This window comes from Mya arenaria, chromosome 1, assembly GCF_026914265.1.
Source record: "Mya arenaria isolate MELC-2E11 chromosome 1, ASM2691426v1".
Taxonomy (NCBI): domain Eukaryota; kingdom Metazoa; phylum Mollusca; class Bivalvia; order Myida; family Myidae; genus Mya; species Mya arenaria.
In genome coordinates, this window is record NC_069122.1 from 41,865,738 (window position 1) to 41,924,755 (window position 59,018).

General features: G+C 33.2%; 2 protein-coding genes across 2 annotated transcripts; both read right to left on the reverse strand.

Annotated features, from left to right (window-relative positions):
- Positions 1-13,731: 13,731 nt before the first annotated feature.
- On the reverse strand, positions 13,732-27,554 carry LOC128227160 (gamma-aminobutyric acid type B receptor subunit 2-like). Its single transcript, XM_052937419.1, has 9 exons — positions 27,458-27,554; positions 26,085-26,171; positions 23,155-23,305; positions 20,759-20,873; positions 19,621-19,731; positions 19,191-19,313; positions 18,870-19,016; positions 14,388-14,576; positions 13,732-13,860 (listed from the first exon to the last, which is right to left on the reverse strand). The coding sequence occupies exons 1-9, from the start codon at positions 27,552-27,554 to the stop codon at positions 13,732-13,734; spliced, it is 1,149 nt and encodes a 382-aa protein (XP_052793379.1).
- Positions 27,555-28,592: 1,038 nt separating this feature from the next.
- On the reverse strand, positions 28,593-48,686 carry LOC128227169 (gamma-aminobutyric acid type B receptor subunit 1-like). The gene is made up of 7 exons (XM_052937431.1): positions 48,558-48,686; positions 40,588-40,725; positions 35,989-36,159; positions 34,479-34,580; positions 32,252-32,447; positions 28,791-28,937; positions 28,593-28,615 (listed from the first exon to the last, which is right to left on the reverse strand). The coding sequence occupies exons 1-7, from the start codon at positions 48,684-48,686 to the stop codon at positions 28,593-28,595; spliced, it is 906 nt and encodes a 301-aa protein (XP_052793391.1).
- Between the last annotated feature and the right edge of the window lie 10,332 nt (positions 48,687-59,018).

Consider the following 59,018-nt stretch of genomic DNA (forward strand, 5'->3'; position numbering starts at 1 on the left):
TGAGTGTTGCCCATCACCAATCGTCGCTTAATGTGATACCAAGATGGTTGTGAGATTTTAACGTTGTGATAAAGCAGTGGTTGAATTGGAGCGGATGGAAATAGGGCCTATGATGTTTCCTTCGTATAAGAACAGCATAAATTCAGTTCTGGTTGAGTAAAAGGAGACAAGCCACAACTTTGACCAAGAGTTTATCTTCTCAAATTCGTTATTGAGTTGGTGAGCTGCAGTTGATGGAGAATCAATAATAATATACAAACTCGTATCGTTCGCAAAGCGACAGATCTTAGACTGAATAGAATTTACACTATCTTTAATGTAAATAAGGAAAAGTAAGGGACCGAATGTTTAGGAAACTCCAGCTGTAATAGAACACCATTCGGATGAGGCAAAGACAACGCGTTGTTCACGAGAGAAAAAATACGATTCGAACCACCGCAGAAGGCTACCTTAAATGCCAGAAGATACAAGTTTGTGAAAGACACTTGTGCAAAAACTGATCAAACGTTTCGCATATGTCACAAAAGACTGCTCATACTTCATTCCTTGATCAAGGGTAAAACAAATTTCATTGTTGATATTTATAAATTCATTGCTTGTTGAATCTCATTCAATAAAACCTGATTGGAACGACAGTAAGAATGCTATTCGAGATAAGATGGCTGTAAATATATTTGAGGACAAATCGTTCCATTATCTTTCCAATGTAGCTCAAAAGAAATGAGTCTATAGTTTGCAGAGTTTGAGGGATTAGAAATTTGAAAAATAGGCGAAACAAATGCCAAATTGCACTCAAGGGGGAAATAGATTTACATAAAAGCTTGATGAAAAACTGTGACAGAGGAATTGACAGAGCGGTTTACCTTCCCTTAACAAACGAGGGCTGGTCTTATTTGAGTCAATGGACATGATTGCATCTGAAACATCCTTAGGAGTGATAATGAATGTATTCAATGATATACCAGAGATAAGAAAGTCCGGTAGAGGGGGTTTATCATCTAAATGAGAGCAGAATAAATCATTTAAGGGTTCGGTTTTATCTTTGTCATGCTCTGCATTTTTACCATTGAAGAATAGCGTTTGTATTTTTGGCTGTTGCTTATTACTTAATTAGATAATTTGGACCATGTTCTTTACATAAGTTGTATTTGAATTTAATTTATCAATGGGTTTGTGTTCAGATTCAGATTCATTCTTTTTTTAAATTTGTTGCGTACTTGTCGAAAGTTTGCCCATGAGATTTCAAAATACAGTATGTTTGCCTTTTTGAGCAGTTTATTGTGTTTTTTAGAGTGTTCTAATACCATTATTTATCTTAAGAATATCTAATTGACGGATCGTAGCTAGCTTGATAGGTATAGTCTCCGATGCGGATGTAAGTATACTGTTGTTTAATTTTGTGCTGTCTCTTTTGCATTTTCATTCAGTAGCAATGATTCCCGAATTATTAGACTGAACTATTCATTACGTCATACTCACCTTTGTCTTATAGCCAGATGAGTCTCTTGAAAGTAAGATATTTTACTTTATAACATTAAAGGCTTACAGGGACTTGACAGTGAAAGCGTTTTTAGTCGGGAACAAAGGGATCTCTTACGAAGCTGGTACTCACCTGAGAGGTGTGTTACAAACCATGATCCATCGTTTTGACCTCAATGTCTAAACCTAATTTAGGCTTTACTTATATCCATAAAGAACAGAAAAAAGAGACGGGGTTTAATGTTCTCCATATTTATTATCTCCCGCTTTTAAAAAAGTGGTGTGCATTGGGCATTGCTCAGACACTGGAAGTGAAAAAAATGTTAAACAAAAATAAATTCACAGTTTTAGTACGAGGTTTTTCTCATGTGGGACTAAATAAACAAATATTATCGCTAATGCAGCTTTCATGAAAACGTTATTTTGAACTTTCATTTTTATTGATTTTATATTCAGTTCTTCAATTAAAGAAAGCCAGAAATTTTAATGGATTATTTACGAGAGAAATCCTAGAAAAAAAAACTTCTGCTTGAATAGTTTAAATATTTAAAGCGATTATTTCACATTAAAAATATGTTTTATATGAGTTACATATTATAAACAATGCATAACCAGATTTGAACAAAATTACATGACTGATCAAGCTGATCATTTAATAGAAAAACAAATATCAAATATTGAAAAAAATGTCTTCAATTCACTCAACATTTATTAAAGCTAAAGCGAACAACTTGAATAAATGTCTTTAATTTACATATATTTTTAATGTTTGTCTGACTCAACCTTCAAGCAGTTTAAGAGCTCTGTTTTGTATTACAATATGTTGGAAAAGGTTTGGGGAACCAATTTCGAAAACAACAACTTTTCACTAAAATATTTAAAGCACGTACAACCTTTTACCTTAGTTTACTTAAAAAGGTTTGTCATTAACAGATATGATAATACTAAACTTATTTATGGCGTAAATTAGTCAATATAAATTCATATGTAAAGCAATGCCAAGAGTTGGTGGGGGTATTTGACCCTGAATATCTCCTTGTTTTTTACAATTCAGTAGTAAATTTGTCGAACCATGTGCTGTAAATTAAGTTTGATGCTACTATGTAGAAAGAACTAATTAACTAACAAGATTTTATTTCAGCAGAAATCACAAACACAATTACTTTTACATCCCGCTTAATTATTCCGTGTATTTTTGAGGAAATTTACAAAAGAGACTTTATCAATTAAATATCAAATAAAACTACCTAAAAGTAAATTTGAATATATTGAAAAAATTGCTTTAAGTGTTATTACATAATGTAATAAGTCTGTCTTTGCTTTTCATTATCTACTTAAGCTTTAATTTCGCAATTAGCTTAAATTGAAATTTAATGGGCAATATAACCTTGATCTACATATTTGAACAGGAAGTTCATTAAACAACAAATTCAGCAGAAAAAGTTATCCATACGGAATACATCCATCAGAATTACAAAAAAACATACACATGTGATGCTTTTTGCATAATTTTCACATTTGAACTTAACGGTATCCATGGAAACCATGAACATTAAGAACTTTTACAAGACCAGATCCACGTGTTCACAAACTTGAGACATTGCTCTTAAAGCTGGCGCGTGTCAGAAAAGTATATCCTGAAAACTGTCTAAAATTCGTCTGTTTCTGTAGTTTTTTTGCATATAAATATTGAAGGTTTTTCTAACAATGGTCTCCTACTCATTGCATATTTGAATGATATGATTGGTTAATAGCAAAGTTTGGATGCATATAGACCAATCAGTAAACGTTCCTACTAATTTTGACAAAACGAATTTATTAAACACTTGTATACAATTGGTTTTACAGTTATGCATTTCATCAATATATATTGGAAATATGAAACAGTCTGATAATAATGATATGATACGGACCAGATTGATGGACCGATTGCAAGATGAGCAGACCAGCAGCCAATAATAAATAAGCATAGTATCTAAACGATTTTGACGGACTTGAACCAGATGGTTCGAATATCGTCAATAGAGCTTTCATTTAAAACAAGCATATAACCAGCCGATAATGCTTTATTATACCTGTCAATGATAAACGCAACAATATTGTCGGTCCAACACGCATTTTAAGCTGAATTCCTCTGCTTGTATTGAATACCGCCTGTTTCCTTAGATATTGAATCAAAATAAGAATACATCCATTTTACTAATTGTCATATGACTATTGCATCTACAATTATTTATTACTTATTGTGTATGTTTTTCTTTGATCGTTTTTGGTAACACATTTGTTTGTGCAGTCATAATCTTACTCCTCAGGTTTTCGGGAAATACCACGATATTACGAAAAAAATCGCTGTTTTTCATTGAAACAAAAATAACAAACAAATCCATTACCGCTTTAAACACCATATACCGATATATACCGATATATACCGTATACCGGTGTATCTTTTATATTGAAATATGACAGGTTGTAGCAAAAATATCCTTGTTCAGATTCCTGTTGTATTTTTAGTTCAGTATTATTAGTTAAAAACACTTACATGTTTCAAGTGCATAATTCCTTTTTATTGAATTATGTAAATCGGCAAAATTAATGACAAACTTCATTAAACCTGCACAACATTTTACAATGGTAAGTATTCAACCAAATATCTGAAAAATTGTCATCAAGGTTAAAGCTCCCTTGGTCACTGATAAATAATACACATGCAATTCACCTCAAGGGATATGCTCATTCCGGAAAAAGGGGTGTTTAACTGTTACTTTGCACAACATTGCGAACACTATTGATATAATATTCAACAATGTTTCATAAAAATAAAAAATAAAAATACCAGCTGCCAATATATTATATTTGCTTGCCCGAAATTTAAATACCACTTTTATCAAAATGTAATAGTATCGTCCATTCAACTGATAGCTAATTGGCTTACATATTATTAGCAACTGGCCAATAGAGTAAATGAAGTCAATGCTTAATAATCATAAGATTGACAAAGTTGCATATTGAATATCGCCCATTGCCTTAGATCATTGCCTTAGATATTTTATCAAAATAAGAAGACTACAACCATTTTACTAATGTTCATATGACTATTGCATCTACAATTCTTTGTTTCTTATTTTGAATTGTTTTCCCGTTCTGGGTAACAGTTTGTTGGTGGTGTCCTTATTTCACTCCTATGTTTAAGAGGTACTCAAATGCAATCGTGCAGTTTAAAGTCAATTTTATGTTTACCTGTTGGTTCCTGACGTGCGGACGCAGCTTCATCACTTCAAAAACACTCAAACATGAATACAATCAACTATGATAGACCCTCGTCCATAAAAAAAACATTCCAACTCCAAAGGGATATTCTGCGATTGTGGGATTCTCTCAGACATAGAAGATTTGTTTTGTCTTTTGATTCAGATAACCAAAATTAATTGAAAATGTATTTTGTATATCTCAAATCATTGTTTGCTCATTCAGTTGTCTTGCAATGATTAGCAATTGTTGAAAGTCAATTCAATCTCACTTTATTTCAGCGAACTAGTCCATGCACCTTAAACCCAATATATGGTTTTAAGAAAATATTTTATTTTCGCTAGCTCGTTAGTAATAAAAATGTATATATAGTGACAGTAAAACGAAATTTATGGTAGTATACCACGAACAAAGAGTCAACCAGGACGCACAAGTGAAGTCCTAGAAAAAAATTCTGGGGAGCATGCCTACAGAATCCCATAGATTGCCTTGGTTTAACTATGTCTCTGGTTATGGCACTGATGAAGTATAACACAAACTAAAAGACAAAATTGGCTGTTTCATATCCAAAACTGTTAGACCCTTTAAAATACACTTGAAAATTTAGGGCTTTATGATGTCATACCTGTTTAACGACTAATTATTTATGTCCCAACATTAATGGGCCATATGAATTGATATACTGAATAACAGAAGTGAATTAGGTTCGAGCGACACTGTAACAGATATTAGTTATGCTCATAAATACCCGACCGAGTTTGGTAAAAAATGCATTATATGGAATATTTTGTGAAATGGTCAATATTTTGTTAAATGATCACATAACCGAAGTCAATAGCTCAAAATGGTTGGTTAACAAAATAATGTATGACCTAGTTTACAATTAATACCAAGTTTGGACAAGAAATACTCAATTTTGTGGCTGGAAAAGAAAACTATGCGTCAACAAATGCAATTAAAAGATATAGAACATTATAACAATATAAATATACAATTATAAATTAATGCAACAATTGGTCAACTACCTTTAAGTTAACCACAGCTACATGCTTGGTACTAAAATGAGGAAAGCAAGATTTATATTTCAATCAAACCATTCATTGTTAAGGAACGATTGTGGCCTTGGTCCTATTTTGCACGCAACCACCTTAGTTATCTTCGATATCGCCTTTTCTTTATCCCAAAAATACTTCACAAAGTAAATTCGATTAAGTAATTCCTTGCGAATGACACTATTTCTATTCTACTTAATGAACGACGTGTTAAAAATTATACACACTTCTGTCCATTTATTTTCTGCGATTACACAAAGTTCATTGCTAGATCACTCGTCTTATTGGTTAAAACAATTCTGATATAAATAACTATCAAAGAGCAAGATTCGCTATGCTTTTCATAATAAAGATACCGACTATAGAAATACTTTAGAACAAGTAAACAAATTTAATTCAAACCATAATAAAAGGACTTCAGTCCTGTATATGTTTCTTTTATATGATTTAACAATGTTTTTTATCTTAAAAATCGAGTAAGACTGCGAACGTTTTGGCAATCAAATTAAAATGAGGAACATCTTTTGCGTACCAATCAAAAGTTTAACACGACTTCGTCACAATTTTATTTCACTGATAAATGTTTACAAACCAGCGTACAGCATTAACTTAGAAGTAGTAAATATGAAAGGTGGTGAAAAGTTTTTGTCACTATGCATTTATAGACAAAATGTAATTGTAAAATTATTACATTTCTTATAATTCCACTTTTAGTGTTCATATTATCACATATAAGATGCATTGTCTTTGGTAGAGCCAAGTGAAAAAATGCAAACCAAAGCAATCAATTTCAGGTTCAGTGAAAGAAGTTTAATACAAAATATATTTAAAAGCTAAGCCATATTACAAATGACATAAATCATTATTGCGCTTGCGTACACATTAATAGTGCTTATCAAATGTTATTAAACAAGAATGCGTTACAATCACAAGATCATTGTAAGACTGAATTGAAATCATATGTACAGATTCTTGTTTCTGTAAGGTTGGCTAAAAATGGGTGAGCAACAAGGAACTCTTTTTTTTAATCGATCACTTACATTTTATGAACGAAAATTATAAAGCACATGCATACGACAAAGAATCCAACGTCAATTAAAAAACGAAAGTAGACCACTATAGAATGATTCAACTATTTATCTTCGGTAAATATTGATTAGAATCTTACTCTTATTTTACAGTTGTATTAAAAAGTAAAACTCTGGAAAAGCCTGATATTGTTTTGGATTTACTGTTTATCAGGGATTATACTCATGCATTTGGTCAAAGGAATGTTTTACTGATGCAGTTAAATCAACATATTTACTGTTGCAGTTAAATCAACATATTTTATGAAATGGATAGTGTTGAAGTTAATTCTTCAAATATGAGTATTGAATGTTATTATTACAAGAATATATACTCATCTTTTACTCTCTTTTTTAAAATGTCTTCAGTATCAGCTGAATGCTCATATTTTATCCTCATTATAATTAAATGCTATCTAGTTCTTGTTTATAATAATTGATAATTTGTCTACTGCAACATAACTGTATGCATTTCACATTACTCATTTACAATGGCCATGTGCATATTTATCTCATATTTTATAGCTTTAGTTCATAAATGTATGTAGATAGTGTATCTATGTAAATTAAGGACTCTTTTGATGCTACATTTGCTTCATTGAAAGGACGTAATCAAAGTATCTTCGTTCATTTTAAAAAATAAAGTATTTAATAGAAACGAGATAATATTAACTTTAACTTCCTTCTCAATTCTGTCGTGAATTTTGTGTGTTGTACATATATCAATTGTCCACTCTTTATGTATTAGCACCATAGTCTATCCTTTGGATTGTGCTAGGATTTTGTTTATCTTGAATTTTAGTGCGGAGATCCGTACGACTCATATTCATTTTTATTCGTCTGTAAGCTTCCATGTGCATGATGGAGAGTGGTTGAGACGTTACACCACTCAATGAATAAACAAACTTGGTTGAGTAGTATTATTCATTTTCAAAAGGTAAGTGGCCACAACAGAAAAGAACCGGTACATGACCTCGTGTGGCCAACCATGGGGAATCCCGATAATGATATGTAAAAAAATTGGAAGTTTTCAAAAAATATGCGAATACATCAACAAGGGCGCCGCTGAGCAAACGCCGACGTTTATCTGTTGTTCTTGTCGACAAGGGTCAATGTTTAAGTTATGGCACAACGTCAACAATAACACCAAGGCTATCCTAGTTACATGAAACATTTTCTCATTAACAGATAAATGTAAAAACAAAATCAACCTTTACCCACTATACATTATGAATACCACATGGGCACTAAAATTTTCAATTGAAAATGAACACAGGGGGTTGTAGAGTCAACTTCAACGAACTTTTGTATTATTTTTTCACTAGTCTAAAAACTGGAGTACCTTAACTCATTAAAGTTAAATATTGATTTGCCTTGCATATGTGTATTTCCTCTAACAAACAACCTTTTTGTACTTAGTTTTCTTTGATTATCTTCAACAGTTTTTGACACATAGTTTTAAATAGTGTTGGTACCAATACGCAAAGTATTTTCATCATATTAGTAACACTGTATATCATTGTATGCTATTAATATGGCTATTGTGTTGTTACAGTCTACGTTCCACTGTTATATTATCATTGTAAGCTATGAAACTAAATGTCTATTCAAGGAAAGGAAACCGACTTATACTTAGGAGATCATTTGCTAGAAATTATTTGTTCAATCGGAGAGAAATTCGCTGAAAGGGGCTTTACCGCGAATGGCGTTAAGGACATCTCGTTAAAGAGTTGCTGCACAGATCGGGAAAAAGATAAAACTGTGAATTCCTGAGAGCAAGTAATTACCATTGAAAGAAATCCATTATCCTGTAGAGTATAAGTATCTTCCATGGCCGAGAGTTTAAGATAGGTTCATTCCGACTCGAGCGTAGGGTGTTTTGCGGAAACGAGGTTTAACGAGTTTCAGCAAAACACCCTGCGCGAGGGTCGGGATGAACCTATCTTACACGTTCGGCTATGGTAGATGCTTTTTCACCCACCAGAGTTAAACAGAATTAAGTAAAACTGGAACTCTTTTGGTGCTTAGTGAAATAAATTTCGTATGGATATGCGATAAGTCGTGGTTGTCATTGATATGCGCGCAGTGATTCAGATTTTGTCAAATCGGTCTTTAAAAAGTTTTATGAAGAATGAAGCATTATTTCTTGAAAGATGCTTGAAAACTGTTCTATTGTGAAATTTGAAGCGAGAAATAATTAATAAGCATTCTAAATATTGCCACAATACAAGGTTTCCATGATGCTACAGACGACTGTCTTACAATGTAGTGACCATTAAAAAAGGAGTTCCATACGGGCATTTTATCTTCGCCCGTGGGCAAGATAAGAATTGCTATCATGGTTAAATTATTGGATTTACTTATCTGAGTTGGGAGAAATGGATGTTTTATGTAAGCAACTTAACAAGTTGTTGTCAAAGCATACGCCACTGAAGCAAAAAATAATAAGTTTTGAATAAGATCCTGCCTGATTTTCTTAACATTCAAGAATAAAAAAAAATACCACTTCATTTGAAATACCAAAAGGTAAATTATACCATTATAAATTAGCTATTAAAAGTTTTCTGAGGGATTTTAAAAGGAGAGTTAGAGTGTTTCGCAAAACTTTTGACGTTCAAAAAATGATGAAACTACTAAAGTTATAGTATAAAATTGTCATCAATTCATCATATCAACGTTTGTAGATACAGCTATATCTTAAATGTTAATATTCATTTTACTGACATACATAATGTTATAAACGTTTCATGAAAAGATCCTTTGAATATGGTTACAATACACGCTTGTAAACTTCTGTGCATTTTGATAGATAAAATATTCTGCTCCACTTACGCACCATAGAAAAGCTATGACTGCTGTAAGTCTATCATGAACTTTTCCACACTTAATCTTACATGTTTTAGCAAAACATAGTGTTTGTATTCGGTCGTTGAATATTTCAACGTACATGCTATTTTTTCATCATATATAGGTTAAAGTAAATGCTGGGTCTGATGAGGTTTACATTTTATAGTTTTGTAATTATTTGTTGGGACAAGTGAAGTTTTGGAGTTACAAAATAGTTTTAACAACAAGTGAGCTCATGTTTCACTGGCCGTTCTAAGGGAGTATACCAATCATTGACCGGTTAAACTGTGCTGATGTGTGTTAGGCCTCTTTGAAGTATTTGTTTTTGCGTATACTTTGTTTAAACGTATGTTTCTCTAGTTCATTGATGTTTTGGTTTATGTATTGTGTATCTTAACATTTGAATATTTGACTTGACCTACTACTGTAAACAATTCTTTATTCAAAATGCTTTTATATTATTTCAAGGTCGATACTTATGTGAAAATACTACAGAAACGAGCTCAGTAGCAAAACCCCTCTTTTATGGCACTGGGTAAACGCCAAAGGCATAGTACACAAAAACAAAAACAAAATTATGAATAATAATTTCTGTCATGTGTTTCTTTTCCACATAGAAAAATCCGACCCGAGGGAACATGCGTTGCCATGTTACGAGGCTTGCCGAGTTACCGGCTACGCAGCGTGCCCGAGGGTCGGATTTTCTATCCGGAACGGAAACACATGATATATATTTTTCTAGCATACATTTATGTATTTCTTTTTTTGTGAAGAAAATACATAAAAAGCGCACTTTTGAATACTCCACCAAAGAGCGTGTGCGATGATGTTTACTGGCGTCATGACGCGCAGTTATCAGTGGAAACTTCAATATCACGATATCACGTCTTTTAAGGGTTATTATTTTTTGTTTTTAATGTATATTTTTGTAAAGAAAATGTTAATGGAACTCATCTATCTCATAAGTATAATTTCACATAAAATGTATAAGGAACGAAGTAGAAAGTATTTCGTCACAGCGCGTGACTTATCTGGCATGGAGGTGCCAGATGTAGTTTTCCAGCACGGCTGAATTCTCCGGAAATGCTTCTGCGGTGTGCTATAAATATATATCAATCATATCATCGGAAGACACGAATAAAGCAATGACGGAACATAAGACACCTCGAGCACCTTAACGGAGATGGACCCGTGACTGTCGTTGATTACAGACCGTGAATTGTGCAAACAGATGACATTGATACTTACACCTTTATTATAATGAAATAAATGGATTGGTAGTTTCCTCACAATGTGAAGCTGTTCTCCATTTGCTCGCCCTACCGCATACGACTTGACCAAAGTTCTCCGAGAATGCAACACCAAGTTCCTGTGTCTGCTCTTTTGCCCAAAGTACAGGTTCGAGCTCATAAAGACATCAATCATAGTATCGAATTATGCTAGTGTAGTTCAATTTGAGTACTCCAGATATGTTCATTGTGGCATTTGTTTGTCAACAGGCGACACAGGGGTTCGAGCTCATCAAAGGTATCTGTCATAAGAGTGTATCATGTTAGTATTGTGTAATTACTCCAAATATATTCACCGTATCATTTCTCTTTTTCTAAAATACAGGAGGCGACACAGGCGTTGGAGCACGTTAATTCATTTTGATTCGGGGGGAAGTTAGTACTTTTAGTCAATATTTAAAAAGAAACAATATTAAGGGTAAATATAATTTAAAACTTTATCAATTAAAGTATTCATTTTTAATACACATTGTTCTCACCATTTTATAGTGTAACTTGGAAAATACCAAAAGCAGTCTTTGCAGTTTATGAATTGATAACCTTGTCGGTATGGTATGGTATGGAGGTTCGCACAGTTCTGAAATCATTCACATGCAAAGTGCTTTATGTTTGGTTGTAATGTTTACACACTTTGGGTCGTATTCTGAAGTTTTTTTGCGCTCGCTTAGCTCGATCGTAAATCATGTAATGAATAAATTATATTTGTATCGTTGCTTGTTAATGGTTATATTATGTTATATATTTATTTCTAGCACACCGGATAGGCATTTCCGGTGAATTCAGCCGTGCTGGAAAATTCCATCTGGCAACCCCCTATGCCAGAAGAGTCACGCGCTGTGACGTAATACTTTTTATTTATTTTATTACACACTTTATGTAACCATTATTATGCGATTTCAATAGATAAGTTCCATAAACATTAACTTTACAAAAATATACCTTCAAAACAAAACAAAATAACCCTTAAAAGACGTGATAATGAAGGAACTTCTTGACGTATGCATTGAATATCAAACGAGCTATATCAAAGAATATATAATGTGATACGTTTGATGTTTAACATGCATAACTGCGATTAAAGTTGATTTGTAAAGACAAGAAAGTCAACATGGTACAGACGTTTGCCTAACACATACAAAGTTAACGGTGCCACGACCACAAAAGAAACAAAAAAAATAAACAAAAACACAACTATTGAAAACTCTTAAACTGGACAACCTGTGAAATGATAGTTATGTCTTTGAAACTTTTTGTTTTAATACACTTCCTTCCTGTTATTGCAATTTTGCACCTCAACATTACCGGGGAAGGAATTCTAGTTACATAACTCAAAGAAAGTTCTTGTCCGTTATCTGAGCCGAAACTCACTATCACCATAAAAATGCACGCGAGCGTTATGGCAAGGTGTAAAGTAGTGAAAAGTCATTGACACTAAACTCACTTTGGAGATATAACACACACAAATTCATTAACGTTGTACTTAAAGCATGTTGTTACAAGGTTTATTTCGTTTGTAGCTATCAAGATAAGTTTTGATTCTTGATTTTTTTATTGTATTCTTTATTTTAGTCGCTTGAGAGCTTGTGATCTACAGTATAGTCGACAATACTAACATTTGTACATACTCGCATTATGAATCAGGCATACTTGAAAAGGTCGGCATGGGTAACAGGTACTAATATAAAATAATGTGTGTTTGTTTTCCTGGTTATCCTAGAATCGTCTTTATTGCTTTGCTAGCCGTATTAATCTTAAATAATGTGTGTTTGTTTTCTTGGTTATACGAGGCATATTCTTTATCGCCATGCTAGTCGTACTATGTGTGTTTGTTTTCCTTATTTTGCGAGGTTTCGTCCAGAATAAATGAATAGAAAAATCCAAGCAGCACGTTTTTTTTAAGAAGTCAATGTTTGTTTCTTCTACTGGGTATCTGATGTATGGTCATTATCTGCCATATTCGTCCTATCGGTTCTAGAATAGTGTGTTTTGCTTTCCTGATTATCCAAGATGTCAGTATTTTCCGCCGTAATAGGTTTGATATTTCAATACAGAATAATTAAATTGAATGCGAAACAAGAGGTCATTTTTTGTTTCCTCTGCAAGTAATTTCTGGTATGGTAATTCTCCGCCATACTATTTGTGTAAGTCGGATTCCAAAGTAGTTGAATGATGTGCCCGATCAATGTTTGGTTTTTAAAGAGATCCATGTTTTAACATCTACAGTTTATCCGAAGTAAGGCTCTTATCCGTCCTGTTAGTCGTGTTATTCGTCTCCTTATTATTAAACTGAAATGCCTGACAATTGTTTGTTTACAAAGTTGCCAATGTTTTAATTTCTAAAGGTTATCCGAAGTAAGGCTCTTATCCGCCCTGCTAGTTATGTTATTCGTTTCCTTATTAATGGAATGGAATGCCCGACCAATGCTGTTTTAAAAGTAGTCTATGTTTTAACTTTTACAGGTTATCCGAGGAAAGGCCATTATCCGACATGCTTGTCGTGAGATTCGTTTCCCCATTGGTTAAATGAAATACCTGACCAACGTTTGTTTTTAAAGTTGTCCATATTTTAACCTTTACAGGTTATCCGAGGTAAATCCATCATCAGCCATGCTAGTTGTGTTATCCTCTTCAAAAAAAAACTATAAAAAAAAATGCCTAAACGAACTGCTTAGCTAGGTCTGGTCATTTTCCCTAATGGTTGAATAAAATGCCCGATCAGCGTTTTTCTTTACTTGGCATTGTTTGTTTATTTTAGTGTTTATCCGATGTATGGTCATCCGTAGCCTTAGTGTTGGTTGCCGGCCCTGATCTGGTATTTGATTTGAACATGGCGCCGTTATTTTGTACTGCAGTTTCAACCTTTGAGTGAACAGCATGTATCTGAAACAATTAAATGTTTAACATTTCATAACAGGGTATGTTTATATACAATCAACATGTCTTTAAACAAACATTTATCATATTCGCTAGCTATGCCTAAGTGTCTTGTCTTGTTTGCAATAAGTGTGCGAAGTATATGGGGATATTCGATAACGAGGAATATTTTACTTTTTTGTATTCTTATGGCCATTATAATAAGGGACTGACATTCGTTTACAACAAACAATCTTAACTCTAGACTATACAATGTCAAATCGACTTGTTATAAGTTCGTGAAGTAAATGGGATTGGATATTCAATTAGGTGACAAGTAGCATCCACTTAATTACGAACAAAGATACAACTTTACATACTCCACGCCATTTAGAATACAACGTGGAACACTATATATGTTTAAATGTGTTAACGAATTAATAATTGATTGAATACTCACTTATCTTCCTTTCTAGGAATAAAAAAATGTATTGTTACAAAATAAGATTTAATAGCCATGCTAATGCAAACCGTTATCCAATGATGTCGTATACCTTTGGTAGAAATACCACAAGCTGTGTGACTGTAGTTCCAATGATGATACATCCGGACGTGATCCCATACAGCATGACAACCTCATTCTCCAGGAGAAGAGACAAGGTGAGGCCAACCGCGCTCAGGACGACCACGTTGTACAGACAGAGGCCAATCTGTTGAGAGTCGTTCAGGGCCTCGATCTTTACCTGAAAATGTTCATGGAAAATAGAACCTAAATAAATTTAGTTCCAATATTTTGGCAACTGAACTGCTCATGATTTAACGTACGACAAATAAAAAACAACAACTTGTTCTCGCTATTAAGTTACAATGTTGATATACGGTTTAAATAACATAACATAACATATCGAACTGTTTTTTCTGCATTAAATGCTTTTACATTTGTAGCCTTTAAAATACGTATACAACACATTCAACAAATATGAGTGTAGTCTGAGTGGTGTTCACACATTTGTGTTTCTAGTTCAATGTCTTATTGGTCATTGTCTTGTGCGTCGTAACAAACTGCAATGTAATTGTCATTAAAGTTTCATGTTCGTAAGCGTTCAGGGAATTTATCATCCGGATTTTTGGGAGACTTCCTAAAAGAAAATTTGAGAACTTCTGGATGTTTTGCTTAACTAATGGACTAAATGGTCCTATTAACAGGGTTTGTTATGTCTTATTTTATTTTATTGAGAATTTCGTCAAGAAGGACTTTGTGTTTATCTTTATTCATATGGCATTAATGGACATCTTAATTTGTAGTGTTTCATTAGATATACTTTAAACACATCGGAAAAGTTACTACGCCGCAAAAAATATTGCTCTTAACTACTTATTTACAGGCAGGTCATGAAATATTTAGATGATCCACGGACGGCAATCAAAATATAAGGAGCGTCATTGGGGAACAGCGTCCTCACACGATATGTTCTACTTACATTTGCAAACAGCGGTGCGGAACGTACACAATAATAAATCGATTGAGTTCCAATTTACAATATATTATTAAAGGATCGTGCAGTGAACTCGAGTTTGACTGACCGTTTCAAAGCGAAAATGCTATCATTTATCAGGAAAGGGTTTTTCGATTCCTGTCTTGGTCTGTTTGTGTTGTGTGTAAGTGTTTGAGTCTCTTTTAATGTCGTTTTGGTATTTCATATTTAATTGGTTTAAGGATAACAGTCGAAAGATAACGAGCGTCATTGTGGAACAGCGTCCTCACATAATATAAACTGATTGGACTTAAATTTGCAAACAGCGGTTCGGAACGTACACAATTTTTAAAAATACTCATCATTTATCGGGAAAGGCTACTTTGATGCGATATGGTCTGTTTATGGTGTGTGTACGTTTGTGTTTCTCTGTTAGTGTCGTTTGGGTCCTTAACTAGTGCCTCTAAAAACGGTTTTTGAATTAATGACTACTGGCCTTGTACAAGTAGTTTACATTGTTTTATTAGTAGTTGTTATATTGTGCAAACATGCTTTACATGTCAAGACACCAGATACAACTGCAAGATTATTTGTTTTTAAAAATGCATAAAATTGATACCGCTGTGTACAACGCATTGCATAACTGATGAAGCACAGCGAAGTGTTTGCTTATTTTTTTCACTTAGACGAGCCGTGTCAGATATATGTGTGTTATTGAAATCTGTATATCTACAAGCTGTGGGACTAATACGAACCATTTTAAATCATCCTTACAGCTTTTCTTTTCAAAAACCTAATTATCTTAATGTACAACTCGAGCACAGCTTTTAAAGCTTTCCATTGAACAAATAGTAATAAATCAATCAAATGCCCCATACTGGCAAAGCCTACATTCCGTATACAAGTACCAATAGTTTTTTTTTCTAAATTGATATTAGTTAAATTATATAATACAGCTAAATTAACTGTTTCAGATCTGGAAAGATTAAGTATATTTCATGACACATATAATAAATATACTCGTTAGTGTAGAGCATGATCGTTGTTTGCTGTTATGTTCTAAAATGTCACATCCTTGACACCCGACTCATTCGTTTAAGTTTTCTTAAATGGTGCATCATTTAGAGCTGACTCATTCTTTATTTATTATAATAGCGCCTTCTGGATACCCGACTTGTATGTTTGGTCTTAAATGGCGCCTACTTGACACTCTTCTTTTACGTATGGTTTTTATTGGCGTCTCCTTGACACTGGATACAAACTCGTACGCATTGTCTTAAATTGCGCCTGCTTGACACCTGACTCGTACATATGTTTTAAAACGCCTTATCCTTGGCACCAAACCCGACCCATAAGAGCCGACTAAAATGGTCCCTTCTTGACCCCCGAACCATGTTTCGAGCCTGAAAAAGCGCCTCAAAAATACCCGACTCATATAAATAGGGTGTTTCATAATATATGTCCCCTTTAAAAAAACCCGTTTTTCCTAATTTCCTGTTGGCCGGGCTTTTAATATGGCACAATCCAGGGAATTGTCCAGAAGTGGTAAAATCATTCAACGAAAGCAAATCATCAATTACAGTTAATATCAGAACCATAACAATAAATATTTAGATTCAGTGTTGAATATGAAACAAAAGAGGTTTGAAGAGGGCCAAGAGACAGACCGGCGGCCTAACAACCATTGATGTCTACGTCCCGTTTTAAAATGAGAAGTATGTGGAACTAAAGAAGATATACGATATGTAAAACATCTGAAAGGTCTGTTCTTCGGGTGTTAGTTGACATTGACAACGCTGCAAGTTCTACCAGTGTTTTTAGACTTCTAAAGAAGGATTTAAAGCATACACCATAAACTGTTTTCATAGCATTTATCATTTGAAACGTAAAAACATTTCAAGCAGTCATTTGTAAAATGGATGATTTAGACGAAGCCTATTTCCCTCTCAATGTCCACGTAAATAAAAAGAACTGTAGGTATTGTAGAATTGAAATTATTATAATGAGATATTCTTGAACGCTGAAAAAGTTACAGTCTGGGTAGCCTTGAAGTGTTGTACGAATTATAGAGTTGTTCTTATTAAGAATGATGATGGCAACAAATGTCGTTACCTGAATGTTTTGAAAAATATATTTTGCAAGCATTGCTAAGGTAAGCTATTTATATACTATCTATGTTGTTAACGTAAGACGGAGCCATTTGTAGAAAAACACTGGTGTCATAAGAAACTTTCAACGAAGACTCAATCGTAAATGCAGAATAAGGACGTCATGTGGAACAAATATTGTAAACAGACTTATTAACAAAGCATACTGTAACGTAGATGAAATTATAGGTTATTTAACATTGTTCTGTACAATACGGATATATATTTAGACGAGCACACAGCTTCGAAAGTCATATTATCATTATTATTATTATTATTATTATTATTATTATTATTATTATTAATATTAATATTTAACATTTTCTGTACAATACAGAATATATTTGGGATAATATTTATAGGTATATAATAAAAAGGTCATTTGAAATATTCCGTGTTTACAAACGACAATATTGATCCAATAATAACAGAAGCTTTATTGTAACGCTTTATCTAGAAATATATCTGAAATAACATCATATTAAAAATGGAATCATGTATATGGTTTTGATTAGCAACACCTGAACATCGGACGGATGTTTATGGTGTGAATTGGCGCCTCCTTGATACCAAACTCCTTATATACCCGACTCGTAATCATGTTCTAAAATAGCGCCTCCGTCATATCCTCCACATGTATGCTCTAAAATAGCGCCTCCGTCATATCCTCCACATGTATGCTCTAAAATAGCACTTCTTTTATAACAAACTCATGTTAGTGGTCTTACATAGCGCCTTGATACTCGACTCGTAATTTAGCGCGTCCGTCATACCTATGGTCTAAATAGTGCCTCCTTGCCACTGTAACCGTAATTATCGTCCAAAATAGCGCCTCCGTGGTACCCAGACACATATAGGGTCTTAATTAGCCTCCTTGTCATGACCGACTCATGTGTTTTGTATTCGATAGCGCCTCCTTGGTACTCGATTCGTATTTATGGTCTAAATTAGCGCCTCTGTGATACATTACATATATGAATGGTTTAAAATAGCGCCTCCCTAATTGCCGGCTGTAATTATGGTCTCAAATTTCGCAATCCATTTACCAGACTCATATTCATGGTAAAAGAAATGTACGGCATTGATTCCAGACGCATGTTAACGGTCTAAGATAGCGTCTTCTTAATAAGCTTTTCAGCAGTTACTGCTAAGCAAACATTACAGTTGGGCGAATTCGATTACATATTACCTGACTAATTAGGTCCTTCACAGACGATTTCCATTTCGTGCCTTTTTTCTCTGTCGTAATGAATACGTTGAGTGATTTTTAGTGTGGTTTTCCGACCAATGTTTTAAAGCGAAGCAATACATGTTGGAGCATATGATTTTCATCAAATACCCCTACGTACCGACTCACAGATGGTGTTCGGGTCATGTTTTAAATATGATAAGGCATTGTAAAGGATGACCTTACGTGTCGTGTTTCCCAGGCAAGGAATGCTCCAAACGACAGAAGGGCGCCCTCTATAATGTAGATGGCCCAGCCGAAGTACACCGAATAATCAGACCTGCACATGCGCACAAACGGTCGAATTTCAGCGTCGTTTCCTTCCATATGCACCTAAAAACAAAAATCAAATAATAGTTAATATCTGCATATCGACTTCTAAACATACTAAATACTATATTGAGCTTGTCCCTGTCGTTTTAATGTCTTTATATCATTATGATTACAATGTTAGAGTTTGACTTCTCTAAGAACACCTTTATACAAACAGTATAACACGAAGGTCACCTCTTTTTCTAGGTACTGCACTACCACCGAATGCGGCCCAACTGCCTCCCATGCAATAAGGACGCCGGAAATCACAGCAACTAGGATACCGATTATTGCAAGAAGTTGGTAGTCTTTAATTGTCTAGAAATGTTTAAAACAATTGTTAAGTAAATTTGTTTTTTATAAACTCGGTTTAGGGGCAATTTACAGGTAACTTAGTCGAAATTAAACAAAAGATGCAAATAAAAATGCTTGTCGATAATAATGTCGACACATGATTCAGATGAAAGCCAAAAGAGCATTGGCCGTTGTGTTTCTCGTAAAAAGTGGGTTTTATAAATTATTAAAATTTGAAACCAGATATTACGTACCTTAATACAAAAATTTAGAGACTGTTCATGCGTTTTGATTTGTTGCAACACGATACCATTAAGATGTTGATTAAAACTCTTACCATTTTAAGTTTTTTGTTGGTGAAAATTCTGTGAACTCGCCATGTTTTAGTGAATAGCGCACCAAATGTCACTGTAAACCCGATACAGAAGAGGCAGACGCGAGCCTATACAAGTAGAAAAGGATAAACTAACAGAACCAAACATTTACAAAAGGAAAGATGTAAAACACTATCGAATACAGTTTTGTCCATTCCAGCATCAAATTTTACGTGGATTTGTGGTGTTCGTACGTTTGTATCTCTTGTTATATTTTGGCCCTTACCTTGTGTCTCTAAGGATTTATAAAAAATACTACTGGGTTTGTCCCTGAAGTTAATAGTGTTTTATTGTAGCCTTGTTGCTTATATGTATGTGAAAAAATGCATATTTCAAAGATAATATATTAATATTACCTTTTCCATGTCGGTCTGATTAAAGTTGTATTTGAAAAGCATGAAAACCCCATATACATGTATGCCAATTATGAAAAGAAACATTGCTGTTTAAAACAAAAATTGAATACCCATGTAACAGTGCAAGTTTATAAACAAAATGGCAAACACAACAAAAATGGAATACGCATTTATTATATACAAGTGAGTTTTGGGGAACATATTTTTTCAGGACATTGACAGTGTCGATATTTCACAATTCATTGACAATGCTTAAAACAGTACCAGCATACCTCGCACAAGCCTACGTGGTATTCTGGACAATAAGTACATTAAAAATCTAACATTAAAGGACCGTAACTTTGCATGAAACCACATTGCCTTCACATATTACAGCCGTATTTTCTGAATATTTGATGTAAACGTATCGGTTTAATTGAAACTATTTATTATAAAATGATATGTGTTACGTTGTAAACAAACTATTCCATAGTTTACATTTTCCATAATCATCAGTAGAAATAGTACTTAAGTAACAAACAAGAGCGTCCCGTAGTGATCACAAATACGTGTATGTTGTTCCTAATGGTTTCTTCCTGATAACTATGATGGTTCTTCCTATAAATGCAAAAATTGTCACATGCAAAGCAGTTCCCAAGATTTGAATGAAAATCTTGAATTGGTTTTATATTGTGCAAGGATGATGTGTTTGCATTTTTTCTTCGACACACAGACAAGCTTAAAAGGACCACGACATCACCTTGCAAACTGCTCCATACGTCGTCTCTGTCGGTTTGAGAAAGACAGTTGAGTAGCACATCATACATCCAAACAGTAACATGTTGTTAATGTTCGGAGAGGACATCTTCACTGATCTAGAAAAAATAGTAAACGATATGTCGACTACTGGTTGACACATAGGATTAAATAAAATTAATCATATACATATTTAAAAACCGTTTCATATTGACGCCCTGCTGTGTCTTGTACAAGTGTGTGAGGTAACACAAAGCATGACATCGAGGGGTGAATGCGAAAAGGTTCTAAGTGACATTAAATAAAGAAGCAGATAGAACCTTTTCGCTTTCACCCCTCGACATGCTCTTCAACATTGGTCTGATCCATAAAACAATTATGAATAAAACGTTCATACATGTATCGTGTAAGCATTCTCTTCAGTAGATACTTTAAAAGCAGGACTCGAAATATGAATATGAAATGACCGCACATTACAAAGTAGACATACCACGTGGCAAAATATTTTTCGCTTCAGATTGGAAAATCACTGTAAGTTTGATATTTCCATATCATTTTTACAATACATAGGGCAAACTTTGAGTACAATTGAACACTATACCTTGTTCCTGAGCGATATGTTGAGCAATTTATATTTTTATCCATAAACGGGGGCAAATGCTCAGAATGTATAAAATATTTTTTGTAAGTGAAAAAATAAATAACTTTTCTGGTCCAAAAATATGCTTATATGTATAGTTAGGCCTAAAAAAATTGTGTGGTTAGGGTAACATGGCCCCCAAGAATAGGTAGGGTTTTTTTATTTAAATTTTAGGTTTTTAGTTTGGTACAGGTTTGTTTTCTCTGTTTTTGTCCTTTCTCAACAGTATTTCAGTTATATTAGGACATTGCTGGGGCTAAACATTCGGTAACTATGATTTTCCTGGATAAACAGACCCTTAGATTGATAGACCGGCGCTCTCCCAACTGAGTTAGCCGAGTTTTGTATTTCATTTCTATACTAGTAGAATGTTTGCCCTGATGCTATTTTATTTAAACTATTTTTTATGATTGCATCATTGGATAAAAAAATGACAAGTGAAAAGAGTCATGCTTGTCCCGCAGTGGTGGTCGGGGTATATTAAAATAAGTCGGAATTCAATCTTATGTTTGGGAAAACCTATACTATTATCCAGAGACATTTTGTACCATTGTATATAGGTTACTCTAAAGAATGAAAAGTCGGAGAATTTCCCGATGAACTGTACGACAGAAATGTCGTATAGCTGTTCTTTATACAAACATACAAACGGGTCCATGGCTCCTTGTCGGATGTTGACATGTCAATCTCGAATATAGACCCCGGCTCTTAAGAAACATTATCTCTACATCTTGGAAAATCATCTCGGGTGTTATGAGCTTAAAGTCCCGACGTTCTGGAGTGTTATGGCGACAACACGCCGTTTTTACGATGTTTATGACGGCGGAATTGGTCGCCATGTTTTTCTTGTGTAGCGATTCGCACAACTTATTATTTTTTTGCTGTAGCGTTTTGCACAACTCAATATTTTGCGACGCGCTGAGCATAACGCCCGTACAGTACCGTACCGAGCACAACATGGCGATGTTTTTTCGCAAGTCCCACCAAAAAAAGTAGGGTCGGCGGTATTTTCCATGTAGGGTCGGATGACCCGAACCACACAATTTATTTTTTAGGCCTTACAACGTACGCCTATCAAACGGAAGTTCCAGAATGTAAATTCTATCCACAGGGTATATATATTCCTACACATGAGGTTAAAATTCTATAGAAATATGCAATTTTTGTATTCTGTTATTAAGACAAGCCAAAGTAATTTGGTTATAGGAAAAAGAAGTTTAGAAAGTTACAATGGCCAACCTCTCTCATTTTTTCCTCGAGCACAATTGAAACATGTTTTCCGATAAATGTTGTCTTACAGCATTAGAAAGACATATACATGTTTATATATGACAAATAAATACCACAATCATACTGCTTAGTAAGTCACACAATTTATTTATCAGGAAAGTTATCCTATCAACACGATGCACGTCGTCTGTTTTTGACAAAAAAGTAGAGGTATTGCGTCGTCGGTCGCTTTGTAATGCGAAATAGTTCACATAAGTTGTGTACCAATTTAAACCGTGAAAGAACAATTGTTGTGTATACACGTGTTTCTTTTTACCGAACATGATGTTGACTCGTTCGAATCGTTATGTCACGTGGTCAGCTTTTGTCTTGTGTTAGACCTATTGCCCACTAACACGACTTTTACTTTGGGGGTCTCTCGTGTAATATTAGTATAGTCTTAATGGCTGTAAGTTTAAACAGGACCTCTGCTTAGTTCTGGACTATTGTGCCTACCCCTTTTCAAGAAAGTTTGTATTGTTTTAACGTACCTGTTGCTCCTGAACACAATGTTGAACCCAAACAAGGAGAGAGCCAGGATAATCCCACAGGCTGCCAAGGTGCACAAGGTTATGTACATTACTGGAGGGATGGTGATCTCTCGGTAGGTCACGTATGTAGAGTCACGTGGTATTTTGTTGTCTGGAAGAAATATGTGTAGTCTCAATTTGTAATGGCCGTCGTGTTTATACAAGTAAGTAAGAACAAAGACATTAGTCTTAAGCCATGTTGGATAGGAGCATTTTCTTTTTTTATACCAAGTAAGTCTGAAGTGTTGTCTAGTATTTTTACGGATTGTTTTAGCGTCTATAAAACGTCGCCTTGTACTTCGTTTATAGCGTTATCTTTAAAAACAAACTCTAAGAAATCCCACCATATTCAAAGACTTAAATCCAAACTGTTTACTCCAAAACGTGTGAAAAATGTAATCTTTATATACTCTTATTATAAACCAACAGGCAAGGAGCCTACATGTACAAACATGCACAGACAGATATATCATATTCATCAACACTCACAATTAATGAGCAAAGACACATAAGAATGGTGTTCAGAAAGTTTCGGGACTGGTATGTACGAACAGACCCAACGACAATACTTGCTATTTATAACTAAGTACTATAAGTATTATTATATAAGGTGAATATAAATGCTTATAATTCATTCATTTACAATGCAAATGAAATTAAGTTATTTTTAATTAAACTGGTATTTTTCATTGATTTTAAATGTATAGTCATGTGACAATTTCTGGTAACGCCTAAATTATCCGGATGAAAAGAAATATAATAGAGTTAAAGATTTTCTTCGAGGAGTGACAATTTGTCTGCTATAACCATCTTAAACCGACAAAGTTATATACATCCACATGTGAACGATATAATTGTTCAAGCAACTTAATGTAAATGACATCAATCTAGCCAATCAAAGCGTAGCGATTTTTGCCTGCGTAAACAAGTCGATTTATTTATTTGGTAGTGACGTCAAACCTAATGATCACCTTAAGATATTCAATGTACAAACAAACCATAGTCAATTGGTATTATCTTAACAGGTATTGCTCGCTGGGAACTACTATGTAAATTCAATGTCCGTTCTAAAAATAATTAACATTATACAGTTATTGCATGGGCATTAGTGTAACAGTCAAAACTGTTGTCCCGAGGTGGAGAGGATGACTTTTGAACTGAGGTCCCGAGTCAGATAGGCCGAAGGCAACAGTTCAGAATGTCATCCCCGACACTGAGGGGCAAAAGTTTTCACTGTTACAAATGCCAATGCAACAACTGTTTTATTACCTGATTATATATTTTGTTTAAACACGAAAGAGACAAATACCTTTGTAAAGCGAATATATTGAAGTTTCACATATTGATTTTAATTACAAATACCGGAAATTCACGAGTTTAAACGATATGCAGTTTATATTTACCTATGATGGTGTCTCACGCGCGTTTAACAGTTCAAACTGTCAATAGTTCAAAACATTGTAATGTTATAAAATTTTACTATTTGTAAAACAGTCAAAAATAGTGAATTACATTTATATAGGGCATCGGTTAATAGTTTTGAGTGATATTTTCAAAAACCTTTTCAAAGCATTTAAAAAAACAATTTCAAATGACACAAAATAAACATTGTTTGCTAGGCACCCAAAATCAACATACTTGCAAATAAAATATCTTATGTGCGTTTAAACGATAATATATAGGTCGGTTATAGTTATTACAAATAATTTCCGTAAATTATCACGGTCGCTGTGGCTCACTTTGAATCAATCGTATAATTTGTAATATATGAACTAATCCCTTTTCATGCTCAATTGTTTTTAAACAGAAATGTTATACGGTGAGTAGAAATACTATAACTAATTTTCAATAATGATAGTAGGACGTGCACGATTTCAACATATTTGTTAATTTCACACTACTTTTAGTTTACAGTCCTATCTGTAATACTATATGTCTTACAATATTTATTTAAAAAATCAAAAACATTTTCACTTTCCAGATAATATGCCAAGTTTGAGCAGGGTATAAGGATTTTTGTGGCAATAATACTCGGAATGTAGACAGTCAATTGATATATGTACAAAACAGAGTACTCAAGACAGGATCGAAAAGGAAGCTTTAAAGCTAATGATCTGTTACGTCAGTAATTCAATTTGCTTGTGCCGGTGAAAAAGACGCAATGATTTAAACTATTTAACTGGTTATAATATGGTTGATAGGTTGAAAATTCTCAGGGCTTATTCACCAAAAATTGTGAAGAGGCCTAGCCTTTTCATTTTGGGAAATTTAAACGCGTGAAATTCTGCAAATTGGGAAATTTAAATGCGTAAACGTCTCAAAATGGGAAATTCCACATATGAGGATTGAAGACACCTTTTAAACACAGGTCAAGGTATCCATATGAAACTCCTAGCTGATTTTTTTCATAAAATGTATGACCTTTTTAATATGAAATGTGTACAAACACTACACAGGGTCAAGTTTGAAAGGTCTAAAATGTATTGACTTCCAATTGATACACATGTAGATCTTATCGGGGGAGACTTTGACTTTTTAACATGACGCAATGACAAGGGAGGGAGAGAGATTAGTTTTAATCTTCATAGAGTTGATTGTAAATCGAGGGAAAGAATTGAAAACAATATATGGACTAATTGGTCCTCGAATAACATCTAAGTTATACAGCATTCTTCTGATGTTAACTTAAAAGATAAACATAATAATTTGCTCAAACAGAATAAATTTTTATTGTAAATATTGGAAGACAGATCTTCCTTTTTGGGAAAAATATCTGGGAATTGTGAAAAAAATATCTGGAAATTGGGAAAATATGCCATTTTTCCCAATTGTGAAGTAGCTTAATTTCGGCCCCTAGCAAAGAAGGTGAAAAAGCCCTGAAGGTGTTATACCTTTCCATTTCAATACTCCTTTCAGCCAATTTATTTGCTTGGTATTAGTCGCCTGTGTAACATAACCGACATTCACCCTTTTTCCTCCTGAAATAAATAGAACTTCAAGGAATAAATTTTCTTTTCATTAGGAAACAGTAATTGATCAAACGACGATAAATTGTATTATTAGAAGGAACGGATATACGAGTAGAATTATAAACATAAAGTGGTATACTGTTTGCAGTGACAGTTCAAAATGTTAAACAGCGTTAACAGTTTCATTTGAATCCGGTAGTCAGTTTGTTTAATGGCAGGATAAAAACGAACGTTTCAAACATAATATTATCAAAATTAAGGCATTTTCTAAAACATTAAAGACCTTCTACCTAGACTTTAAACGTTTATACCAAACTAAATGCAGAAATTTTTACAAGTGGGTATTTATTAAGTTCTAGGGCAAGAGTTATGCCCAATTCAATTCAATAACTTAACATGTATTATCTCCTTCTTCCTTGTATAATGAACCCTAAAATGAATCAGTATTCTAAGACTGGAATCATAATCCTACATTGCAACCTTTATAAATTACCGTATAAATACAGACATAATATTTAAAATATATACTCTTAATATCACTATCCATATAGTTGTCAACATTTTAAGAACACAAAACCACAACAGATATATTTGGAAATTGAATACATACGTTCATACATCAATATTTACACCTCAACTTCCATTCCTTCGGACTCCACACACATTGACCAACCCAACTGCGTTCATACCCCGATAATGACATTAACCCCGCAATTCATTCCTTAATTAGTAGTTGTACTATATTAAGTGTTTGCTTAGTATGTTATGACACATAATGCTATATATAATAGCAAGGAAAGGGTAAGTAGAAAAGCAACGGTTTAGTGAATAAACCTTATGACGAAATGATTAGTTGTGTGTAATCTCAGTTGTTTGTTTCTTTCCTTTGTTTATGCAACGCGGATGCATTAAGACACATACAGCTTTCGAGATGCCTTGTGGATGATAAAGATGATTCCATAGCACATATTAATAATATCATTAAAACAGCCTTTATTCAGTGTCTCGTTGATTGACATGCAAAACACATGCAAATTGTCTCCTATAACAAGTGTTCCAAGTTACATTAAAGCTCCACCGATTTGTCAGTTATGGCAACTACAAAAACAATTCCACGACGCAAACCATGATGCAAATGACTTTACGGGTACCATAAAACACCATTGGTTTTCGAAATAGCAGACGAGATAATGTTATGTTAGTTATATATAGTATTGCCAACGATAAGGATACTAACTATTTTGAATCCCGGATCTGTAAAAGCAAAAACCGACCCTTGACAATTACAAAAGTACCTTGAATGCGTTGTAACACCATGCTCTTGTCAGGATCAGCGCCCCCATCTTTAAATGAGAGGCGGCCGGATATTCCGACGAGTGACGAGTCCGCCATACAGTTAGATATGATTTCGTTAATGTCGCCGTCGGCGTATGTAAACTCGCCGAGCGTTTTCTCATAACCTGTTGGAAAATCATAATACAACGTGGCATTTTAAATTCCTTGAGGTTAATTTGAGCACTTTCTTGAATATTTTGTATCAAATGTGTTACGTAATTTAAGGAAAATGCAGGGATTAGAAAAATACAAACTCATAATGCGGTGTATTGCAACCAGAAACCTTAAACTAATAATTTAGCTATTTTAATTTATTAATTCCCCCCCACTTCAGATAAGTAGGTCCAAAAATTTAACCATGCTAGTAATTCTTATCTTGCCCTCGGACAATGATAAAACAAGTACCCGTATGGAACTCCTTTTTAATGGTCATCACATTGTAATTACCTCCTTTGTTGAAGACTGTCGTCTGTAACATCATAGAAACATTGTCTTGTGGCAATATTTAGAATGCTTATTAATCATTTCTCGCTTCAGTTGTCACCATAAAAAAGTTTCCACGCATCTTTCAATAAATAATGCTTCACTCTCCTCAGAACTACTTAAAGACCGATCTGACTATTAACATAATCTGAATCACTGCGCGCATATCCATGACAACCACGAATTATCACACATCCATACGCATTTATTTCCACTACGCACAAAAGAATTCTTGCAAAAAAAATTTTTTTCTTAATTTTCTTAAACTGAGGTGGGAGAAAAAGCATATACCATAGCTGCGAGTGTAACAAAGGTTTACCCCAACCCACGCGCAGATTGTTAAGCGGAAAAACTCGGTAAACCTCGTTTCCGCTAAACATCCTACATTCTCGGCTATGGGAGATACTTATAGTTTTTGTTTTGTCTTCTGTCGTATTAGTTAGATTACCTGAAGTAAAAACTTAGGTATGGGCGTAGTGACCGTATTTTATTTCAGATAATCTAACTGACTAAGAATAGACCCTCATTGACTGACATTGTCCATGCATCATCTGACTCAAGGAGTGTGTATTGGATGAGAGGCAGAAGACGGACCCGCGAAAGTTCAAAATCTTAACGATTAAGCTTAGTACCATCTGCAATTTCATTGGATAAAAATGTAGGTTATATTCTAAACCGTATCAGCCTTGAGGTCACACCAAAGAAACGCTAAGCATAACTTTAAAAAAATCTGAATATAATGATAAACATTGGTTCACTAAATACATTTATGTCGTGTCCTTCTTGTCCTGTCCAACATTGCTCTATTACCTCTACGCGTTAATTCAGTGTCGGTGCAGTGCAGTGCTAAGGCGGCAATCCAGATGTGGTCGTACGACTGGCCGACAACACTTTTGTACATATCTAGGTCTGTGTTATAGCCTGTGTCGTTGTAGTAGCGGTCCAAGAATTCTGAAACTGTAAATATTTGTTTTTTGAAGGTGAATGACACAATTTTTCCTAAATAATCCTGTTCTACATCATGTGACATCAAGTCATATTGTTTACATGCTCATTGGCATGTTGTTTGAAGATTGTTTTAACATGACGGAAATTGTAGATTTTCCATAAAATATCCAGAGCTTAAAACTAATCTAGCCACAACTATTTTAAATAAATGGACACATAGTTATCATTCACAGTATACCCAATAATATATAACCACTTTAACCATATTATGCAGCTTATCATTCATTATTTCATACATAAATTACTTATGTTTAAGTTTTATGTTTATAGCTATTCAACCATGTGACATAAAAACACAAAACAGGATATGGTGAACATATAAAGGAACGTTATCACGCGATGTGAGAATGTATATACTGGCGTACTCATTTATTGAAGATACACGGATAAGTTGTTAGAGCTTGGTTGATTTTCAAAGAAATGCGATAACATCTCATGAAAAGAGGCATTCAAGTAAATAGTTAAATTCATGACCAATTGAATAAGCATTACGGGCATAATAAGAGCGACGTCTTCCTATATCTTTGGAGCAGTTAGTTAGCATTTTACTGACCGTTCCAAGGCGTTTGGAAATGTAGATAACAAACTAGGAGGCAATGTTCACCTTGTCTTACACTTTGTTTGGTAACTAAATTATCGAGGTTTAAATATCGTTTACCCTTACACATGATTTTGTCCCTTAATAACAGTCACATATTATTGTAATACATTTTCCATCCATGGTGTTGTTACAACGTATGTCATTACGCTATTAACAGAAAGCTTTGTTTTTTAAATGGAGAAATTTATTAGTTAATAACAGATATTTGTCAGTTATCCCGTTGCCGATTTTTATGCTGATATTAGCTATGAACCACTGCCATTCGGGGATTGTTCTTATATGACTTACTTTCAAGCTTTTTGGTGCAATTCGAACAATTATCAGTGTAATTACAACCGTGAAGACCATCTTTCAAAAAGGCTTTAAAATATATTATAGTAAATACATTATGATCAAGAATGAGTGCCATACGCTTGAAACAGTACCTAATGTAAAACATATACCGTTGTTATAAAAGAAAAATTGCATATGTTAAAACAAAGATAAGTGATTAATAAATCACTTTCATTGCTCACTTGATGAATATCAACCGATTTCCCTCCGGGACAGCCATTTTCTACATTGTTAAATGATCTTGGCAAGAAGAATAGCATGAGTCATTATTAGTGGTCTCATTAATTGCACCTCACAAGTTCACGATTTAACGATATATTGTTAAGACATTCTTTCATAAAATGAATGAGTAGCGAATGATTTTTCTTGTGCTTTTGTAACAAAACTAGTGAGCATTAACTTTATCCCTAAAATCAAGAAACGTTTACGAAATCGTAAGTCTTGGATTATTAGTATAAACAAATATGAACATCACATGCCATTTCATTTAAAAGTAGACGCATTCCACGATGTGTTTCAGTGAAGTTAAGTGAACACAATTAAGTTTGAACAAATTCCCTTTTTGTTAGGTACCTCTCAACTATGCTAAGCGAGTTTTATAATAAAATATACTACTTTATAAATACAGATTATCAGTGTTCATTGACCAGAAACTGCCAATTCATTCATTATTGTTTTCATATATATTCACTAGTAATGTAAAATAAATAGAATTGAAATATCAACTGATTTGGCTCTCTATGAACCAGATACCCTCCAAACCAGAGCACAAGTGGTCTTAAACAAAATACAGCATAGATCAGCTAGGTCTTAAGACGTATATATTGACATCAAATATACAGTCAATCATTACGACCTGAAACAGTTCGAACAAAAAGACTGAATAACGGTCTACAAAACGGCTGAAAATAAAAACCACGGTCGCTTTCTTAGATTTCTTTTTCTCGAGAAAAAAAACAACATTTTATAAACTCTAACCTATACTCAGAGCTCTCAACGTTGTATCTTTCCAAACAATTACACAATATTGAGACATTAAAAATATTAGCCTGATTTGAGCCAGGCTAGTCTGTTATAATTTACGACTGAAGTTATAAAGGCGCCGTCTCCTGCCAAGGCATCCTTGTTCTTGTCCAATCCAGTACACATAATTGTTAATTAGTAGAATAGGTCTTATAGAAAACTAAAAGCCGGAGCAAGCGGAGATTTATTGCTTAACAATACGGTGTCATGAGAAGTTACTTAACTAATAAAAAACAAGTGTCATAAGAAATAACTGAACTAATTAAAAATCATGTTTTATCAGAAACGACTAAACAAATATAAAACAAGAGTCATATGAAATAACTGAACTAAGTAGAAATCATGTTTTATCAGAAACGACTAAACCAATATAAAACAAGTGCCATAAGAAATAACTGAACTAATTAGAAATTATGTTTCATCAGAAACAACTGAACCAATATGAAAACAAGTGTCATCAGAAATTACTGAACCAATTAGAATTAGAATTAGAATTGAATCGCATAAGGTTGAATGAATTACTACGGAGGAAAACCCCGTGTATAAGTATACATGTAATTCTTTTTATCCTCGTTTTTAGTGTGTGTATTTATACCACGTGATAAATACGTCATAAATGCTACATCGAATGGCAATATGTGCTTCGCATGAAGACATAAAAAAGACAACTTTTCTTTTTCTTCTCCATTTTGATAAATTTCCTCAAACACTTCGACAAACCAGTTTTCAAAATAATGTTTCGTCTGTTTTCCCTCAGGCGGCGGTTTTGTGAAAAGGTTTGTCGAAGTGTTTTAAGAAACTAAACTACCAAATGCGGGACTGTAAGTGGCGTAGGTTTTATTTAAAATGGTGAACAAATAGTTTAAGGTATAAAGGGCTGTCACTGTTGCATTTTTAGACTTGTATTTATTGTTACAGATATAATTACATAATAATTTGATTAACCTCGAAACAGGTTTGTCGAAGTGTTTGATGGAACTAATCACCTTATCAAACACCGGTAAAAATCTAAGACGGGGCACTTAAGCTGCAAAGACTTCCCTTTGTTTCATTTAAAATGGTGTATTAAAAGAAAAGTTAACTTTGTTTAAAGTCTTCATTTGAAGCAAAATATAGCTTTTAGAGGAAACATTTATGACGTAATTTATCACGTGGTATTTACAAACTACTTTTTATTAGTATTAAGCTTGAAGAAAAAACAACGACGTGGTAAAATACACATTAACTTATTACATTCTGACATCTGTCTTATTTACAGAGCGCATAATTTACATATATATTGCATAAAGAAACAACATAAATTTACCCGTCATTCCGTGAATACCCTTCTCTTCTCTTGGGTTAAAATTAACGGCTGAAGTTAAGAAGGCACCGTCTGCAACTAAGGCCATTTGCTCCTGAGTACAGTCAATGTCATTCTGTTTCACCAGCCAGAAAGTACTGGAGTACCAGCCCGCAAACACCCATACGATCTTGGCGCCGTACAGACCTACCTTGTATGCCTTTAACAGGCAAAATATTAAATTTATTCAATTAAAGGTTAACAATTTTGGTGAATGAGCTAGTCAAAAACAAGATAAAATGCGGAATTAAATAAGATTTTGAGGAATGATAGCAGTTAAGCAACTTAAAGGTTGATTAATTTTTTCCGGCTGTGTATTACTCTCAGAATAGTATATAGAACGGATCATTTACTGAACAAAAAACAATTTTGCATTGAACATTCAAAATTATGCATGGAAGCAAATATTTAATCATTCAATATTTTAGTTTTAATAAATACATACCGTTTGATCCATTGACTGTTATCCGAAATATTGAATTATACCTGAGATGCTCAGACATTAATGCTGTTTTTTATATAGGAAGATAATGTTGAATCTGACAAACTTGCGTCATGTGACTGCAGGCAATTCACATACTGAAGTATGCTTACAAACATAAGTATTTTTTTTAAACATTTTAAATGCATCGTACTTAAAATATCATGCTCTTTGATAAAGTTACGTACAATTTTATCAGACAATGTTGAAAAACGATGCAAATACAAAATAAAAAAGTTCAAATCACTCAAGATAAATCATCCCGAAAATTGCTTGTATGTTTATATTTTGGAAACTAAAAATCAGTATAATTCACTTTCTAGCTGTTTGTTTCAGCTCATAAAAGCGCAACATGATGATGCAATGGTGCAACTTTGATAATGCAATGGTGCAATTTTTATAATGCAATAATGCAACCTTGATGATGCAATTATGCAATCTTGATAATGCAATCAGGCAACTTTGATAATGCAATGATGCAATCTTAATAATGCAATGATGCAATCTCAATAATGGAATCATGCAACTTTGATAAAGCAATGATGCAACCTTGATGATGCAATCATGCAATCTTGATGATGCAACTTTGATAATGCAATGATGCAATCTTGATGATGCAATCATGCAACTTTGATATTGCAATGATATAACCTTGATGATGCAATGATGCAACTTTGATAATGCAATGATGCAGTTTTGATGATACAATGATGGAACCTTGATAATGCAATGATGCAACCTTGATGCTACAATGATGCAACTTTCATAATGCAATGATGCAACCTTGATGATGCAATGATGCAACCTTGATTACGCATTGATGAAGTCTTGATAATGCGGTTTGTTAAATACTGAAAATGTAATGATGCAACCTTGAAAATGCAATATTTTTTAATCTGTGTTCTGAATTCCGACTGTTGAAGCTAAAGATTTATTATGAAGAAATGGTAAGACCTTTTTAATGAACGGCTATATAAAACATAATATAATACTATTCTTACGGCACACAGCAATGATCTCGCTCTGTCTTCATACATCGCTGTCATGATTATCCTGGCATCACGTTTCTGTCCATTTAAAGAATATATCTATATATGATGAATACTACAATATATGTTTGTATTCCAAACATCAGTATATACTATTATGCGAACAGTTACATATTCGTTCGTTAAACAAAAAAAGGTTTTAATTAGCTGTTGTTTGGCAATTGTCCTTATTTTCTTACGATTTTTTATCATGCAATGTTCGTATATTTACTTTGATGTCGAGATAATGCCATAATATTGTGTGTTTTTTTCGATATATTTGCTTTTTTCGATCTGGATTAGAGTACTTCCGCTTAAAATATGTATCTATATGTAATAATGTTTATTGTTTCTTCGACACGATTACTTGCCAAAGTCAACATGATTAAAAAATTGTGTAATGCGTCATTTTAGAATATGTTTTGTATTGAAACCTTTTTGTTCCATCCATTTTCCACTTGCTTTAATATGTGAATAGTATAAGAAACGTAAACACTACCATCTTAGGTCAGTAATATTTAGTTATTACTAGAAGATACACTGATATTTGACCTACGGCTATGTTCCCTAGAACTGACGACCGAAAACCCGTATACAATGATTACTATTTGTTACTGATCTGTTTACACCAGACCTGTTAAATGCAATCGAGAAAGACGAATGACTACTCGTTGAAGCTCACCTTCAGGTTCTCGACCCTAGACATGGGATCGTGCACAAAAATCTCCTGGGTAATTATGGTGGCATTCATGTCCGAAGCTCTATGGAAAAAGTCGTCCGTGACCTAGGTCAAAAGAAAAAGAAGATCGTTATAGTTGAAATACGAGATTCTTTTAAGGAACTATCAGTTAATGCAACCTTTTTTCCACCAAGCATTTTCAACGCACAGCTGTTCCTTATTTTTTTGGTTTCGAAGCATTTTCGCACAGCATTTTAAAAACACCATTAAATGATCCCAACCAATTACGTCATTGAAGTATTGATTAGTACCTTCTAGTGTGATCGATTATCTATTTCGTGTTTTCATCATGAGAAAATGTTAACTTTTGATCAAAGTATCGTCCAGGTTTCATTTCTTATCATAAAACTACGTCTACTTTTGAACTCCTTATTTTGAACTTGAATTTAAAATATATAATCATAATTTTCAACAAAATGACAGTTTCTTATGTACATAGTTATAATTGTTGTAGTTTTTTGCTTATCATACATCATATAATTTCTACATAAGACGGTGAATAGTTGGAGCAAAGGCCTCAATTCGAGCCAGAGTGCATGCTCGTAGCGCTTAATCCTAAAACTATCAAAGACTTAATGCAATCTGTCGGTTGTCGTCTTAAATTTTCTAAATAAGACTCAAACTGCGAGTGCATGAGTGTTAGTACTAAGATGGTTTAATTGCAGCGATAATGCTCATTATTGCCAAATCATTATGCTCTACATTGCGAATAAGTGTTATGTAACTCGGTTTATATCGGCTTTATGACAGTATAACCGGTATTTTTGTATTTAAGTTCGCGGAAGCGGAGCAATATTCTCTATAAAGTACACATTTAGAAAGTCTTATTTATGGTTTATAATATGTTCTTTTGACGGATATATTATTATTATTACGAAATAATGCCATAAGACGTGTTTAAACTATGTACGTGACTGGTTGAACCATTCAAAAATGTTGGTACATGCTCAAATATTGTCTTGTATTGACTAAAGACCCCAAATTTGAAAAGCGTTAGTAAAAAAGAGGCTACCAATACATTCAATTAAGGTTGAAATATCAATTATCTTATGTATGAGTTATTGTGGGCGAATGGATATGTTATCAGTTTCCAAAATAAGTTCTAAATTATCGTTGCCGCTCCCACTACAACCAGGTTTCTTTTATTCCTTTTTACTTTGTTCTTGACATTTAATGTCTTCATTTCCACGTTCTCAAGAAAGTGCTGAAACTAATTTTGTAATAACTTGTAGTCCATCCCATTTGTTCTGTTCGTGTGATTGTTTATTTGTATGTTTAATTTGATGTTAACACAGGAGATCAAACATATAAAAAACGTACATTACCGCAATGTTCGCGTTACCACAGAGAATGTTCTTAGTGACTAATAGGAATTGCCAATACACATTGAATTAAGTTAACATGATAAGCCATCATCACGATATATGTCATATACTAAAGTTACGGTACCTACCACGGAGAAGAACTCAAGCGCTTGATGGATTGTGGCGACCTTCTTCCAATTAAATTCCCGCATAAGTTGAATCCTCGCCTCGTTCACCATCTGGTCCGGGGTCGCTATCCGAAAGAACTTGGGGAACCGCTTCCGGTCTGATAGGATGGGCGAGGAGGAGCCGTAAGATAACTAAAATGAAAAGGTTTGAAGGGTGGTTGTTCATTTTGGTTTGTAACCCCCTTCTTAACTCTGTTTTACTGACCGTTCCAAGGCGGTAAACCAATGTTTGCTTACATGGTTACGATATGTTCTAGTGTTTGCATCTGGCATGTTTTGTATGTTTGTGTCCTCGTTAAGCGGCTATTGGGTTATGGTATTGTTCCTTAAACAGGGTCATTGTAAATTGGTTGGCTGCTGGGCTTGAAAACCTTCACATTTTGCTTATAGTGCACTCACAAAGTCATGAAAGCTATTTGAAATATTTCTTCTGGATTGACCGGAGTAAACAAGGGTGACATAAAATTGACATGTTAATCCAAAAAAATATTATGTAATTTCTGTTTCTGTCGAACAAGTTTATGTTTTATAACTTTTTAATAATCCATACAAATTATATCGTTAAAAACGTGAAATTAAACAAGGAAAATGACTTCTTTAAAGATGAATTCTTGAAACAAAATAGCATCCTTACATGAATAGGCTTTCAGTCCTTTGATTTTATGAACATTTTCTAATTCATGTTCATCTTTAAAACCACTTTTGGCTGACTCGGAGTGTTTTGGCATGCGATGTCAAATGTTTTATATGGGTGATCATTTGGAAGAAAAGCTTGGCTAATATATGTCGCTTTTCTTTTAATAATGTTTCCTTTATTTGTTCCCGGCCTTAGTACAATGATGCTATTTTATTATGAAACTCTATGATCACACAGTTTCAAACCTTTTAATGTATTTACTGTGTGTGATGCTCATAGTTTCAAACATTGAATGCATCGTATCTTTGAAAAGTTTTTGCATTAGGTGCTCTGAATTGTATTCCTCTAATCATTGAAGAACTTGGGGTTTACCTATAAGTTTATTATTATTTGATTTATTTTTAAGCTTCCTCAAGTAAATGCATATTACTATGATAAGATTTACCTTTTACGTTTTTTCTTTATTTAGGATTGTTCGGATAATTGGGATAAGAGTGAGGTTTGTGCACTGGTTTAATCCCTCAGTAAATTTACATTTTACTGACCACTCCAAGGCAATACCAAACAATCCTTGATAAACACAACTAGCGATTTTAAATTTGAATAGAAATTTTAAGAATTACTAATTTAAACGAGATTATGGCAGTAACTTGAGGGGCAAATGTTGGATGAAATACCTGGAAATATGATTTCGTTCAAACGTTTACATTATTGATTTATTTGGGATTGTTGGGATAAGAGTGAGGTTGTGCACACAGACTGGTTTAAAATAGTATGTATGCACTGTGCTGTTTGTGGAGTTTTGTGCTTCCATGTTTCTTGTTTGTGAATTTTAGCTCTACTGGTCAAAGGCCAAAGGTAATGTTTATGTAGTATGTGCGTCCGTGCATCTGTTAACAATTCCTTGTTAACACGATACAGCCTTCAGTTTTGATTGAATCTCGATGAAACTTTTACAGTATCTACATATCCATTAGAGCTTGGTTCCTTTTGAAAACCAGATCCGCCCACGCATGCCTAGATTATGGGCCTTGATAGTATAAAAAATCAGTGCGTCTGTAAACACTTCCTTGTTAATACGATACAGCCTACAGTTTTGATTGTATCTTGATGAAACTTGTAGAGTATCTACATATCCTTTAGAGCTCGGTTCCTTTCGAAAACCAGATCTGCCCATGCATGCATAGATAATGGGCCTTGTAATGATTAGCTTATGGGCATTGATAGTATGAAATATGCTATTGTGTAAAACATGTTTTGCAAATATGAGACAGCCTTCAGTTTTGACTTTTTCTCGATGAAACTTGTACAGTATTCAGATATCCGTAAGAGGTTGGTTCTTTTCGAAAACAGTGATGTTGACCACTCAAATCCCAGCCAGACTAGCATAGGCCCTTTGTGGCCTCTTGTTTGTTTCTATGTTCTATATCTTTGGCGTTTACCCAGTGCTATTTAATCGGGTTTAAACGTTTTGCTACGGGGCTTGTTTCTGTAGTTTTCGCATAAATTTTAACGAAACTGTGCAGAGAAAAAAACAACTTGACAAGTGTACAAAAGATTTCTTTTGGAATTCTAATCTTAACTTCAGAACGATTTATGTATAAATAAATATTCATAAAATAATACTGTTGATATTGTATTCTATGAGGAATTAAGTAAAGGAAGAAAGCCATCTTTTCAATGGGTACATTTCGGAGCATTAATTTTCAAATAGACAATAAAGTAGTAGAACATTTCGCAATAAGAATATCGGTATGAATGGATATATGAATTTATTTGAACGCTGCATCAATGTAACGGTCCCCCAGGGCCCCCTCCTGAGTTTTTAATTCATGCAAAATGCCTCACTCGAATCACTGATACCCTTAAACCAGACTAAAAATAGAAAGATCGAATACATTATCTGTCAATCTTGTGTATGCTTCGTATACATTAAATTGCCGAAATTGGTTATATGTTGCAAGTTTAAAATAAAACAAATGTTGCCAATATCATATTTAGGATTCGACATACAAATGTGATATAAATGTTCATAGCGTAAAAAACAATTGACATATTATCTAGTCACATCATAATCGTGTACAAACGCACTCATTGTGACTAATATCCACTGTTTTGTTTTTGTTATAGAAAATATTTCACAATTCATCGATACAAAATTAATGGTTCGTATAAAATGTGAAAAAAATGCTTGTTTCCATGATCAGATCATCAAAAGTTCAAATTCACAGCTCACTAGGTCGAGCCAGTATTCATTTTGATTATATTATACGTTCAATACACATATAACTGTAATTATACAGGTAATCACTGTTATCCTGATAGTTGATTTTTGTAAGCATGAGATAGCAGGAATAAGTCAAACTAGCAATTAAAATACACATATACAGAATTTAGTAGTAAGCATTTATGTTTTTTGTGAGTCCTCTTCAGTATAACGTTGTATGAGATAACACGTGGGATGAGTGACAGGTTGACATATTTTCTAAATAATACACTAAAGTGGAATAAACAAATTTTGTTGATTTGAGATAACACGTGGGATGAGTGACAGGTTGACATATTTGACTCAATAATACACTAAAGTGGAATAAACAAATTTTGTTGATTTGAGTTAACACGTGGGATGAGTGACAGGTTGACATATTTGACTCAATAATACACTAAAGTGGAATAAACAAATTTTGTTGATTTGAGTTAACACGTGGGATGAGTGACAGGTTGACATATTTGACTCAATAATACACTAAAGTGGAATAAACAAATTTTGTTGATTTGAGTTAACACGTGGGATGAGTGACAGGTTGACATATTTGACTCAATAATACACTAAAGTGGAATAAACAAATTTTGTTGATTTGAGCTAACACGTGGGATGAGTGACAGGTTGACATATTTGACTCAATAATACACTAAAGTGGAATAAACAAATTTTGTTGATTTGAGATAACACGTGGGATGAGTGACAGGTTGACATATTTGACTCAATAATACACTAAAGTGGAATAAACAAATTTTGTTGATTTTTACAATTGATGGCGTAATCTAAAGACAAGAAAACATTTCAAAAAATACATATATATAATCATGTATTTCTATATTTATTTGAACAGCATCTTATTGATTGTTGCAAGATGTTTAATTGATAACTCTGAAAGGGAGATATAAATATAATACTGCCAACGTTGTAAATATCTTCAATATGATTTATTTCCGTCATTAATCTCGAACCTTGTATAACAATCGCATGGCGTCCATTGTGGCTAGTGTTGGGAATTGGACAGAAACATAGCTATCGATAATCGGTTTCTGATACCGATCAATGATCGATTATTAATCGATTTAATCAATAATTAATAACCTTTGATCATAGTAGTTAAGGCATACAGATGCGGTACATGCATCAGTTTTAAGCACCAATGTGTCAAAATGGCATTATTTATTCAAAACGCAACCATCTTTACGTATTTAAGTTACTATTGCATAACATGAGACCACATGCTCTATTTTTGTCTTACATTTAATACTGTATACATGTGTAAAATACACATATCAATTTCTTTTTAATTATCACCCATAAGGCCTTTATCTGAGTAAGTACCAGAAACTATAACATATATTGCTAAACCTGAGTAAGGTTTCAGAAGAAAATATAAATTCATGGCCATATCTGAGTAGGATTCCGGATGAAATTCCTCAAATATTATTTCGCTTTGGTAGGATTTAAGAAGGGATAAGCTATATATGGCCTAAGCTGAGTAAGGTTCCAAGAGGAATTATTAATATATGGTCTTAACAGATTGGAGTTACAAAAAGGAACTAGCAATATATGGTTCCATACATGAGAATGATGCTAAAATGATTTAGCATTATATGGTGAGTTAGGTAAGCTTCAATAAATGATTAGTAATATAAGGTCTTACCTGAGTAAGGTTCCAAAGATATGAAACTTGTGCGGTCGCCGCGGAGCACGTTGAGCAACCGTCCCCGAGCACCATGTGATATGGCAGACCGGCTTTTAGCTCCCGGAACATCCGATACACGGCTACACCCTCGCTGCACTGAAATAATGAAATAAAAGCTTATAACTTATGCTAAGGACGTGTGTTGACTTCTTACAATTTCGGTTAGCTGTTTGAAGTATTTATATTATTATGAACATGATACATACTAATACATTCGTGTCCATCTAACATTAGTTAAAAGCTTCTAGTGCATTGCTCGTTTGTAGGGAAGACAACATTTGGATACATGTAAAGCTCGGTCCGACTACAGGGGCCGATTAGGTACGTGATAAATCCACACCAATAAGAGCAACTAGTGTAAGGCAAAAACAATAAAGGCAAAGCACACCTAGGGTTGTTTTGATAGCCATGGGGGAACTGTTAGTAGTGCTAAATCAAAGTTATGGTATCATCAATATGTATCAGTTTACCCTACACACAAGGACATGTCTATCTCATCTAGGTTTTGTCATCTTCCTTTTTGAGAGGCGATAACTAGGCCAAATCACAACCAAACTTAATTACGTTTTGAACTCATTTACAGCCGAACTAATATCTACGGCCCAGTTACCCCCAAAACCCATCTTAAGTTATCCAGATTAAAACAGTTTAAAAACATAACGATTCAACTCGAGTGCCGTAGCCGAACACCTTATATTGAGCAAAATACCTATCCCACAGAAATCATTTTATTAGTTACCTTTCCAATAACAATTTTCAAAACAGCACCTCATTCCTCCACTCACCTATAACATTGGGGACCGATTGGACTTATTATTTCTATATAAAGTAGTATTTTCAAAGCTTACTTGTCATAACGTTGTGTCCGGTTATTTAATTGAGGCCAATGTTATTGCATAAACTAAATATGCATGATTAAAATTAATAGCGCACTTTTCCTGATATTTATATAATTCTTGCTAATACAGACAGGTAGTGTGTTTGTGAAATGAAGGAATATGGTATTTTGAAAATAAATCAATAAGCTTATTCCTTATTTAATTGTCATAATGGTTTCCAATTTGTAATACTTCAAACACTATTAGGTTTTCACGATACAACAATCATGATAAAAAAAGTAAAACAGCGGTGTTTTGTTTTGCCTGTTTATTTGAAATGGTTAAAGACCGACCTGTTAGATCTGTCCATGACTCAAGTAGGATGACAACATAGTAATTGTCAAAAACATTTTAAAATAAATAAATATGGAAAAACTCTCCTATTGATCCCCTATATAGTTCCATCTTTCACATGCTTAAATACAATTACAAAAGCAAAATGCTTTCTACAAATGTTTTTTGTTTCTCTAAGTTGCGACAAAAGGAAATATCAAAAGACTAATTTCCTTACATAAATGTTTTTTCCGTGGTAGAAAACAGTTGTTTGTTTTTTGAAATATAGTTTTTTTGTGTGAATTAATTGAATATGTAAATTTTTGAATTAAAGTAATATTTATATGAAAAACTACCAAAACAAGCACAGTTGCCAACAGTTAAATTCAGTAAAAGATTGTAAAATAATAGTTATGGAAATACATATTTGAGCGGACCACGTGACAATTCATTTGAATGATTTGTCACTGCAGTTATGGTTAAATTAGCTATATATGTATACAATTATGTTATAATTCATGAACAAGTGCTTTTTAAATATGATATTAAAATCAAATCTCAGAATGGTGTATTGTTGAAGGTATGCGGTCATGTGTACTCGTCAGCATTCAAGAACCCCATAAAGATTGAATTTCGGATAACAGCTATTGATAACGATTATTCGCGAATGTTTTGTTTGGTGTCAAAGAGTACTTAATTAGAAATAGAATGAAACAAAGAATGCGAAGTTCTAATTTACTGAGATAGAATTAATGTCATGAAACTGACATTTAAATTAGCCCTTCGTTCAGTAATAAAGATTTCAGCAACCGTATGCGATTTGGTTCCAACTTGAAGATAGTGAGATTCATAGCAACAGAGATTCAAAACAAAATAGTTTGACAACGTGAGCGACTGTAAGTCTTAATTGAATTCAGGGCAGGACTATGTTTGTATTGAGCAAATCATTTTTGCGCTTAACTCGGCTTAACTATATTTGTTTCCAAGAAGTAAAAGACCAATATTATTTGATCTATTTTGCAAATACAATTACACAGCTTGTTACAAAAGTGTTTGGGGTTTTTTTCTTTTCTAATTTTAAAGATCGGGAAGGGACTCATTAGCTGAAACAGTCATCTCAACGCCTTATATATCATTTATTGCCTCAGCCCCTATTGATGAAGTGAAAGAAATCTCCTCTCTTCGAGTTTTTGTTCCCAAACTATTTAATTAATAGTTAACTCGCTGCTTTCAAAACGGAATTTCCCGAAACTTGAAATGACTTGTGACCTATCTTATTTCTAGAACAAGGGTATTTTTGTTTTCGAAAACTGATAGTGTGATATGCAAGTTCGGTTACTTTCAGCTTAAAACATTTATTTCATATTGATTATAACGCAAGCTGACAGATTTTAGAATCACGATCGAGGCCGTTTCCTTGGAATAGACCAGTGCTGAATATCCATTTTGAGAGACCACGAGAACTTACCCCTAACGGGGGTTGAACCCAGGACCTCTTGAAGAGGTAGACCCTTATACCACTTGACAGTTTTCGTGCACTTCTTTTATGTACTCTTCTTGTACTTTAATACCTGCATATATAACACGAATTTCAATTGATTTTGGGGTTATATAACACCTACAATTACAATAATAAGTGGAACCGAAAGAGAACAACCGTGCCTAATCTGTAGATTTACTGATCCAGAGATCATTTTAGTGCAAAGATATTATCAACGGTTATCAATGAAGTTTTTTTAAGTGCAACTTTTTTCCAAAATATTTACGAGAACATTTTTAATTTAAGCTGGGCATGAATACATAATAAACTTACTCCGCCGCCATTTATTGAATGAAAATTTTAAAGGTCGAATGTGTTAGCAAAACATTTGAGGATAATCATTGGATATCAAACATTTTTCTTAGTTTTAGAATGTGTTTCATGGTACATGGATATTATATTACTGTCAGAGACCAGTCTGTTTCGCTTGAAGACAGGCCGTTTTACACATAATGATGAGGACCACGCTAGGTTGTTGACAAATTTTGAGGAGTGGGTGTGGTAAAAAAAATCAGTTAATTGTGTGAATTTTCCGGGAAGTTCGTATTACGTATTACAACGCAAAACAGTTCAAAATACATTTGAACGATGATATAACATTCTATTTAGGTTCGAACAGTTGTGTTCGTCTGTAATTTGTTTGGTATGAAAACATATGTTCGAACATTCACCTTCAAGCTCAAGGGAATGTTTGAAAAACGGGATAACTACTTTTCTAATAAAAAATCGTTAATTTCCAACTCTATCTTAATTTTTACTTGTGAAATATTTCTTAAAATATTTATGGTTCAAAGTGAAGTGTTCTGTTTTGATCAAAGGGAAAAAACTTCAATGGATTTTAAAAGTAGTTCTTAAAGTGGATATTTTTACTCCATGTTTTGTAGTGATTTTCACTGTTGTTATTTCACTGATAAAACTCATATTTCATCGAAAAGCATAAAGGAAAGGGTACTGATGAGCACCCATTTTATTAAAGGAATCACTTAATCTAAATTTAGTCAAAATAATAAGTATGGCATTCAACTGTATAAAAGACTATTTAAAAGCTTGAAACTCCACATTCTTTGTTGAAAAGATCAGTATAATAAATTACCAAATAAATATAACCTTCTTGATTGCGAACTATTATTTCGGGTAAAACTTATTGCCGACTTTTTGCTTACAACTTGCTGCTTATATAACATGGATATTTAAACTGCCAATTTTCAAGGTCATTGTGCTCTCCGTTTTTGAACAATAACTATAATATTGTACTTAAGTGAAAAAACTATTAACGTGTTTGAAACTCTTATAAAAGGCAATAACAACAAGGTGGCGGATATAATCTAAAACGACCTTATTTTTTTGTAAACTATTTTTAGTTTTGTATTGACTGTAATATTGGTATATTCATCCGACCTAGAAGTTTCTTTCCAGAAATGAGGTATTGTTTGTTTTAAAATAGTTACTTCCGCTATCCAATTCTGTTTTATTGTTGAGTGTTAAGAAGTACATGTTGACCGAATTCGACGAAATATCATTTATGTAAGGTAGGATGGAATAAAATTAGTTCTTTAATAGTTCTTTATTATAGTATTTTTATTTACCTATTCTTATTAATGCATTTCCCTATATGATTTATTTCCTTATCCTGTAGTAGCTTTGGGTGTTTTGTTTGATTAACTGGTGGTGTTTAAACTGAATCCATAAATAATAATAACATAACATTTTTGTAGTATACATTGAAATTAATATGGAATAGGATACAATTCTTCCCAACAAAGTAAATTCATGTAGTTGCATTGTTTTATGATTATATCCAAAAATTCAAAATCTTACACTGTGTTCCCAATATCTCTTTTACGCCTAATGTATTTCTTTTTCAACTCCAAAGAAATTACAAAATCATAAAGTTTATAATCTTCATTATTAGGCGTTATGACATTGTCAGCAACTAGATTTACAACTTTTGGAGCAAGTTTATTCGTAATGTTAAAACATATATTCTATTTTCAAAGCGGGTTGTTGATGTGTACTTATAGTGCTTGATATAAAGGTATGAAAACATTTTTCTTAAAGTATATGCTTATACTTGTCACGGGGTGTTTTATTTGGGTGTATTGAGATTCATGTAACCCTTATTTGTATCTGTTGAAATAAAGAAACAACTATCTTATTGTCTTTTGGGTTATTATTTCCCTCATTCATAATCAGCATTTAATACGTTATAATGTTCTGAACAGCATTGTGTTCACTGGGGTGTTAAGCTACGATAATACAGTGTAGTTTCATTTAAGGTAGTATAGTACTTACTTTGTCATTTAATACCTGCATGCAAATGCCATTGTTATTAACAGTATTATTCCCTATACCTTATCACCTTAATACTACAGTTGGTCAAGCGTGAATAGGGTGGATCTGTGCCATTCTATGCTTGACACTTGACGATAACACATCGTATTCAAATATATATTATATATATATTTATATATATATATTGCAGATATGTTTATCGTTATCATTTCACAACTCCCATTGTTTTGTCATTTGTATCAATTCGTAATGTCATTTGTATTTATGCATTTTGCCGTCGACAGAACATTGTTCTTTATATTATTTGGCCATTCTATTAGTGTTTGAAAATCGGACTCCATTTGATATCGATAATCGAATCGAATCGGACCAAGCATTTCGATTTACTATCGGACAATAATCGAAAGCTCATATTATCAGTAAGGAATACATTATTTATACATAGTCGCACGAGCATTTAAATGGTTAAATCTGGATTCTGTACGTGTGTCGTGTGATGCTATAGACATGCTTTTTGCAACAGAAAGTAAATTCCAAAAACCTCTTTCTGTCTTTTAACAACTAAACAAAAAACATAAAACATCACAACACAACACATACTTAATAATTGCACATTATACTGCAAACTGCTGCACACTGGAACATGAAAGTTATCTTAATATTTTATCCATGTCAATGCATAATAACTTTTTGTGAACCTGTTAAATTTAACATTTAATTAGAACATCTTAATTTCATAAAACTTTCAACAAAAACGTAATTTAGTTAATTATAAACCAGACCAAAAACGGTTTTAAAAACAGAATGCATCATGCCGGAATCACCGGTATTTACAGAAAAGACCGGACCCACTACATCATAGAGACAGGTTATTGAAGAATGTTGTATGAAATATATACAATATTAAGACTAATTTGTAATTTTGGGAGAGGTTGTCAGTTTTTAAGCAAAAGTGTCAACATTCACCGCACTTGTGTAAGAGTGTTACCGCCCTTAATAAAATGAACTCAAAGAGAATTTATCTGAAAGAAAAAAAAAACATTTTCTCGACTTTTACCACAAAACAAAACAATACGTAGTTACCAGAAGTAACATTAGCGACATCGATTTTGGACAACCACTATCGATTGTCGCCGACATAGCATTGTAAGCGACGATTAATCGATTGTACTCGATAATCGTTTCATCACTACGTTCTATGCTTGACACTTGACGATAACGTATCGTATTCAAATATATATTATACATATATATTGCAGTCGCTTTGTCCATGCAACCCGTCGTCAATAATACGAACCCGAGCTAGACCTCCGGTAACATACTTTATACACATAATCCAATAGAGAAATAGGTCACAAGCTGTATTATAATATAGTATCGTTACCTTTCTTATATGTAAGCAAAAATTTAAAAAAATATATTTTAAGTTAAAGTAAGTTCATAATATTTATCAAATGATAAACTAATTAGGTCTAAAATGTTATGTCAGAACATTTGATAAAACTCTACCGTAATACCATGAACTCCAGGACATTTCGTTGTTCTTCTCAAATCATTGAAAACACTCTTGTAGCTTTTTTCCTAAGAAAGCCCCCTAACAATTTTAGGCCAATTAGAATACACGTTATAGTCAAAGTCAATATCATTTTATATTGGTTATTATGTTCATCGTCTTCAAAGGTTTATTTTTATTAATCTTTATAAAATACGACCTACTAATTTAGTATCTTAAGTTTTAAGTATTCTGGTACCGTCTATTAGTGATAGTGAATTAATTTCATCATTACTACGTCTATATGTTCAGGATTTAATAGCAGTTTTGAATGTTTGAATATTTGAGGTTTTCCTATTAAAAACTACCTCAGAATTTTTCTGAATCATAATCTAACTCGCCTTTAATTAGGGTAATACTTACGAAAATTATATCGTCCGGATTGTTGTATAACGATTCATATAAGAATTGTATTTCTTTTCGAATTCATTAAGACGGCTATGGCGAGTTTGTTGACTGTATTTGGAAAGGTCAACCATTCTATTTCTAAATGTTATTACCCTTAAATGTAATGATTTGTTGAATAATTGTGTCTAGAAGACTGAAGAGTTTAGTTTTATACTTATTTTAAGAAGATAGTTCTTTAATAAAATCCTATACGCTGGCATACTTATCTTATGGTACATGAAATTGTTTGTCCAGAACAATGAAAGCTGGCCGATTTTTATGGAACTTGGTGCATGTGCAATTACTTCTCAATCAACGTACCTCTACTTTATCAATGTATGTTTAGAATAAGGAGATTTTAATTGATTGAGTTACAGCAAACCCTAGAAGTACACGTGCCTTTTTGGACTAACGTTGATAAAACAAAAAAGAATACTGACTTTATGGACGGTTGTATTTATTTCTTAGGATATTGCTTCCTGCATTTTGAATAAAATATATAGTATTTCGAATCTTAAAGTAGACAAACATTTATTATTCTATAGGTCTTGTAACAAAAAGTTGTTAACTATGATGCAAGTAACACTTCTTTCACCAGGTAAATATGACGTTTATTTTCAAAACTGAGTCAGTGAGGCCATAATTTGATTGCATGGAATTTGAATTTGAAAGAATGGAAAGCATAATGAAAAATGTAAATAAATATATATTAGTGCGAAAATTGCCAAACAGAAGTATTTATAAGTTCGAATCCATGCGTTATTATGTAACGATTTGTATCCGTTTCTTTGATTTATTAATGTGCGCCAAGTACTCTTGATATTAACGATTTGAAACGCAATAGGGCATGCGAGCAATTGACCAAGAAGCGCTAGCACGCTTCATGGAATTTGCTCGCGTGCCCTACTGCGTCATACAACATAAACGTACGAAAATGCGATCACTCCTTAAATGAAATTAATTAGTCTTCCTAAGTTTCAGAGTTGAATTATTAAATGACACTCACCATCGAGTCTATGTAAGTGTACGTTAGATTGTATCCGGGTAAGATCCGAGGATCATTGTTGATGTCATGGAGTGCCATCTTGACCGGAAGGAGCACCGTCTCACCCCCGATCCATCCTTGACCGCTCATTGGCAGCAACCCGAGTAATCGCAATGTAGTGTTAGCCTCGTTTCCATAGCAACTGTTCATGCATAAAAGGAATATCGCAAAATACATGAATTTAATCATTTTTCTTCAAATATATGAACAAATGTTGTACTGTTTTCTTATTTATGTTGCGATAATTACAAAATGTATTCACGAAGAGAATAACAGTCCTTTTATACGGAACTCATGCTTAAGTCCTTGTGCTACACGCTTCTCTAAAAGCTTTCATATAATTGAAACACATTGCTTCTTATTATAAATTTATCGGATATGTTATTGGTTTGCTTTGATGTATTATTTTTCATCAGCTAACGACAATTTTGTGCATTAAACTAAATACGAAACATTGCCTTTAATCTGAAACGAAACATTCCACAACAATCATGGACTTATTGAAGTCGATTACATATCTCATTACAAATCTTATTTAGTACAATAAATTGGCAATTAAGAATCCATGACAGTATTCTCTTCCCAAATGAAAAATTGGCTTTAACCCACTTAAACGCGTTTGTGTTAGTTTTTTTTTATTTCTATAAAATGTGTTTTACGCGGGTTTTTTTGTTTGTTTTTTTGTTTAAATATGTTAGTTTTTAGCGGAGGTTTTCAACAGCATATGTGAGTTTTATGCACAAAACAAGTAGGCTTAAGTAGATATCTTTTCGACAAAAGTGAGCAAAAAGCATGCCTTTTACAATTGAAGTGAGACTATATGTCCCTGAAGCGGGGTTTTTACTAAAAAATGAGTTTTCAGACACAGAAGTGAGTCTTTTAAAATTGGATGATTTAAAAAATGCGTCTTTTCATAATTAGTGAGTTTTTCGCAGAAGAAAGACACTATAATCAGATTCAAATTACACCCGCTTTTTAAAGCGTGTATTTTTGCTATGCTGACTTTTAGAGAATTCAAACATTCTTTAGTATTGATTTCCTTCCCTTTATAAGTATTATTTATGAAAAAGACACAAGATCAGAATAACATCATTAAGAAATATATTTGTTAGGAAATGTTCTAAGATATAGAGGATATTTGTTTATTTCGGTGTAAGATCGTATTTTATTTCACGAGTGTCATAGAAAAACATATTTTCACGAGTGGCGAAGCCACGAGTGAAAATGTAGTTTTTTTATGATCACGAGTGAAATAAAATACGATCTTACACTGAAATAAACAATTTTTTTGTTTCTTTTATGCTTATTTTCGGAGTTTTATTTGTTGTTGTTTTTATTTATTTCTGAATTACCCCCTTTTTGAAAAGGGTGAGCTTTAGGCCGCTACCCTTGGAGCGCCCCTCATGCATAGTTATAGCTGTCAACTTTTCTACATTCGGTTTGCTGAGAAATAGTTCTCTGTTATTCATTCTTATAGCTTAATATTCGCTCGTTTTTTATTGCAAAGCTTTATGAACAGTAAACAATGAAGCATTATTAGTGCACATATGTTCCAAAAAATAATGAAAACACTTTTTATTTTAAGATGGGCATGAATACAACATCAAATTACTACGCCGCTATTTAAAGAATGAAAATTTGGAAGGTCAAATGTGTTAGCAAAACAAATGTGGATACTCGTTGGATTTTAACCGTTCTTCTTAGTTTAAGACTGCATGTACGCGAGTTTTTATAGTAAGTTAATATTCAGTCATCTTACTGTCAGAGACCAGTCTGTTTCGATTTAAAATGTTTGTTTTCCAGATAAAGAGTAAATACCACGCTAGTTTGTTGACACATTTTGAAGTGTGGGTGGGGTAAAAACATATCGGATCTATCTGTAAATTGTGTGAATTCTCCAGGAAGCTCATTTTACGTACTACAACGGTTAACAGTTCAAAATACATTTGAACGAGGATATAAAATTTTAATTATGTTCGAACAGTTGTTTTTTGTCTGTAATTTGTTTGGTATGAAAGCAAATGTTCGAACATTCAGCTTCAAAGATCAGTAAAATGTTTGATAAACGGGATAACCGGTAATAAACGGTAAGTTGTTAATTTTCAATTATATATTTATTTAAATTTATAACATATTTTTTCCTTTTTTAACATTTTTTGACATAATTTACTGAAGTCCAATGTTCTGTTTTGATTAAGGCAATTACATGTAACAACAAAGGAATTTAAAAGTAGTTCTGAAAGTTGATATTTTCACTCCTTATTTTGCAGTGAAAATATCAAACTGATATTTTCACTGTTGTTATTTCACTGTTAAATCCCCATATTTCATCGTAAGGCATGAAAGAAAGTGTGATATTTTAATTATCACGAACAACAAGTAGGCTTTTCATCAAAGTCAACAAATGCAAAACAGTACAATTTCTATTTTTTCTTGTAGCATCTGTTCTTATGTACACAAGAAGAACGATAGCTGTCAAAAATATGCCCTTATTTGAGGACACCATGTTTGGTTTTATGAAATCGGTTGAACAATAAGCCAAATTAGGGGATCTTCTAAAGTAACTAATCAGACAAGACGATTTTAGGTAATATATATAATAAAATCCGGGTGTTTCATTGGTTGACATAGATCGGAGAATGCACTACGACCTTTCGATAATGTTCTCTCCCTGGGCGATTTGGGGTTTATTTAATATTCTAACTTTTTATTTCACTGATGAACCTTTTTTGATAATGTTAAAAGAAAATATTTAAGAAAAAGTGGAAATTTCCGGTAACCGACCGGTCTGTGCCGAACGGCTAACGCGGTTGTCTGATTTAATGAAAAATTATTTCATCGGCCTCGTAGTGCGCGGCTTTCGATATTTGAACATATGCAAAAGCATTTATGAAAAGCTTTTGTGAATAAGTCATGTTTTTTTGTGCTTCGAGTTCGAATACGGCAACATATAATGAGATCGGTACTATTTTTACCCATATACCAGTGAATGGCCAATTTTATGGACCAATGTCATGATTTAGCATGTTCATTTTTAAAGCATATGTCACCCGTGAGCATTGTCATATCAAATAACAACGCACGTTTGAGATAATGACTAAAGTACATGATTTTACTTTTGGCTACTGAGCTTGTTTCTGTAGCTTTTCACATCTTTAGTAAAAACTTATTGAAGGCATTGTTTTTATGTTTTGTTTTTGTTTGGAACAACCAATACTTTCTTCGGTCGTAATTGAAAGACAACAAAACCAACTTATTCATAAATTAACTGCTACTTTAAGAAAGGTATGTTTTTGTTCATAACTTCTGCTCACGTTTTGCTCACTTACAAGTATGTAGGTAAAAGTGAGTATTCAAACTCGCTTTTAAGGAAAAGAATGGTTTGTTGTTGGTTTTAATTTTAAAGCTCGCTTCTAAAAGTTATGTGCGTTTTTTCAACTATCAATGGGTTAAAAGTTTGTTTTCTTAAAGGGAGTCAAATATGCGTTTTTTTTTCATCGTGATATGGCTCTTGGTAAGCTAAAAGACCCGATTAAACCTGGTACCAATACCATCGTGTTTAACATAGGTTAAACACTGTTTAACACCGAGTTTTGCTCGCTTATTTGGTACGGGGAATAGGGCATTAAAAATAATTTTGTTCAATTTTAGGGATGTTTGCACCAAAGATTATGTCTCCTAAATTTTAAGCGACTCGCTTACAGCATTTATATTGGTATAACAGATACTCTGTTTCTACAGATGACATAAATTATATAATTCACTATATATGATACCTGAAATAACAAATGAAGTACAAATTAGAGGGAATAAAAAATATTGCTGAAAAGGAACCATATGATAAAATTATGGCACCATTTTACACTGAACAATATGTTTGTGGAACGATGAAATCTCTTAGGGTATATATGTATATGATGGGTTATGGTCACGTGATCAGGTGAAGAAGTCAAAATTTCGAGCTCTGCTAGATTTTGTGTTTTTTCTTTGGAACACTGGACTAAACTTAAATAAATTTGTATCAGTTATGTTAATTATAGTATTAGTGATGCTCTTTTCCGAAAAATAGTGTTAATTCATGGGAAGACGTGGAAATAAACGTAGAAAAGCAAGCGACGATAGCGTAAACAATGAACCCGAGGAAAAGCGGGAAAAATGGAGTAAAACACCGGAGGGGATAAATACATGTTTAAGTAAAGTTCTAAGTCAAACAAATTCTGTTTTATATGCTAGTTACAGAGATTATCTGGAGAACAGTGGATTTTTGACGAATCTTTTCTCGGAGAGTGATGAGGAGTCATCGAATACCGTGACGAATTTTGAATCTTCAAACATGGCGGAGGTAAACAAAGAACCCACCAACGCGGACATCATGCAATGTTTAAGTGGCATAAATTCTAAATTGACACAACTAGATGGGAGAATGGAAAGTCAGACCCAAACTTTGGAAACTTTACAAACGAAGGTGGGGAGTTTTGAAAATGATTTGAAAAAACTTTGGACATATATACATGACAATGAGAAGAAGACCAGTGAGCGAATAAACAGGGTGGAGGACCGGGTCGAATCAGCGGACTTCAACTTAACTAAGATGTCGGAACAGGTGTTGGGATTGGAAACCAGGGAGGAAGAAATGAGGGCAGAGCTTGTGTACCTTCAGGCGCAATCCATGCGCAATAACCTGTTTTTCAGCAACATACCGGAGACTCAGGGAGCTAATGCTAGCCCAGAGGACTGCGAGAGAGTGATCAGGGACTTTATGATGGAGAAGATGAAACTGGCACAGGAGCTTGTGGACAGCTTTAAGTTTGACAGAGTACACAGAATGGGTCAGAGAAGGCAGGGGTCCAGTAGAAATATTGTTGCCAAATTTACACTTTTTAAGGAGAGGGAGCTGGTAAGGAGGCAGTCAAGTGCGTTAAAGGGGACTGGCAACTATGTTTTCGAGCAATTTTCACGGGAGGTTAGCGAGAAAAGTAGACGAATGGTGCCACGTATGAAGGAAGAACAGCGGAAGGGTAACCGTGCCTGGCTGTCATATGACACTCTGTACGTGAACGGACACCCTGTGAGTGAGGGAATTGCGACGAAGAGATAGGGATTTGACGAGGGTGGGCTTAAGGTCTGTTCCTGGAATGTAAATGGACTTTCACATGATAAAAGACAATCTGAGGAGTTTACAGATATTATTACTGCTAATGATATTATATTTCTGTTTGAAACTTGGTTGTCAAAAGATACTGATATAGAACTTTCGGGTTATTGTAGCTATAATTTATACAGAAAATTTCAAAACAGACGAGCACGTAGAAATAGTGGTGGCACCGTTTTATATTTTAAAGAGCATTTAAAACCAGGAATAGAGGTAGTCCGTAACCACCACGATACTGTAATATGGTTAAAGTTAGACAAGAATTTTTTCCATACAGAATCAGATATTTTCATATGTGGTGTATACATTTGGTGTGAAGATTCGCCTGTATATAATGTTGTAAATGTTGACTTATTTGATGTTATACAAAATGATATAAATGACTTTACGGATTTAGGTGCTGTATATATTGCTGGAGATTGGAATAGTAGAGTTGGAAACAAGCCTGATTGTATTTTAAATGATACCTACAACGTTGAGTTAGATGATGTTGAATATAGCCCTGATTTATATATGCCAAGGTATTCACCTGATAAAATATGCAATGGTCATGGATACAAGTTAATTGACCTGTGTAAGTCCACAGGTGTTAGAATTGTAAAAGGGAGATTATACAGTGACTCTATTGGTAAATACACATTTGCAAATTCTAGAGGTGCTTCAGTCATATATATGCTGTTGTGTAAAGAATGTGATTTTTCTATGCTAAATTCTTTTGAAATCAGTGATTTTAATGAATACAGTGATCATGCCAGTATTATATTTACAATAAAGTGTAATACTTTGAAAGACAGTGCAAAGGTTACTGCTGGTACCAAATTTACATGGAATGATAATTTTAAACAGCAATTTAGAGCTGGTTTAATTGGAAATTTGACACTATTAAATAATTTAGTGAGTGACATAGATACTAGCAGTAGAGAATCTATAAACACTGTTTTAAATAATTTTACCAAGGTGTTCAGAAATGTAGCGGATCCCTTGTTTATGAAAAAATTTGAATATAAGGAAAAACACAGGTTCTATGATAAGCCTATTGTTGAAAATAAGGATTGGTTTGATATGGAATGTGAGAGAGCAAAAACTCAGTACATAAATGATTTGAAATGTTTTCACTGTTTAAATACAATTGAGAATAGAAGAAAGTTTTGTACATCTAAAAAATTGTATAAAGATATGTGTAAAAGAAAAAAAAAGGCATACAAGCTGAAAAAAATTGCTGATATTGAAAAATTGAAACATTCTCGACCAAAAGAATTTTGGAAATATTTCAAAAAATCAACAAAATCAACAAACAACATTAGTCTAGATGAATTCAAAAAATATTTTGCAAATCTTGGAAACATTGACTTACAAATGCTAATATTGAGGCAGAAATTTTTTGTCAAAATCATAACTTTGAAGACTGTGAAAATCGTAATGTAGGCGAGCTGGACATGAATATTACATTAGAAGAAGTGATTAAAGCTGCTAAATCATTAAAGAGAAATAAAGCTATAGGCAGTGATTTTATAATGAATGAATACTTAATTGAAAGTATGGATATCATAGGCTCACATTTGTGTGACATTTTTAATGCAATTCTAAGCTCAGGTTATTTTCCAGAAAAATGGATGGAGGGAGTAATTGTACCCTTACATAAAAAGGGAGATACAAATAACGTTAATAACTATAGAGGCATAACCTTAGTTAGTTGCCTTTCAAAATTGTTTACAACAATATTAAATAATAGAATTACAAAGTTTTGTGAAAATAATAATGTTGTATCAGATGCTCAATTTGGCTTTAGAAAAGGAAGATCCACTTTAGATGCACTGTACATACTGTCTAGCATTGTGCAAAATTATATTTTTGAGAAGAAACGTCTATACTGTGTATTTATTGACCTTAGTAAATGTTTCGATACTATTTATAGAAATGCTTTGTGGATGAAAATGTTTAAATCAGGAATTCAAGGAAAAACTTTACGTATAATTAAAGATATGTATCAGAAAGTTAAGTCATGTGTTAGAAATTGTAATAGTTATAGTGACTATTTTGAATATGCTGTTGGATTGCGTCAAGGCGAAATTATGTCGCCAATGTTATTTTCAATATTTGTAGAAGATCTAGAGTTATTCCTAGTAGATGATATTAATTCAGGAATCCATATAGATGATATTGTTTTAATTTTGTTGTTATTTGCAGATGATATGGTTATACTAGCAAAACGTCCTGGTGAACTACAACATAACCTTGACTTAATGTATCAGTATTGCCAAAGTTGGGGCCTAAAAGTAAACACAGATAAAAGTAAAATTATGGTTTTTCGAAAAAGGGGCAGATTACTTGAAAATGAAAAGTGGACCTACAATGGAAATGAAATTAAAATTGTTGATAGTTTTACATACTTAGGTGCAGTTTTTAGTTATACAGGAAATTTTAATCTAAACGAGCAATATACAACTGGAAAAGGACTGAAGGCATTAAATGTATTGTTAAAACACTGTAGAAAATTAAAATTTACTCCCAAAACATTATGTCAGTTGTTTGATGCTTTTGTGAGTTCAATTTTATGTTACTCATCAGAATTGTGGGGTTTCAAAAAACACAAGCAAATTGAGAGGCTGCACTTAAAATTTTGTAAACTTATCCTAAATGTGAGAACAAGTACAAGTAATGCTGGTGTTTATGGGGAACTTGGGAGACATCCTTTATATATTGTTCACTGGTTAAGAATTGTCAAGTATTGGCTTAAAATTATAAATACAGATAATATCATAATACAGAAAGTATATAGCCTTGCTGTAGAAGATTGTAATAAAGGAGCTAAGAACTGGGTATATAATTTGAAAAATTTGCTATTTACAAATGGTTATAGATATGTATGGGAGAACCCATCTTGTGTTTCTCCGCAGTTATTTGTTACTATGTTTAAGAAGACACTCACTGACTGTTTTGTACAGGAGTGGACAGCAAATGTAAATTTGAGCAATGTATTAATGGTGTATACAAATTGTAAATCATATTTTGACTATGAAAATTATTTAGATGTTCTTCCAGATTATTTGAGAAAATTTATAACTAGACTAAGAATATCTGCACACTCCTTACGAATACATACTGGGAGATACGCAAATACTCGAATTCCCCATGAAGAACGATATTGTCAATGCTGTGATAAAAGAGATTTAGAAAATGAATTCCATTTTACACTAATTTGCCCATGTTTTAATGAATATAGAGCTAGATATATTAAGAGGTACTATAGAGTAAGACCAAGTATGTTTAAATTTATGGAGCTGTTGAAGACAGAAAACAAGACTATATTAAGAAATCTTAGTTTGTATTGTAAAAGGGCATTGGAATACAGAAATACTATCTTAAACACTATTGTTAATTAATTTGTACTGTAAGAAATATAAATAATTAATCCTACCACAGAATTTGTACCAAACACATGATCTGTTTATATGGAGTATTTACAGGATAGTAGAATCAGCCACTGGCACTGAAATATAAAATATTTCACAAAGAATCCTTGCCAATTTAAAGTCAATACAGACTACAGTATAGTTAAATATAAGTTGTTATAAATGTATCCCTGTATATTTCTGTGTTGTCTACATTTAAGCTCTGTTGATTAAGTTTAGAAGGTAGATTGACCGTGATCTTAAGATGTCGTTATTGTATGTATTTAAATTATATAATTACTGCATATTTCAACAATGTTTACTTATCTGACGTGCAAGTTGGCATTTGCTGTCTCGAAGTTAGTTAGAAATGTTAATCCTATGCTAAGTGTCATGACTTAGTTTACACATAGACATCCTCGGAATACATACAGATTTATAGTTAAACGACACATATCATATATTACTTCTTTAATATAAACAATCGTACTTTATGCTTTTCAAGATCATAACATCACGTGTTATCCGATTTATTAAATGTCCGGAATGATACGTATATTAAGTCACGTGATCGTATATGACTACAGTCCGGTTACCGGTTTCCGCGAATGACTATAGTTAAACTTGAAAAGCTTGATACGTCAATAATACTTTTTTTTTTTTAAATATACTCTAGGATATATAATGTGCTACGATATACTATTAGCGTTGTACAGTTTGTCTATAAAGGTAGCATTAAATAGTTGTTTTAAGAATGCTACATCCTCGTTTTCATTTAACTCACAAACAAGTATTGCTCTATGATGTTGTATTTCTTTTCCTTTATTTGTTTGTCTGTCTGGTGTTAGTTTGGTGTTCTGTCTTGTTTTTTTTGTTTTTTTTGGTGTTTTTTTTGGTATTTACCTGACACGTGATTGTTTACTATATTTATTTATATATACATATCATCATACATATTGAATGTTATTTGTATATTTCATGAAATATGTATATGTTTATAGACAATGTACCATGTACACGTCGGAATAAATATTTCTGTCTGTCTGTCTGTCTGTATCAAATATCATGTGCCACCTATGAACATTCAGTAAATAAAATTCAGCTTTGATTATAAAGGTACCATATGTCAAAGGGTACCTTATTTCCACTATAATTTTTAGAAACAGATTAAAAGTATTGTACCACTATATTGAAAGGTGCATAACTAATAAGAATAGTCATGTCACACTTCTTTGCTATAAAAATAGAAACAGCACAATGTGTATAAAATTGAAATGTTCTAATGCAACGTATTTATTTTAGTAAGTAAAAGACTTAAATGCGACTTTTTTGAAAACATGATAAAATCACTTGCAACATTATTTCACTTAAGGGGCGATCTTTCCCATCTATTAAGTATTAATTTCAAAAGACATATAGGATCGCAAATTCAAAACGCATGTCTCAGCATTTAATTGCATGGGGCTCTTTTTAACTTGCATCTACAATTAATTTTAATACTTAAAGGTTACTAAGAATAGGCTTAAAATCGATTACATGACTTATTTTTGACTGAACATCTTTCATTATAAACTGGCCAACTAAGTGTTCTAATAACAACAGCATAATCATAAATCATTTAACTTCGAAAGGCAACAATTATCAAATTTTTAAGTTGATTTTCCTTACTCTCCGCGCACCACAGCTGAATACTTTGCCAACTGCCTTTCTCTTTATATATATTAGGTCGAACAACAAGTATAGGTATATTAATCAATCTTCACAATATTGCATTCGGGAGATGAATACATAACTCTGTCATTATAGCTGTGAAAGTTTTCATCTTACTTTTTTCCCCTGAATAGTATTATTGTTCTCCCATTATTACTAGAGATGAGC

Excerpts from the sequence above, each read along its gene's own strand:
- LOC128227160 (XM_052937419.1), bottom strand. The coding sequence starts at position 27,554 with ATGGCGGACTCGTCACTCGTCGGAATATCCGGCCGCCTCTCATTTAAA. Across the intron at positions 26,172-27,457 it reads GGTGTTACAACGCATTCAAG|GAGGAAAAAGGGTGAATGTC; the intron begins GTACTTTTGTAA and ends TATTTATTTCAG. Across the intron at positions 19,017-19,190 it reads TGCAGTACCTAGAAAAAGAG|GTGCATATGGAAGGAAACGA; the intron begins GTGACCTTCGTG and ends TTTTGTTTTTAG.
- LOC128227169 (XM_052937431.1), bottom strand. The coding sequence starts at position 48,686 with ATGAGCGGTCAAGGATGGATCGGGGGTGAGACGGTGCTCCTTCCGGTC. Across the intron at positions 32,448-34,478 it reads CTAGGGTCGAGAACCTGAAG|GCATACAAGGTAGGTCTGTA; the intron begins GTGAGCTTCAAC and ends TGCCTGTTAAAG. Across the intron at positions 28,616-28,790 it reads CACTGAATTAACGCGTAGAG|ATGGTACTAAGCTTAATCGT; the intron begins GTAATAGAGCAA and ends ATGAAATTGCAG.